We start from the raw sequence: 72,089 nt of genomic DNA, 5'->3' as shown, positions 1-72,089 counted from the left end.
AAATACTGTATGATAAGGATTGCAAACTGACATGAGGATGTTTTAAATGTTGAACTTTGCAATTACACATAAACTTCACTATGTAAATTCAATACCAAATGCTAAAAAAAAATTAGGAAAGATAGGCACATTCGCAGAATGGTAAAATAAAAATAATTAAACATTTTTAAAAGGTGTGTTTATTCTGTGCCAAAAGTGCTGAGAAGAAGAGATAGGGCGCACTGAAAATCAGACTGAGAGGTTAAAACCCTGAATAATGCCGGGCAGTGGTGGTGCATGCCTTTAATCCCAGTACTCAGCAGGCAGGACTGTTGCACAGAGTAACCCTGTCTCGAAAAACAGAACCGAACAAAACAAACAAATAAAACACTAAATAGCTGGTTGCTGGTGACTCCAGAATGCTTCACCGTGGCTTGTTTAAACCCTAATTCTCCACAATGTTGTAACACAGTGTTTCAGAAATAATCTGACATTGGAGATTCCTGCGTAAAACTAGGTTGGAATTCCTACAATTATCTCCCTCCAACCCTAAAATGAAAGTTAAACGTTTCCAAAAGACTTTGAACTTAGTTATAAAGTCAGGGAAAAGACAAGATACAGACGCAGAGTGATGCCAACCACTGGTGGGACTCACATGCAACAACTGTGAGTCAGAAGATACGGAAACAAGGGTTTCAAATTATTGATGAACAATCCTTCTAAAATAGCGCTCTGCAGCCAGCTAAGATTCCGCTAAAGCTTGAAGCTAAAAAAAGATGTCTCAAAAGTGTATTCTCACGAGCCCCTTCCCAGGAAGCTAGCAAAGGATGTCCTCCAAATAACAAAAAATAAAAATAAATGAGTAAACCAAAGAGGAAAACACAGGACCCAACTTAAGGGAATGAAAAAGGATTTCCCATGATGATAATAGCTCAGGAAACTCAGCTGCCAGCCCAGATGGGAAGATAAGAACAGAGGCCAAGAGAACTTCTGGGAATGGAGGGGTAGGTGTAGCCAGGGTCAAGCTAAGAGTTTATTTAATGTGTGCATTCATGCTGAGAAGCATTTTGTAGTTTGTTTTTGTTTTAATTAAAAGCTCAAATACCAATGTTTTTTCAAAATGAGACAATTATTAGCTACTAAACTAACAGCTATATAACAAAGGAATTATAATTCTAATACACCACATTGGAAATGGTGATCAGTATTAATATGAATGTAATAATATAAACTGAGTGTTTACTCAAAAACGGGATATAATTTTTATTTTTGAGAATTTTATATATAAGTATTTACACAATATCCCCATCTCTTTTCTTCCTCTAACTCCTTCCACATTCCTCCCGTTCCTTCTCAAATTCATGACCTCTTGTTCTTTAATTATAATTTTTATATAACTAGCCATATGTATGTGTGTGTGTGTGTGTGTGTATATATATATATAATGTTTATAAACACAAACTGCTGAGATAGTTCAGTGTTGCTTATATGTGTTTAGGGCTGACCTCTTGGAACTAGCTGGCCTAGCAGGAGCTCAGCCCTGGAGAAGACGCAGACCTTCTTCGAGGGGTGAAGCCTTGTGGGAATTCTGCATCCATGTTGACCTGTCAGCTGGTGATGTCGCGGTGCAGACTTTCCGGGTGCAGCCTAGCTGTCAAAAAAAGAAGACACTATCTTGAAGCAGATCTAATCTGGATCCTTTCCCTCTTCCTAAAGAGGACACAGGGCCCAGTGCGCTGTACGGATGCCTCTGCCTTGATTCAGAAGAGAATGGACAGCAATGAGAAGACAGAAGGCAAACACTATTGCCATGCCTGCCACACTGCAGACGCTCCTTCCACCAGCTAAACAATACCTCTCTTAGCAAGTCCACTTCCTCTGCACATCTACTGAACTGATGACACAACCTAGCCTCTTCTACTTTTCATGCTTTACAGAAGAGTAGCGCTGCTTAAAAAGGAGTTCATGTAGTTGGTCAAGCATCCAACCACAGCGCTGCATTCCCCCACAGCTCAGCTTCTTACTTATTTTGTGTCTTCTAGGCCTTTGCTTAATAAAGAGCCAAGACTTCCAAAAGAATTATTTTCTTTCAAAATCGATTGCTGAGGCTGGAGAAATGGCTCGGAGGTTAAGAGCACTGCCTGCTCTTCCAAAGGTCCTGAGTTCAATTCCCACCAACCGTATGATGGCTCACAAAGTCGATTGCCGTATGATCTGTTTGCTAGACATATCAAAGATGGCCATACGTGAGGCTGCGTCATTGTCACCGCCACTCCTCCTTTCCCAAGATGGGTGTCCCATCTAAATGACACCCCCTGGTACAGGAAATGAAACCTCGTTTTCAGGGACAAAGAGACAATTGACTTAACCAGAGTTGAAGCTCACACACTGAGCAGAGATCCATCAGCACAAGAGGAACAGTTAACACAGGGTCTTGGATCTCTTGTTGCAGGATTGGAGCCCGATTTATTGATAGTAGGAACATTTTCTGAATGGAGAAAGAGCCTAATAAACAATATTCAAGGCTATTGCTGAGAGTTCTTGGGCACAACTCCCTTGTCATAGATAGAAGACACTATCTCGAAACAGTCATTTCATCCTGGACCTCTAGCTCTTCCAATCTTCTGTCCCTCTCGTCCTTGATGATCCCAGAGCCTCACCAGCAAGGAGGCTCTGACGTCCTAGCTCTGACAACTTTCAGGCACTTATTCCATGATACTAAAAATGAAACATAGTTAGAAATAAAGACAATAGAAGAGGAATGGAAATAGCTTGGCAAATTGCCACATATATAACCGAAAATAAGACAAATACTACTAATAACAGTGTCTTTGCATTGTGTGGTTGGTGACAAGCAGTATCCCTGTGCTGTGTGCTATGAGGACAGGGCAGTGTCCCTGCACTGTGTGCTATGGGGACAGACAGTGTCCCTAAACTGTGTGCTATGGGGACAGACAGTGTCCCTAAACTGTGTGCTATGGGGACAGACAGTGTCCCTGCACTGTGTGCTATGGTGACAGGTATGTTGAGTCCTTTCCACACCACAGTGTCATTAAATCCACTGGAGTAGACACTATTATCAACTCCACCATCTACTTTCCAGCTGAGGAAATTGAGGCGTTATAAAGCGACTTGCCCCAAATTCCACAATAAATAAATAATTAGATCTAAGATTTGAACCCTATTGATACATTCCATGGAATGCAAAACTATAGAGAGATTGGACATCCAAGAGGAACAGTGGTATATGTATAAATGGTCAGTTTGATGTAATGTGATGGCTAATCTTGGTTGTCAACTTGGCAACTTCTAAAATCCGCTAAAAACCCCCGCTAACTTGGCACGCGTCTGAGGGACTTTCTTGATTGGATCGTTTGAGGTAGAGAGATCCACCCTGAGACTCGGCCACACCTTCTGGTGGCAAGCCAGATAAAAAGACATGGAAGAAGGTAGCCTTCTCCTTTTTGCCGGCAGGCCTTACTCTCACTGACAAGTTCAGTTACTCTAATGTTAAGGCATTAGATTCTACCTCTTTGTGATTCCAGTATAGTCTAAAGACCAACAGTTTTCTAGGAATCCTTTGGGACTCCAGCACCACACTGGGACTGTTGAAACATTCAGTCTGAAGGAACTGAACCACTATGGGATTCTTGACCTTTCTGTCTGCAGGCAAATTGTTGGACTACCAGGACCACAGTCTATAAGCTACCATATTATATCCCATATGTATAATGATATTATATCATATTATATATATACATATATGTATACACACACACACACACACACACACACACTGTATAAGTTTTGTTCCTTTAGAGAAGTCTGACTAATGCATGTGAGTTGAAACACTCATACAGAATAACAATTATGATTCAAACATGAATTGGAGAATGAATGGGTACAGGACCCAGAAGAAAGCCATAGGTTAACAGTCAACAGAATAAAAGGGGCATCATCAAAGGCAGAGCCCTGAAGAGTTAAGGAGAATTCTGTGCTATGTACACAGAACCTTCCTTTAAGGAAAAAGGATACTCAACAGCATCGAAGGCCCTAGAAATAATGGGCAACTAACTGAGAAAATGGCATGGGGCTGAAAAAGGAAAAGCACAAAGAAATTCATTCCAGAGTGTTTTACCTGACAAGGAAATTTTGTCGGGGAAAGGTGCCCCTGTTGATGCCACAGCTTGAGAAGGTGATGGGGTAAAACAAAGATTTATATTCCTGGGTAGGAAAAAAAAAAACAAAACAGACATAGCTAAAAGGCAGAGAATAGACAGATGTTTCCAGACATCAACTTAACCGTAAAGAGTGTACATAAAAACACTGAGAAGCCTATTACCCTCATCTCTGTAAATAGACTTCTTAGCCAGATACTATTCCTTTTTTCTGTCCAGTCTGCAGTCAGATAAAATGCTTTCTTTGTTCTTAAGAAGACCGCTAGGAATCGATGAGTTCCTTACTCATTGTTACTCACCTATGAAAGAGATTGCAGTCAACAGGGTGTCTAGAACACACGGAATGAGTGCTTGGTTCTGCCAGAATTTGTTCAACGCCAGGAGACTTCCTCCTGGAATTGGAGCAAGGTCAGTGCCAGGGAGCTGGAGTGGAAAGGAATTGACAGGAATGGCCAAGAGCCAGACATTTCCCAGACATTTGAGTGGGTGTTCACGTCATCAGTGGGCAAATCTCAGGCAGAGTCACGACCCTGTGATTCTGAGGTGGCAGTCTGTCTTCCCTGCGCAGGCAAGGGACTGCCTTGAATGAGAACCAGTCTTGCTCTCAGTGCCTCTTACCCCCAGGATGCCAGCTGGAACGAAAGGACAAAAGCCCAGATCAGCCTGAAGTGCTGCTAGATGCCCAAGCTAATGTTTTCTAGCTGTGTGAACCTCCTACACACCTGTCAGGTAAAAGGCGAAATTAATTTGCATTTCTCCTTGATCAAAGCTAGAACTGAAGGAATCTGGGAAAATCACAGTCTCCTAGTCTGAGTCCCGTAGCATGATATTTGCAGAAGGGAGGCTAGAATCTAGCATTCCTGTCTCCCCTGCGAGAGATTTTCTCATTAGCTATGTTAATAGTCTGCCCATCCAATGAGTGACAACCCCCACCACCCCTCACAATGCAACCAATTTGGTTATTTGACATTTGTTGTGTTTTTAATTTGAATCAGAAATTCCTAATATAGAGTTAAATCCTTAGGCAATAAGTTTGTCCTTTCTAACCATGGTGAGTAAAACCCCTCACCTCCCCCTCAACGCCCAAGGCTAACAATTAATTTTCCATCTTTATGTCTATATCAAATCTGCCAAAAAGAAAAACAAAAAAACATTCTCCCTGGAACTCAAAATTCAAAAGCTTAAAAACATCTTAAGAATTAATCTCTGTGCCCTATTCTTTGGCTGGCAGGTTAAAAACTGAATTTGCATAAATCCATAGCGGTGAGTCCTCTCTTAATTGTAAGGATAAAAGAGGTGGGGTGTGGGTAGTTTTTCCGTGCTGGGGGAGTGAGAGCTGGCCTTGCTCTTACAAAGCCATGAGAAAAGGTACAACAAATGAGGACAATGGGGTGCATTAACGAGGGTCTAGAAAAGACTGGAGTACAAACTAAAGGTGCATAGGGAGTGAGAAAAGCATGAAGGGCCCTAACAGCCCTGGGTGTGGCAAACATGGTACCTTATCCTTTTACCTCCTTTCCTCTCCCTTGCTAGAAGCCATTAGATTACATTCCTAAAGCTAGCCCCCAAGGCCTCGTCCCTTATTTAGCCACCAACTCATTCCTGAGACAAAATACCAAGTTCCAACAATCAATATTCATTATTTGGCTAATATGTCCAATCAGGATTTACCAACTCACCCTAGCATGAATTCCCCATTTTTCTTCAAGAAAACCCACTCCTGCAAAATCCGTTTGCTGCTGCTCTTGCTGTTTGATGCCTGCCTGTGCAGCCCCTGCTTGCCCCTCTGGGGTAATAAATCTGCTTTGTGCTGAGAAGTTGGTATCTGAGTGTGTTCTGGACCAACTCTGAGGGGGCGGTCCTTACAATAGTGCTTCTAAATCTTAGAGGAGGGGACAAGGAGAAAGGAGACTTCAGATGTAGCTTATTCTGGTTTCTAACGAGTCTTCTTCTGTCCTGCCAGTAAGTTCCCCTGGGTTTGTTTCTAACTAGTTCTTATAATTTAAATGAATACATTTGTACTGATATATGTTCTATTGCATGGAACTCTCTTCCATCTTGCACCCCCTGCTTACTCTCCATGTCTCCTGGCATCTCCTGTGTTCCTAGATTCTTCCTCCTCTTCCTTTCCCTCCCTAGAAATCCTGCCTATTCCTCCTGCCTAGCTATTGGCTGTTCAGCTTTTTATTACACCAACTACAGCAATATACCTTCACACAGTGTGCGAATATCCCACAACAGGAGGTTATGACTGCCTATTGATTCTAGCTCAGGCCACAGACCCCTATGAACTTCCATTAACTTTTTGACTGGCTTCCTGGACTCCACATGATAAATCCTGGGTGTATAGTTGAATGCCCACACAGCCAGCGGCTGGTCTCTCTGCTCCTTGACTTATGTCATGTCATGCCTCAGTCAATATTGTAATACCACCCATGGGTACATCTAAAAGTATACTCATCAACAATTCTTTGTAATTATTATTTTATTATTATATGTGTATGGGTATGTGCATATATATATGTATGTTTGACTATGCCCATTGTGTATGCTTGCTGCTCTTGGAGACCAGAAGAGGCCATAAGTTCCCCTGAAAATGGAATTATAGGTGGCAATAAGCTGCTATGTGTGATGGAGGAAGGTCATTGGCTAATAAAGGAACTGCCTTGGCCCATTTTATTGGTTAGAAGATAGGTGGGAGGTGTAAACAGAACAGAACGCTGGGAGGAAGAGGAAGTGAGGTCAGACTCGACAGCTCTCCTCTCGGGAGCAGACGCCTCAGAGAGACGCCATGCTCCCAGCTCCCAGGCAGACGCATGCGATGAAGCTCCGACCCAGGATGGACATAGGCTAGAATCTTCCCGGTAAGACAGGTTCTCACAGATTATTAGAGATGGGTTGATCGGGATGTCAGAATTAGCCTGTAAGTGCTAGAGCTAAAGGGCCAAGCAGTGTTTAAAAGAATACAGTGTCCGTGTAATTATTTCGGGGCATAAGCTAGCGGAGCAGGCAGCTGGGGTGCTGGGGACGCAGCCCCGCCGCCCCTATTTACAACATATGTGGGTAGGTGCTAGGAATCAAACTGGATCCTCTGGAAGCTGGGCCACTGCTCATAACCACTGACCCGTATCTTTGGTTCACTATCAATTCTTCATAGCTGAAATTGCTTTCTTTCCTAAAAACAGTCCTTCTTCTTTATATTCATTCTTCTATAACTCCTCTGTGTTCCAAATCTTCCACTTAGCCCATTAGCATCCAAATCCTGCCTCATATTTGACTGTCTTTCCCCCAGTTTCAAGCAACTCCCAAATTAGTACAATTTGAATGGTATGTATTGAAATTCTATAAGACACCACCACTCCTACACTGGACAGGAAAATGATCAGAGACAGTGTCACTCACATCTGCAAGTAGGGGTTAAAGAGAGAAGTTAGATCTAATGGAGGTATAGTTACTGGTGACTGATTTTTGTCTTGGTGACAAGAATGAGGTCAGGGACACAGAGCTATCCAGGTGTCACCCAGCCATCTGGAAAGATGGGCAAGAGATAAGTAGGAGTTGGGTCTGCAGGTCTCTGATAAACTAGGTGTCTTTGTTTTCCAAGTGAGTAAAACTTAGAACCAGTCACACAGTTGGTCCCATGTCTCATGGTTGATTTATTGACTAGTGACAAGGTTAACACCAGCATAGAGATCAGCAAACGTCCCATCAATGGTTGGGGAGAGGAGCTAACAGACAACACAGGTCTCAGAAAGACAGGGTAGTTGAGCAGTAAGCACGAGAGAAAGTCGGCACCCCAGGTGAAGACAGGATATTGGTGCCAACTGCACTAGGAAAATAGGGTCGAAGACGAAATCTAGTGCTTTGGTCCTTAGAATTTCAGCGCTCAATACACTTGCCACCTGCCTACTAGGAGTCATCACAGTGGGGCTTGGGAAAGGATTTAGATGCAAGCGTGGATCTCTCTAAGTGCTAAATGCAAGTTTAGATGCGATTCAGAAGTGCCTAGGGGAGAGGGCATGGATGTGTGACAAGGCTCCACTGAAGAGAAACTGCACAACCAGGTTCTAGAAATGGGAGCTGACCCAGCAAGGTGGAAGAGGCATTTTGGAAGTGTGGCAAAGGTCCTAAGTGTGTATGTGGCTGTGCAAAGAACTCCAGGATGATCCTGAATCGCTGCCAGCAGGGAGCTGAGATGTTTCCGCAAGAACGTCTGTGTGCATGGGTGAGTATTCCCAGTCTCTGGCTGAAAGCGTCCCTACACATTCAAGCAGGGCTGGGCTTGAAGATCAAATTCAGGTGATATAGGGAGGGATTCCAGATATATTTACGATCCATAAGGCTTAATGTTAAGCACCTGTTTCCTTTCGATTATCCAGGGCACGGTTGTAATCCACACTGCCCAAAGCGCCAAGTGTATCTAAATTAATGTAGTGGCTTTCTAATCAGTCTCTCCAGTGAGATGACTCCACCTCCTTCCAGTCCGCTGAGTGTTTGAACATGCTGTCTTGCTGAGAAACATCCTTTTCTAGTGTGAACGGGTCCAAATCAAACGTCTCAAACAAATTTTATATTTCAAGTACTAGTGTATAAAAACAATGAGAAATTCACATAAAGGTAGCAATGACCTAAGGAGCTACAAAAGACAGGTAGAGGGATATATACGCTCGGGTTGACAAAAACACAGGATGTCTTGATCTGCCTGGCTGTCTTCTGGCTTTTTGAATCTTAGAGTTTTTGTAAACACTCAATCTTTAGGAGTGTAATGACAAAGTCAAGGACCCAGAGCCACTGTGGATGGGGGTGTGTGCAGCTTCTGACAAATGGAATCTTCTACGACACTGCCTTGTGCTTGAGGACTTAGACCTTACACTTCCTAAACGTAATGACTAGTTAGCATGATTCTTCAATGGCAAATTCATTATTCATCCATTTACAAATTTATTATTTATTGTTATACAGGTGGAAATGAAATATATTTTGTTTATAAGTTTTACGAAGGCATAAAAATATACTGTTAAAAGCAAGATGAGGAAGAGGAAGAAAATCAAAAGGGGCAGCCATTGTTATTACCATCTGAGTTTTTAAAGTCTGGAACTAATATGGTTTTAGGGTTAAAAATCTTAAAGTATTAAGGAATTTCTAATTCCATAGTCTACTATTCCCCCCCCCAAATGTTGACTGTCATACACTCAAATAAAACTGCAATGATGGATAAGGGGGGCCTCAGAGTTGGCACATAACACATCCAGACACAAAAATCTCAGCACAAAGGAGTGGATTTTAAGAAGAAAAGAAAAAGGGAATTCTATGTTGTTGGGATGAGTTGGTAAGTCCTGATTGGCCCTGTTAGCTAGTATAGCTGAAATAGGAATTTTGGTTGCTGGACTTTGGTGTTTTGATAGCTTGATCTTGTGTTTTAGTCAAGCATAAGGAAGTGCCCAAATAAGAAAATAAACCTTGGGGCTTGCTTTAGAAAAGCAATCTAACAGTTGAGCAAGGAAGAGGGAAGGAGGGTGGGCAGGACCTGGCAGCACCATCTTTGCAATGCTTGGGCCCGTGTTATGGGAGGCCGCTTGTTCGTTCCTGGCTGCCCAGACCACAAAATAATCACATAGAAATTATATTATTTGTTATACTGTTTGGCCAATAGCTTAAGCATATTGCTAGCTAGACTTTACATCTAATATTAACCCATTTCCATTATTATATATTTTACCATGAGTTTCGTGGTCTACCAGTAAGGTTCCAGCTGGCAGCTTGTGTCCTTCCCTTCTCGCGGCTACATGAAGTCTCACTGACTCTGCCTTCTTTCTCCCAGAATTCAGTTTAGTTTTCCCCACCTATCTTTGTTCTGCCCTGCTATAGGCCCAGAGCAATTTCTTTATTAATCAGTGGTAATCACAGCATACAGAGGGGAATCCCACATCAGGCCTGTTAGCCCTTCAACAAGTGATGCCAAAACATTGGAAGTTATCTTTGTGATGAGTAATTGTCTGTTAAATATTATTTATTTGTTTGCTTTTTAATTTAATTTTATGTCTATGGGTATTTTGTCTGTACATATGTTTAGGAACCATGTGTATGCCAGGTACCCATGAAGACCAGAAGGTGACATTAGATCCCCCATCCCTGGAGTCACAGATAGTTGTGAGCCACCACAGGGAGCTGGAAATCAAACCTGAGTCCTCTGGAAGAGCAGCAAGGGTTCTTAACAGCTGAGCCATCTCTCCAGTCTCCATAATCTATTTTTTTTTTTTTTGGTTTTTCGAGACAGGGTTTCTCTGTGGTTTTTGGAGCCTGTCCTGGAACTAGCTCTTGTAGACCAGGCTGGTCTCGAACTCACAGAGATCTGCCTGCCTCTGCCTCCCGAGTGCTGGGATTACAGGCGTGCGCCACCACCGCCCAGCTCATAATCTATTTTTTAAAAGCAGCTCTTGGTGTTAATCAAGAGAAAGCAGAACAGGTAAGATAAAAGTACATTTTAAGTCGGGCGGTGGTGGCGCATGCCTTTAATCCCAGCACTCGGGTGGCAGAGGCAGGCGGATCTCTGTGAGTTCGAGACCAGCCTGGTCTACAAGAGCTAGTTCCAGGACAGGCTCCAAAACCACAGAGAAACCCTGTCTCGAAAAACCAAAAAAAAAAAAAAAAAAGAAAGAAAAATCCAAAAAGTACATTTTAATTTTTTTTACAAATGATTTTTGTAAGTGGCCAAAACAGTATTATACCACTTCGTAGTCAACATTTTATTCATATAGTCATATATATATATGTATACATACATATATACATTCACATGCATACACACACACACACACACTTTATACTTCACTCTGAGGTTCTGAGTTCAATTTCAGTGAATGCATCCAAGAGGGAAACAGTTTACCTTATGCAAGAAAGTCCTTAACATACAGCTTCGTTTTCAGAGACAATAAATGACTTTGTCTGTTAATAGTCAGCTTTTAAATTCTATTCCCCTCATATGACTGAAGAGATTATAATTTATAGGCCATATTCATATTTCCTCAAACATCTGTCTATCCATAAAACTAAAAGCTCTGAAAACTACCATTGGCTCCAAACCTGAGACTTTGTTGCAAATGAAACCAGGAATTTGGCACAGGGAGGAAGCAAGGTCAGTCTGCCTGGCCCGTGCTGGCAGAGCAAATTCCTATGGCTTCCAGTAGCGGGAGCCTGCTTCCGAGTTGCTGACCACAGCTATGCTCCCACAACCTAAGACGAGTGCAAAGACATAGCTTACTCTCCAGCAGAGAGGCCCAACTACCATTTCCAAGGCTTCCTTCTTGAGATCTGGACCACACTGGGCTTCAGGGTAAACAAGGGCCACTAACGGAAACCGAGACAAAGGAAACCATCTGGAGAGCGGGGGACAGGCCCGCTCCTGAAGCCCATGCTCCAGTATGGTGCCTAGGACTTCTCCAACTTGATTTCTGTTGCCGTGATAAATGCCATGACCAAAACCAACCCCAAGAAGAGAGGACATATTTGGTTTACACTTCCAGGTCACAATCCGTCCTTGAGGGAAATCGGGTCTTGGCCCACCGTGGGTGGCACCATGCTTAGGCAGGTGGGAATGGGCTATATAAGAAAGCAAGCTGACCATGAGCTGGGGATTGTGCTAGAAGTGATCCTCTGTGGCTTCTTCTTGAGTTCCTGCTCTTGCTTCCTTGTCCTTTGTATTTATTTATGAAAGTCTGACCAGAGGTGGTGGCTACTGTAGTTCAGAGCAGAAGCAGCTACAGGGTATAATTTGGTAGCGTCCTTGTCATTCACAGAAACAAACGAATTCTAACATCAGCTCTTCTGAAGCTTCACATTTACAGCTCATTTGCAGTGACACATAACACTATTTCCCATGATGCACTGCTACGTTGGCCCACATAGATCCTAAATCCAAGGTACACAGCTACCTTCCGGGGGGGGGGGGGGGGGGGGGGGGTGTGGATAGTTTAATGGTGGCTGGTGCAGATGATACAAACAGTGCAAAATATTCTTCTAAATGATGATCAATATAACCGGGAATTTCTGCAAGACTGACACTTCCTCCCTTAGAAAACGAATATTTAGGAATTTATCCATGCACTTAAATCATATGACTCAACATCTTCATATGCAAAACCCTTGTAGCACATGAGTGACTTTATGGGGAAGGCTATTTATACTTTTGACTAATAAAATGGATTTCTCTTTTCCAGAGAACTTTCGCTAAACTTGGAAAGCTAGAGCTGATTATTCGGATTATTGGATCTGTCCCCAAGGGCAAAGTGCCTGTGGGTTGCCATGGGAGGGCCCCAGTTGGTCTGTGGGAGAAAGGGTATGATAATCACCAGGCCATTTCGCTGGGCTTTGTCAATATTTGTTTTATTTCCCAAAGCTACAGGGCTGCCTATTAACAGCTCAATTACACACAAAGCTAATCAACATTTTCTACAGGAAATACTGTGCTGGCATTCAAACCCACTTTTAGGATGAAAGATAGGCTAACAAAGGAAAGGAACTCGTTAGCTGGTTTGGGGAATTTGAAGTTGGAATAAGTTAGTATACATGCTCAGCACATAGACCTTTACCATAAGCCAGTGAGTCTCAACCTTCCTAATGCCGTGACCCTTTAATACAGTACCTCGTGTTGTGGGTAGCCCCAGCCATAAAATTATTTCATTGATATGTCATAGCTGTAGTTTGGCTGCTGTTAGGAATTGCAACGTAAATATCTGATATGCAGGCTATGTGATATGGGACCCCTGGTCACAACTCATAAGTTGAGAACCACTGGCATAAATGGTCATTGCAAAATATGTCTTTACAATACCAAAAAGCTTTCTTCCCATCCCAACTTCGCTATTTATCCCTCCTCTCTCGTGAAGATGGTCCTTTCTACAGCTGTTTATGGAAGCAGCAGAGAAGTGAATGTAGAAGAGGAAACCACAGTTAAAATGCTAATGTCTTACCTGGGAAACTCACCAATTCCTGAGGTTTTCGGTTATTACAGTAACAGAAAGCAAGCAAGACTGCAGAAAATAGGGCAGGGAGGAAGCTGGGAGGGAAAGATAGGCTTTGCTGAGAGACCCAAGAGACTTGCCGGCTCCAAGAAGCTCCACACTGCCTGATATCTTGTGAGAGGAGCCGTTCCTGGGGCTGGGAATGTAGCTCAGATGGTAGGATGCTTGCCTACATATACAAAGCTCTGGGTTTGATCCCCAGTACTCCATAAAGTGGGCATGGTGACTCACATCCCTGCAGGCAGGAGCAGAGGCTGGAGAATTCAAACACATCCTTAGCTACACATCAGCAAGGCTGTACTTCAGACCCATGGCATTTTAATGGCCCCCAGAACCCCTTTCAGGGGATCCCTGTCCCCCAGGTTAATCTGTGAAGCATAGTCCTAGGTACCCTCAAGTATCAGCCCTGGCAAGAGTGTGGGAGTTCGGAGCCCTGATTGCTGGACGCAGTCTATGCTGAGCATGAGTGGGAGGTTAGGGGACAGGGACAGTCAAGCACTCTAGGAACACAGGTGGGCCACGAGGCTCGTGCACCATTTAGACGGATAACAGGAGATGTGAACTTCAGTCTGTATGCGTGCATGGGATGTGCTTTGCCCAGCTGGTTACACTTCCTTGCTGTAGCAGATTGAGCAGCCATGAACACTGATGTGCAAGGATCCTTGTGGTAAGTTCCCAGGTGGGCTACATCTGGGGCATTTTAGCCTTCCTATGGTGTGAAGAGCAGAAAGAACTGGTTTTAATTCTTCTGTATCCATTGGACTTCCCCTCTTAGGATGTTTAGAAAGTCAAAATAAGAGTTCAGAGAAAATCATGGGTAGGGGAAACCACATGCCTTAGTGTATGGCATTGCTTCGTGGTTGAGTATTCTCACTGGACAAAAACCAAGTCATGCAGGAGCACCAGGTGGGTGGAAACGAGGTTCACCTGGAAGTGATAAGCTCTGAGTCTGAGTCACTCGATGGTTTTCAGTAGCTGGGTGACATTCCAAACGTCATTTCCTCTCTGAGTTTCAGCGTCCTCATTGGAAGATGGGACTGGCTAGGTGGCTCCTGAGGAGACAGCTCTCAGACTTCTGCTAGGTTACTGACGGAAACACGGTGAGAAGTGAACAGTGCAGATTGGAACGGGAAGCTTCTGGAACAAATCAAACTGTCCACAAACAAGCCCAAGCTTTTTGCAGTTAGTGTGGATCAATCTCACCAGCACCTGGAAGATGACATATGGCTGACACAGTCCCTCCAGGCTTCCTTCAGCATCCCACACAAGGAGAGCAGAGGCCTGGCCCCACCTACCTTCTCTTGTCTTAGCAGAGAGCGGGAATGAAGATGTTTCCTTGCAGGCTGCGAGGATGCTTAATCAGGCACCTGTGCAGCACTTAGCGCTCCAGAAATGCAGTTCTGTTCTCACACACAGTCATCCTGGAAAGTTTTTAGATTTTGTGCTTTCAGCCATGATTTGTTGTCTTACCTATGCAACCTATGACATATTACCATGTAATACGTCAGTATATATGTTACTAAACTGCACTCTTTTCTTTGCCAATATAATGAAAGAAGTTTGCGAGAACACTAATGTATCTGAGCACACACGACTGTCTGAGAGCTAAAACCATCAGCTGTCTTGAATGGGATTGCCTTTGATTGACGGTTATATTTCTAAATTGATTCTTCTAATGTAGCATTCGGGTCACATAAGTATATATTAACAAGAAATAACCATGAATATTGGACTCAGATAAGCTTATATTTGTGTGCTAGGAGAAAAGAAGTTCCTGCATGTCATCCTTTGTTTCCACAGGAAGTTAATAATGACTTTCAGGATATCTAACTAAGTAGAAACAGGATTCAAATTGGCCAAGAAATCAAGCAAGCTCCAATTTTTACTTTAGATGCAATGAGAACTCTAATTAGAACTAAAGGAAAAATATCTTGTTGGTAGAGTGTATGTGAACACAATCTATACACACATCCCTAAATCACACATTCCCAAAAGATTATTGGAATTTTAATCAAGTAAATAGATGTTAATGGTGAACATGCATCAAATTCTCAAATGTTATAAAAATTTTTACTTTTTAGTAGAATTTGGGTTTTTTTGGAGTATTTTTTAGCATTTCCTGCTATAGATTAGAACAAAACAAAAAGAAACGGACAAAAACGAACTTGGAAAGCCAAACTAGTGGGACAAGCAAATTGGTTCACCATGTCCTTGGGAAAACACAGCCTGTCTGGTGTAAGGTGGATGGAGATGAACAATTAATTGATGTCAAGATCCGAATTAAAGTTATCTGCCTCTGTCCTACCCACCATATGGTTAGTGGGTTTAACCACCTCAGGCTGCTTTGGAGAAATGTCTCCATTCCCTACCCCTACGGGCATCTCTTTCTGATGGTCAACCAGCTCCAATAACTCTGCATTGGACATGTTGTTTACTGTGGCTGCTGGCAGAGCTCTTAACCTTTCCCAGAGAACCTTGGTCAAACCTTGCCTTCCAAATCACAAAAACTGTCAGGAGCTTTCTCCCCGCCCCACCCCCCCATCCCTGTTCTGCTTCTCACATCCTCATCCTTTGATTTGTCCTGTGCACAGGATGCCTTGGTGTCGTCTTCCATCGCCCATTCTTATTGGCAGAGTTTCATGTAGCAACTTAGCAAGCAGGTTCCTTACAGTCACACACGTGGTGTGTGTGTGTGTGTGTGTGTGTGTGTGTGTGTGTGTGTGTGTGTCCGTACATTCCAGACAGAGGTTGATGTCTGCTATTTTCAGTCATTATTCTCCACCTTATTTTCTCATCAAACGTGGAGCTTACCTGATTGACAAGTGAGCTTCCAAGGATCCTCCCATCTCTTCCTTTGTCCCCAACACAGTTACCCATGCCCATCACCAAATCCAGTTTTTACAGGGGTCCTGGGGATCAAATTTAGGTCTTCACTTTTGTTCCACAAGCACTTTATCAATGGATGGAGGTATTGCCCCAGCTCCTCCTTATAGTCTTTTAAAGCAAACCTGTGTCTAAGTATAGTACGGAGGAAAAGAGTTGTGCAGTCTCATGTGTAAAGTGAACACATCAGCATATTCAACACAAGATGTATGCAAACTAAACACACCAGCCTGTTCAACGCCAAACGTGTGCAAAGAGAACACACCAGCACATTCAACATCGGGACAAGAAGCAGACGCTGTCTCATCACCCCGGAGGCTATCTCTGAAGGAATATCATTTTCGTTAACCCTTGTGACACTTAGGAGACTATGCTTGTTTGAAATTTACATGAGTGAATTTGTGTGCTGTGTACTCTTCCTATTGAAAGCTCTAGCTCAACATTATGCTTCTGAGATTCCTTCAGGTTCATTTTTATAGCTATATGCTGTGCTATTTTCAGAGATCATTTACTCAGCATACTTTTGATGGACATTTAGTTTATTTCTAGTCTAGTGCCATCATGAATTGTGTGCTATGAAGCATAATCTTGTACATAAATATATTGTATATATACATATATATGTATATATATATACATTCATATATATGTATATTTTTGGTGAACATATAAATGGATTCTGTTCCGTATAAAACCAGAAGTGGAATTTCCCAATCAGCCTTAAAAAGAGCTTCCAAATGGTCCTTGAAGATAGCTATAACCCATTTTCACTCTCATACCCAATTTTTCCACAGCTTCATCTGGGTGCATTATAGCTATCGTTATGGTTTTAATTTGCATTCCCTATAGTTTGATGAAATTGAGGGCCTTCCTATAGATTTGCAGCAAGTTAGATAGCTCCATTCCTGAAGAGCCTCCATAAACATGTCTGTTTTCTATTGGGATTCCTGAATCTCTCTCTCTCTCTCTCTCTCTCTCTCTCTCTCTCTTTAAAATCTATTTTCTTGCAAGAAACTGCACTTGCTTCTAGTGAACATTTCTTTGTGTGTGTTACTCAATGTGATTTATTGTTGGATTGAGGGAGTTTCTTTCTAAATTCATGAATGGAATTAGCTTTAACTTTCTGTTCCTATAACTATCTTGAAGGCTTTACTAGCAGGATTATTCAGGCTCCATGCAACAGACTAAGCAGTGCCCCCCGCCTTCCTATGCTAGAAGAGTTCATACAGTATGGGATTGGTATTATTTCCTCCTCAAATGTTTGACCTAACTTAACAATGGAGTCGTAAAGCTGTCTATGTGGAAAGATTTTAAACAGTGGACTCAATTTTTTATTAAATAAAAAGATTCTTATTAACAAAATTAATTGTTAACTTGGCCCCTTCTACTCCAGGAAAAATGGGTCTTGGTTAGGTTTCTGCTGTGATAAGACAAAAAAATGAACCAGCACAATGTTTCTTCTAAATTGTCACATTCATTGAATAAAGTGGTCTATAATATTATAATATCCTAGATTTGTATCTTAAATATAAACATGGTCTATAATAGTTTCTGCTTTTCATGGTGTAACATTAGATTTATACACACACATTCTCTTTTTCATAAATAGCCCTGGTATGGCTTTCTTGATCATACTAGCCTTTCAAAGAATAAACTTTAACTTTGCTGCTTTTGTTTACTTTGAGTTTGTTTCTTTAATCACTTATGCTGTCTTTACAGTTTCTGTCTCCTTCCTGACTGCTCTTCTTTTACTGGCTTCTTGAAATGAAAGTTCATTTCCTTTATGTACTCTTGCTTACTGTGTGTGTGCCTTTAAGTAGTGCAGGAGTATAGCACAGTTTTAGTGAGCTGTACCCTCTTCATCATTCAGTACACATTTCTAGCTTTTGTGCATGACTTCACTTAGAAGTACATTAATTGTGAAAGTCAGAAATTTTAACATTAGTTCATTGAGAGCTCAGCTCCACTACATAGTCAAAGAACAGATTCTGAATGATTGCGTCTTTGAAATTGGTTGAAGCTTGCTTTATGAGCCAGCATATGGACAATCTCAGCAAATGTTCCCTTTGTACTTGAAAAAACCTAGAAATTTGACATGGATAAGCATTGCACTATAAACATAAATCAGCTCAAGGTGGGCAATTCTATCATCCAGACCTTCAATAGCCTCGCTGATCATTGTGTTCTCTCTACCACCTGCTAATGAGGACTTGAAGTGCCCTACTATGATTATGGATTTTTCTGTTCCATCTTTTATTTCCAGTACATTTGCCTTATACATTTGAAACTATATTATTGGGTGGCTATAAACCTAACATTATGGTAACTTCCTAAGGCACTTACTCTTCTTCTGAAGTATCTCTCAGTGCATCTGAACACTTCTTAAAGTCTCATTTGTTTGGAACATACCTTTCTTTTGTTAAGTGTTCACATTGATTATCTTTTCTACCCTTTCAACTTGATCTCTCTGAATCTTTAATTTTAGGTCAACTTCTTCATTAGACTTTTATTTCTAATGTAGTCTGAACTTCTCAGTTTTATTGTTAATATGTATGATTCTCACTGAAAGGTTTCTTTTTTTGTTGTTGTCTTGGTTTGGTTTGGGTTTTTTGTATTTTGTTTTTGATTATTTTTTGGTTTATTTTGGTTTTATTTTTGATTTTGTTTTATGAGACAGGATTTCTCTGGGTAACAGCCTTGACTGACCTGGAACTCGCTCTGTAGATCAAGCTAGCATTGAAAGCACAGAGATCTACCTGCCTTTGGCTCTTGAGTGCTGGGATAAAAGGTGGATCCCCATCCTCCACTTCACCCCTAATGCCCAGCTTTGATGTTATTATTTTTAATTGGAGTTTATCTTTCCACTTTGTTTCTTTTTAACCCTATTTTATGCCTTTTCTCTATTCTTGTCTTGTTTTCAAGTCATCAAATTTCCTTCTTCTTCATTTTTCTCTGTGCATCTGTAGTTCAGTAGTTGTCTCAGAGTTTCTAACCTGCACTTTGCCAATTTATTTATGAGTTTCCTAACTGCAGGGGACTTTAGAACACTTCAAGTCCATATAGCCCTGGCTTTCTTTTTGTGCTACTGTCACTATACATTTAAATTCTATATTACTGTACACCCAATAGATAGCAATGCTGATGTTATTTACAAGTAAGGTTTGGTATATGTTTAATCACACAGTTGCCTCTCTGATATCGTACATTTGTTCATGTGTTTCTGGCTGTCTATCTGGATTAGCTGTTCTTCTAAATTAGTAGAAGAACACTCATTTGAATCTTTTCCTTTTGGTTATGAATTGTTTGTATAGTGAAGTATACTACCAAACCTTCTGTTTGTTCTTGAAAAGATATATCTTTATTACAGATAATTATTTTTTTTTTTACTTTTAAGATTTATTTTTATTGTATCTCTGTGAGTGTTTTGCCTACATGTATGTCTGGGCACCTCTGTAAAGATATGTCACTCATATTAGTTTAATAAGATGGTGACTGGCCAGAAAGGAAGGCCAGTAGCCAGACAGGAAGTATAGGCAGGGTGATCAGACTAAGAGAATTCTGGGAAGAGGAAAGGCAGAGACATAATCATTATCCAGAAGCAGAGGAAGCAAGATGAGAATGCCTTATTGAGAAAAGATTCCAAATCACATTGTTGGCGGAGGCTGCTTGTTCATTTCCCAGCATTCCAGACCCAAAACAATCACACAGAAACTATATTAATTGCAACACTGTTTGGTTAATAGTTTAGACATATTTTTAGCTAGCTCTTATATTTTAAATTAACCCATTTCTATTATCCTGTGTATCACCCACCACAGATTGTGGCTTACCAGGTAAACTTCTGGTATCTGTCTCTGTTGGCATCTAGATTATCTCTCTGACTCTGCCTTCTTTCCTCTTCTATCTGCTTTGAATTCCCACCTTACTCTATTCCGCCCTTCATAGGACAAAGCAGTTTTACTCATTAACCAATAAAAGCAACACATATATGGAAGGACTTGCCACATCATTTCTCCTTTTCTGTTTAAATAAAAAGGTTTTAACTTTAACACAGTAAGAGTACATACAACAAAACAGTTATCAAACAAGAATTATAGTAACAATATTTAGTCCATTTACACTTAGCAAATCAAGGAAAATACTCTATCACCTATCCTGTCTTTGTGAGTATAAAGTTTTATATTTAATTTGTCTTTTATAATTATAGATATCTTTTTTAACTTCATCAAAGACTTCAGAAGGATAAAATATTACCTAAGTAAACAAGAAGTGCACTGTAAGCAACTTCAAAAACTCTAGAATTGAAAGAGATATCTCGCTGGCTGGACAGTCATCCAAAGTTCTTTTGTAACATTGGGGCATCCATCTTTAGCCTACAGGCCCATAGTATCTGGCAGACTTTTCCATGAAACAGGAAATTTCAACGACAATTTTGCCTATATTGGCAGTTTGTCAGTCACTTTCTTCTGTGTCCTGTAGAATGTCTGGCAGACACTTTCATGAAGCAGAAACCTGAAGGACTGTCTCACCTTTAGGCAAGTTCAACAATCATATTTTTGTGAGTTCAGTGTGTCCAGTTCATACAACATACCATCAAGCAGTCCAGCCAAGATTAGTTTCTTGTCCAAATGGCTAACGGACTCCTTAAGGAGCCTCTTCAATATCCATAATTCTCTTGAAGTAAATTGACGTGGCCAGGGGCAGTTGTGTTTCATTGTCATGAGAAGCCCTAAATTCTTAAAATATTTTAAATACCACATTCTGAAAGTCTTTGAAATGTTTGAAGAATACCTATTCATCTGAAGTTTATCTTTAAAATCTAGAAAATCTAACTAACATGACTACAAGCTTGACTATTATAAATGACTATTAGCCTGTATTTCTTAATTATACATTACATTTTTAAATGAGCTGCATAAACACAATACCTTAATCAAGAGAAGAAATATACATGTGACAAAATTGACCTTAAATTTGTATCAATAAACCAAGATCCATACCAATGTAAAGTATTCATATCTATATCCTATCCCCCTTTAAATGTAAATGAACATTTATAAACAATATTTGGGAATTTACATAGACAAGAATTATGGTTTAATTTAAATTGCAAGAGTTAGTTAAAAATAATGGTTAGTTAATAATAGTTAGCTAATAGGCCAAACAGTTTATAGTTAATATATGTAAACCTCTGTGTCTTTCTTTGGGACTGAATGGCTACAGGACCAGGTGAGACAGAAACTTTGGTATACATACCACACATGTACAATGCCCATGGAGGCCCAAAGAGGACATCAGATTCCCTGTAACTAGAGTTAAAGATGCTGTGAGTTGCCATGTATGTGCTTGGAATCCTAACTTGGTGCTTTGGAAAAGCAACAGCTGAGCCATCTCTCCAGCCTCTAGTTCAGATTATTCTCAGAATCTAATTTTTCTAAGTGTAAATTTTGAGGTTAGCTAACACTTCATTTTTTCTGTCCCTTTAAAGATGTCATTCTGCTAGTTCCTAACTTGCAGCTCTAGAAATTTGGCCATAACTGACCTTGCAGTTTCTTTCAAGAAAATGAAACCATTTGGGCTACTTTAAATTTTTGTCTTTGGTTTTCAACAACCTTTCTTTGGTTATTATTGTTTGATTCCTGGTTGACTATTTGTTTATCAAGATAGGGCCTCTCTATATAGTCCAGGCTGGTACTGAATTCATTATTAGTCCAGGCCAATCTTAAACGTGCAATCCTTGTTTGATTATTTGGTTGACTATTTGTTTCTCAAGATAGGGCCTTTTTTTTTTTTTTTTTTTTTTGATTTTTTGAGACAGGGTTTCTCCGTAGCTTTTTGGTTCCTGTCCTGGAACTAGCTCTTGTAGACCAGGCTGGCCTCGAACTCACAGAGATCCGCCTGCCTCTGCCCCCCGAGTGCTGGGATTAAAGGCCACCACCGCCCGGCAAGATAGGGCCTTTTTATATTGCCCAGGATGGTACTGAGCTCCAGGCTGATCTTGAACTTGCAATCCTCCTGTCTCAGCCTCCCAGGTACTAGGATTACAAACATGTGCCATCACACTTGGCTGCAACAGTTTTTAATGTATGAAAATATCATGGTTTAGATATAGACTGTCCCCACAAAGCCTCACGTAGTGAAGGCATAGTGCCTTAAGCAGCAATGTTCAAAGGTAGGACATTGGGAAGTGAGAGGATTAGTGATGGATTCACTATTTAATGGACTGTTGGGAAATGATGGAAGCTTTGGGAGTCAGGACCTAATTGAAGGACATAAGACACTATAGTTGTGGCCATGAAAGGCTCCTGGGGCCATGTCCAGTTTTTCATGTTCTGTCTCTGCTTTCTGGTTCTACAAGATGAGTATCCCTCTTTGCTGTGCTATTTCTTCTCACAGGCCCAGAAGCAATGAGCACAAGTGACCACATACTGAAAACCTGAGCGTTGGCTCAAATAACCCTCTCTTCCTCCCTTTTTCTTAAGAATTTCCTAACAGTGACAGAAAGCTGACTAACACACATTGGTTGTTTTTGTTTTTTTTTTTATTTATCTATTTGAGTTTGAGGTATAACTTAAATCTGTATGCTTCTTAGCTTAGAGGAAATTTTACTAATGTGATATGTCTTCAACTGTTGCTTGTACTTCCCTTATTTTTTTCATTGAATTAAATTACCTTTTGGTTGTATTGTATTGCTTGTATTTTCAGTACTTTATTCTCCTTTTGTCCTATAACCTAATTTGTTATGAAACCAATTTGTTGAATTCTTAATTGGTTTTCAGTTCCAAATTTTCATCTAATTCTTCTATTAATAAGTTTGAAATCTTGGGTAAAATCTTTTAACGTGACTTATTTTTTTCCATTTCCTTTTCTGAGACAAGATTCCCTTTTACCATCCAAGCTAGTCTGGAACTCCTGGGCTCAGCGTGACCCTCCTACATCAGTTTTCCAAGTAGCTGGGATTATGGGTACCTGCCAAAGATCCTTGTATGCTTATATCAGTCTCTATAATCTGGAAATGCATTTCTTTCACCTGGTTTTTTTCTTTCTATTTTGATCATAGTATCCTAGATTTTAGGATAGCCAATAATTTTGTAATAGAACACCAGACTATGTATATGTGTCTAAATAGATTTGCAGGTGCATGTTCACATACTATAAAAGCTTCATATTATACTAAGTCCATTGACAAAGAGTTCTTCACCACCACCACACACACACACACACACACTGGAGATAGAGACAGGAGTAACTGGTCGACCTAATCAGATCAGGTTGAAGCCACTCAAGGTTAGAGGCAACGTTTCAGCATAATGAGACCACACAGCATCTTCTCTGGATACTGTAGGCTTTCTGCTTGGTTTTAGATTTTTCAGATGCATTTGGCTCTGTGCTTGGTTGTATATCACTCACACTTCTCTGCTCACCTTTACCTAGCAACCCAATACCTCCACTCCTACTATAAAGCCCTTTGCCTGGATTTTCTGTCCCCTACCAGCAACTCTTCTCTCAGGGGTCAAATTCCAGATTTCTCTTTTCTCATGCCCAGAATTAACAATTCCCCAAGAAAGGGGGGAAAACAAATGCTATCAGTTGAAATCTCTGTCTTTGAGCCTCCCTTTTCCCCCCAAACATTCTCCCCTTTCTCAGTTCTTAGCGTTTCTGTACCTCTCCCATGTCGTAAACGGTTTGTTTTGGTTTGGCCTATCTAGCTTTTCTGTTTGGGGCTAGAAAATGGTCTGCTGTAAACTACTGCGACAGAACAAGAAGTAAAAATCCATATTGTTCCTTAGAATGAGTTGGGGGGACCCTTGCTATGGAAGCTGCATCCTCTGGGGGGGATGTCTTTGAGTTATTTTGTGCCTTGGTTACCCAAGAATCAGAGCATCTAGATATAACCAAGCTGTTTATTAGCATACTGTGAGTGTGAAGGACAAACCACCAGCCAACGTTCTCCACTTAAAAAAAAAAAAGTGAGCATTATCTTCCCTTATTTGATACAGGTGTAATGAGAAACAAAATGTTTACTTGTGGTGGCCCACGCTTTTAACCCCAGCACTCAGGAGGCAGAGGCAGGGGATATCCATGAATTTGAGGCCAGCCTGGTCTACAGAGCGAGTTCCAGGATGGATTTCAAAGCTACAGAGAAACCCTCTCTCAAAACGGATGTCTTTCTCCAGCAACTGAACTTTTACAATTTTTAAGGGTGGTGCCTTCTAATTTCATTTTATTTCCTTCAGTCCTACATTTTGTGGAAAACATAAAGAAATACTTGTATAAACATATAGCTGGAAAACAGGTCACCTTATCCTACATCTACCCATGCTAAAGCATTCAGAAGGGCAGGTGGGCAGCCTTGCTACTGTCTGTGTGCTTACACTCACCCAAAATCTATAAATTGAGAATCTATCCCTTACGTTTGTGCTACTATGGAACAGGGCCTTTGGGAGACATGTGGGTCATGAGAAGAGAACTCTCATGATTAGGGTGTGTACCCTCTGAACGTCACACATGAGACCTACCGCATAGGACAATGTGAAAAGATTTCTTCTATGAACCAGAAAGCAGCCCTTCACCAGACTGCCTAGCTTTCAGAACTGTGAAAAATCCCTTGTTTATAATGTTTTATTATAGGAGCCCAAATGGCCTAAACGAAGATTCATTTTGACAGCTTAGGGAATATAATTATAACTTGCCGATGTGGGGGACAATTTTTAGTCCTTACTTTTCTCTTTCATACTTTACATTCACCAAGTCTCAGGGTAAAGAACTTTTCACTGCATGGAGAACAGATGACTCCTCCACCGGATGGCACTCCTGAAAGCCACCCTCTTTGTGTGGTGGCTATGAGCACGTGGTAGAAATGACTCGGCCCTCACAAACCGGGAGCAATTTAGTGAAGCGCTTCTCTATCCATCAGCACCCACCCCTCTGACCTTTCCTTCCATCCCAAAGCAAACGGAATCAGCTGCTTATTTTAACGTCGTCTTGAAAATCATTTAGGCACAATTAAGGATCGCAATATCCTGTAAGCAAGTATTATATTCTAATATTTTCTGCCAAGAACTGAATTTGCTAGGCATGACACATTTATTGCTGGCAGTAGATGTACCAAAACCTACCGACACCAGGGAATTAATAAATACCACAGCCCTCCTATGGAGCAAGTTGCATGAATATTTAATAGGAAATGCATGATGAATTTCTTGCATGATTATGCGGAAAAACATTTGGGAACGGTTGCAGCTGTTACGCGAACAAGCTCAGTCTCATTCTCCCATGTCTCTCCATCGCTATCAGTCTCAGTACCGCCCTTTAACTTCAGCAGGAAGCCATCTCCAAAGATGAGGACTGCAGACACCTGTCAGCGGTACAGGAAATGTGTGACTCCTCACAGATGCTCTAGGTGTGCGAACCTTACAGCTCTCAGGGGTGCACTGCAAGGGCCCCCTGGTAAGCTGAAGGCCATGGGGAAACCTGATTCAAAAGATGAGGGAAGGATGCTGCGTGGTAACAGCTGTGCTCCCACGGGTGTGAGCAGTTCCCTCTGACGGCAAACTCCAGGCCTCTACCTAAGCCCCCCTAAAATATTCCTAGCCAATCTGAGGGTGGTTTCCTTTGCAGACCTTGCTTTGTTTCAGCACTACAAAAGTGTGCAATTTTGTCCCTCCCGTTTGTACTAGAAATTCCTTAACTTTCCCCTTTAAGCCAGTAAGCCGTTCCTTTAAGATTTTTGAAGTTTCCATCATATTCATAAGGCTGAAAGGGCACAGCACAAAAGGAATTCTTTTTTAAATGAATCCAGAATTAGATTCTCATCACAATTGTTTGAGTTAGCGAGGTCAGATCCGCTCCTACCGAAAGCCAGTTGGTTGGAGTCCTCCCGAGCTTTAAAGGGCATCCCTCTAAACAAAAGCCTTCACCAACTCATTCAAATGCCCCCCAAATTTATAGCAGATTTTCAGCATAGCGTCTCTGGGGATTAGGAATTCTAGAAAATTCTCAAATCCTGGAACCTCCATGGGCACAGAACAATGTTATCAAATCGTTGCAGGGAGCTCAGATGTGCTCGGGTTTTAACAATGGTCTGTGACCTTCTTATGAATTGGAAGTGGCACAGGGTCTGTAGCCCTCAATGCCACTTAGTGTTTACTAGACACTGTTCTGGAACTGCCACCCTTATATGACCAAGTTGTGATGATACTTTTGGCTTCCATACAAGAAGAGAAATCCTCCTTAGTCACGTATTTATGACCCAAATGTGGCAAAGACACGAGCTGTACCTCCTAAGAGGATGATTGTTTGCCCTCCTCACACTTCGGGAGCTATGTGGGGGAAGAAAGAGAGATTCTGCCAACATGAGGATTGGTGAGTCTTCACCAAAATCATTGCCTCTGTCTCCAGAAAGGTTATGGGATGACAATACAATAAGATCTCAAAGCTTCAGGTCAGGTACCCAAAGAGGCAAGCACAACTCTAGAAAACAATTTTCTCTTTCAAAAACAGGACTGCCACATAAGCAGGACAGGCTAGATGCTGGTTTCGATGCTGGTTTCCCTACCGCCACCCACTCTTTAGGGGGTGCTTCTCTCAGTACCTAAGGTGAAGGCACATGTTTAAAAAGGGGAGCATTAGGGAGAGAATATTAAATGTTTGAAAATAATTGTTTAAATTGCGGCATAGATTGTTGCTATTCCAGAGAGATAAACAAAAGCAGCACATGGTTCCCAGCATTTAAATTCTTAGTAATTGTTTTCAAAGACCCCAGTATAAAACAGCCCATATGCTCTTCAATAGATTATGGCTTAAACTGTGTTGTATCCACAATACTGAATGACACTAAGTACTAATAAATAAATAATGTGTCACTGATACATTCAACAAAAAAAAAAAAAAAATCCCGCAGAAAACGTTCTAGCAGAGTCTCCCTCTATGGAGTATGTTCAAGGCAGCATTCAGCATCTCAGAAGAGGTAATAACAAGAATGCCCTGGCCCACACAGGATTTTCCCATCAGTGAGTGAGAATCCATTGCAGAACCCTTTCCGGCAGGATCCTTAGATGCAGGATCCTTAGATGCAGGATCCTTAGATGCAGGATCCTTAGATGCAGGATCCTTAGATGCAGGATCCTTAGATGCAGGATCCTTAGATGCAGGATCCTTAGATGCAGGATCCTTAGATGCAGGATCCTTAGATGCAGGATCCTTAGATGCAGGATCCAAACCAAGGAGCCTTGCATCACCTCCACGCTCCATTTTGTTAAAGTCTAAACTTAAAACTAATTCCCCAAAAGTCAGAGGGCAACTCATCACTTGTTAGCTTAGCCTAGATCCTTTATTAATGGGGGATCCAGTGGCACATAGTATTTATTTTTTTATTTAATTTTTGAGACAGCTCTCACCGTGTACACTGGCTGGCCTGGAATGTCTGATGTTGACCAGGTTGGCCTTAGGCTTAGAGAGATCTACCTGCTTCTGTCTCCCCAGTGCTGGACTTAGAGGCATGCACCACCGTGCCCAGTCAACACATAGACTATTTATACGTAAGCAGAAATATATATGTCTAAGAGGAGACCTAAAGGGATTTTGCTATACCACAAAGGGAAGATTGACGCGCATTTCTATCTAGAATAATATGTACACTGTTACAATTTAAACTTCAGCTTAGGATGGCAGTAGAAACCTCGATTGAAGCGTAATTGTGGGGTTGGTAGAAGACAAACTTAAATGCTAATGCCCCCCCAGAGGCCTCTTTAAAAAACAAAACAAAACAAAAAACTCTACATTATCAGTTATACACAGTTAAAATGCTCAAATACTTATACAAGTCCACACAGGAAAAAGCACTGAAAGGGCATTGTCTTTGCTCTTTGTGCCTTAAAGTTAATTCAGTGTTAGCTCTCATATGAATAGAAACAATATAAATTCCTTTCTGAAAAAATTCTAGTTTTAGAACTAATGTTTAATATTTTAAATTTCATATAGTCTGAGTCAAGCCAGCCATTGAGAAGGAGCCAGAGTGTAGCTACCAGCTTCCTATTGCCCTTCCTGATGTATTTTATTACATCAACTCGTTACAACTCCTTGTTTGTATTTGCATTTTACTCTTGGGCAATTTTACAACATAGCATAGTGATAAGCTTGTAGTCTGTTCCTACTTGTTATGTTTAATCATAACAGCAATAAGGGAGCTCATTGTCTCCTGCCTCTATCTCCAACACACTGCAGTGATTTTCAGGTAGAATCCATGCCTTACAATAGCCGTGGAACACGCTCTCGCTATCCTTTCTTTTGAGCTGGGCGCTTGAAATATACAACAAAAGGCGTACGATAAGCTTCACGCGATCTCCATTTGTAATCAGAATGTATGATTAAAACTAGAGAAAAGGCTTGCCTCGAAACAAACGTGTGCAGAAAGGAGAGCTAAAGAGAGGGAGAGAATGAGTGAATATCATTAGAGAGTTAGCAGACCCATGGCTGCCCCACATCCTTGCTTTGAGATGTTTGTCTTAGGATGGTTAAGAAGACCCCTGTGCGGTCTTGGATTGCTCTCCTGCACATTATGGCTTGGATTATAGTTTCACAAACTAATGCTTCAAATTCTGGCATAAGTTACTAATTTTCTTTATGTTAATGAAAAACACACAGCAGTTCCTTGAGATTTCCCCAAAGCAGCATCAGCCATTAACTATAGTACTTTTGGGGTGGTGGTGGGGGGCTGATTCCAACAGAAATAATTGAGAATGGGCTGTGTGCCCTAGAGTGCTCTGTAAGGGAGAACAGATGAGATTTGGCCCTTTTGGCCTCAAGTTCTCATCAATTAGATTTGGCTCTCCTGTTCTTGAGTTCTCAATAAGCTGAAGAAACTAGAAGCTCCCAGGGAGCACCAGTATGCAGTAAAAATCATGGAGCTCTGGCCCAGGATGTATAAAGAAGTCTGGATCTGACTTCAAACCTAGCAGAAGGAAATTTGAAATACAGCCATTTGATCTTCCATCTCAATGTGACAAGATATTCCTCATTGGGGCCAAATACATCAAGCTATTTGTTAACAACTGATACTTCATGCACAAGAATATTCTAAAGACTCCAACAAGCACAAATAATAAATTTGTTCCCCATGAAACAATTTTTAAAACATCCAGAGGGCATACTATGTGCTTTGGATAGAGTTTCTTTGCTATGATAAAATACCTTGACCAAAAAGCAAAAAAGGAAGGAAGGGGTTTATTTCACATTACCACTCTCAGGCCATACTACATCACTAAGGAAACCCAGGGCAGGAAGTCAAGACGGGAACCTGGAGGCAGAAACTGAAGCATAAGCCATGGAGGAACAATGCATACTGTTTGCTCCTCAAGGCTTGCTCAGCTGGCCTTCTTATAGCATCCAGGACCCCAGCCGAAGGGTGGTATTGTACTTCCAAATCAACCATCAATCAAGAAAATGCACCACAGGTTTGCACAACAGCCTTCTGGTGGGAAATTTTCCTGCTTCTCAGATGACTCCAGTTTGGTCAAGTTGATATAAAACTAGCTAGCACCATGTATATGTTCTCTCTCTCTCTCTCTCTCTCTCTCTCTCTCTCTCTCTTTCTCCCTTTCTCTTTCTCTCTCTCCTCATTCATGGAGCCATTTTAGTCCTAGTTATCAATGAGAAAAGAAAGTTTTGCTCAATATAATATAACCTATGGGTAAAACCAGAAATCTCACCAAAAGGTTAGACCATATTCTATATAATGTCTCTCAACTTGGGCATATTTAAGACACATGTGCTTGGCGGATATTTTACTAAAATTATCTTCTGTAAAACATGAACCAGGCAGGAAGCCTGTGCACAGTGAACTGATTTCCAGCTCTTATTTGTGGCTGATTTGAGGTTAGAGAGCATCTCTGCCGGGTGAAGTGGTACCATCAATGTTTATCGGTTAGGATTTAAAAGGTCCATTATCATGCAGACTCAGGAAGGTTCTGCCACATGAAACTGAGTACCAGGCCAGCAGGCAACTGATTCAAGAGACAAGGGGAGAGCAGTAACAACCCTTCCATGCTAATGAAACACATCCTAGAACTCAGAAGGAATCCTAGCTCAGTAAGAGGGCAGATCGAATTTATTAATCAGAACTCTAATTATAGACTTCCTTCAGGTTACAAAATAAATGGATGCTGTGGCAATAAAGCAATGTTTTGTATTTTGAATCCTGTATTCCCATGGATGTCTCTTATAACTGAAAGTGAGTTTTGATAGGAGAAAGAAAGTCTAAGCCCATTAACAGATACAGTCAGATAGCTAACTCCCAATCTAATTTCCAGCCTGAACTTTGTAATTTCTAATTCTGTCTGAAATGCGTGCCAGGGAGTCAAAAACAGTGATGTCGGTTGTGGTTCTGCCAGTCATTAGATGTGGAACTTAACTCAGCTTCTGCCCAGGTAAGGTACAGGTAAGAGGAATGGAATGATAGGACTCTACAGACCCCATCCCACCATGGGAATCTTTGTTTGTTTGTTTGTTTCCGAGAGAAAGTTTCTCTATGTAACAGCCCTAGCTGTCCTGGAACTAGCTCTGTAGACCACGCTGGCCTCCGAAATCACAGACATTGCCTTCCCCTGCCTTTCAAGTGCTGGGATTAAAGGCAAGCGCCACCACCACCTGGCCCCATCATGAGAATCTTATGAAAACCATGTACCCTCTCTTCTTCATAAAACACATAGGCATACCCAAACGGAACATGGGACACAGCAAGCATGAAGACCCGAATTCCATCTTTGGGAACCACATGGTGGAAGAAGAGACTGGATCCCCACAAGTTGTCCTCTGGCCTCTGCATGCAAACTATCATACACAGCGCCCCCCACCTCCTGCCAAATAAATAAATCAATCAATACAATTTTTAAAAAATAATTAAAGATGTAGGACCCTGACACATATTCTGCTTTATCAAGTACCAATCTGCAGTGCCACAAAATAAGACACGTCTGTATGAGTAAGCTACGATGTCAAAGAATATAAGTGCAGATATATTATGCCTAAGAAAAGTCCTATGGAGTGATCAGTAGGCAATGATGTCACGTGGATGCTACATGTTGTAGTCGGAAGTGTGTCGTGCAGTGTTCCATCCCCATAGAGTGTGTACCTCACAGTCTATGCAATAGTCCCATGTTGGTGTCACCGGTAAGTCACAGCTACCCATTTATAGAAGAGTTCTTTCTACCATTGTTTTGAAATATGAAAACAAAACATTTGTCAAATGCAAAATGAGACTCCTTGTCAACTTTTAAAATTATCGGGTAATATATCTAAAACCTTCATACTAATTCCTCACCCAAAGATCAGAGGTATAATGGGAGTGAGAGCAAAGTTGATGGTGGTGGATAATGAGGGTGTGGGCGTTCTAGGAGGTCACTAAATTCACAGTTCCCCTTCACTATATTTTACCAAAATGTGACCCCAAAGGAGTACTTTTCAGTTTCTCTAAAGACCATATGTGAAGTCCTTAACCCTTTCCCCGACAAAACCAATAAACCTCAAGGGAATAAACCCATGACTAGTAGAAATTTGCCAAAGAAACAGTAGTGTTGAATCAGCTTGTGCCTACCTGCCATCAGCACACTGCCATTAATCCCAGCGCCGACGTCACCAGCTAAATGGCAGAGTCACGCGAGTGCAATAAGTAAAGATTTCCTGTGAACAGTCAAATCCACCCAGACTCTGCAGAAAGCCTGTGAAATGATAAAACCAAGAAGACACTTGACATACTTCAAGAAAGAGGCTATGCAATGGCCAAGGAAAATAAGAAGTGCCCACAATCGCAAAACCACCAAGAAAATGCAAATTCACCACCACTTAAATACCATTACCCACTAGAAATCATAAAAGAGAGCGGCCGGCAATATAAATCATAGGAGAAATGGGAAGTGGCCAGGACTTGGCGCTCTGCTCATGCGAGCCTGAGCTGAGGACGTCTTTGGATATAGCAGCTTCATCATTGGTACATGTGCACCAAAATTATTTACAAGTTGTGCCTCAAACATATTTATAGTGGCACTAATCATGCTAGTCCCAATCCAAGAGAACTTAAATGCTGCTCTTGATGAATACCTGAGTTTGGATCCCAACACCCATGTCAGGTGACACAAGTCCATCCAGCTACCAGGGGTCGGAGGCTCTCTTCTGGCTTCCTCAGCCACCTACATGCCTGTGGCATACACACACAAACATGTATGTACATAAATAAAATATTCCTTAATCTTTTTAAAAAATAGAATGGATAAACATATTACAATATATTCATGCAAGGGAAAGTTTTATGACAAACTGCACTTACATACAATGAAACTGATAATATCACAAACATTACGTTGGGCAAAAGAACCAGACACACAGAATGGAACAGTGCTTGCGGGTCTGCAAGGTTCTAGACAACAAAGTATCAGAGACACATGGTTCAGACAGTGCTCTGAAAACACAGAGCAGAGGGAAAAGATATAGGAGCTATGGACCATCACTAAAGATTGGATATTTATCAAGTAAAGCACCAGACAGACATCTGAAATTTTCCTAAGCTAGATTTTTTAAAATTTTCACTTTGAAATTTTAGTCCTTAGCCATCAATGCAAAATTGGCTCCCCACACCAGAGTCAACATCCTACGGATGAAAACAAAATGGCATTGTGTGACTTAAGTACAATGCCATACCATTAAATAATGTGATGCGCATTTGTGCCTGTGTGTGTTAGTCCCCCTTATCCGTGCTTCTCACTTTCTGCAGTTTCTGTTACCCATGGTGAAGCATGATCTAAAAATGTTAAATGCAAATTTCCTCCAAGAATTGACTTACAAAACTTGTATTGCACACAGTTTTTAGCTGTGTGGTGAAATTTCAAGCCACCTCACTCCATTCCACCTAGTTAGAAGCATCCTTTTGTCCAGGGTGTCCATCTCATGTGTGCCCAGGCTCACTAGTCATCAGTAGCCACCTCAAGTATGTCAACCACTGAGACATCACAATGCTTAAGTTCAGGAAAACCTGATGCTCTACCACCATCCCTATGCCTCCCGCTCTCTTCATCTTATCATGTATGTGTGGGATTCCCTCATGTCACCGTGACCATGATGATGTATAAGTACTAGATTTTGAGAGACAAAATGAGACCACACCCCTATAATTTTTATGACGGTATTATTGTGATTGGTCTATTTTATTATCTATCACTATTAATACTTTACTATGCACACTTCTACATTGAAATCTCATAGGTGTATATGTAGTCTTTAAAAGTATAAATTTGGGGGCTAGAGAGATGGCTCAGCAGTTAAAAACACTGACTGTTCTTCCAGAGGTTCTAGGGTTCATTTCCAGCTCCCACATGGCAGCTCATAACCATCTGGAACTCCAGGGTATCAGACCACCTCTTTTGGCCTCCACAAGCACCAGACATGCACATGGCGTACAGGCTTACAAACCGGCAAAACACTCATATACATAAAACAACATAAAACTATAAGCATTGATGCTATTCCTATGACCCAACTCCTGCATCATTGACCCCACAGGCAAGGGCTACCACTGAACTTGTAGAGTGTGGAAGCCACTCAGTCAGAAATAAGCTTTAAGTCATCATTCAGCCAGCACAACTGCTTGCCAGACTCCTACACTCTGTGTGCAAAATAATCTCATGTTCAGGGCAGCACATCCTCGGGAGGACCCACATGGAACTGGGAATGTGGGAAGATACTACAGGGCATCATTGCACAGTTTCCTACACATGGTCCTAAGGTGGTATGGGAGATCCTTATGTCTATGTGCTGCTTTTATTGGTTAATGAATAAAGGAACTACTTTGGGCCTATAGCAGAGCAGGACAGAGTGGAACAGAAGTAGTCAGGGAAAGTTAGGCTATATGCTGGGAGAAAAGAAGGGCGGAGTCGGAGAGATGCCAGAGACAGACTGGCAGGTTGGAACGTTAAGAGGTAGGCCACAGCCACGTGGTGATGTACAGATTAATGGAGATGGGTTAAATTAAGATGTAAGAGTTAGCCAATAAGAAGCTAGAACTAATGGGCCAAGCAGTGTTTTAATTAATATAGTTTCTGTGTGGTTATTTTGGTTCTGGGTGGCTGTGATGAACAAGCAGCCTCCTTGTACACTAAGGAATGAACAGCTAAGATTTTATGATAGTTCTAGCCAAGACTGACTTTTCCTTACTGTCAAACAATTATCTTTTGCCAAATGGTAAAGAGAACCTTTCTGATTTGGATGTGTGGTCAGTGCCCTCCACTAACAAATCGTCGCAGTTGGGTGGTGGCAGTGTGGATCTTGATGAGCCCAGGAAAGCCAGACAGAGCACAAGCAGCTACTGGCAAAATAACATGTGAAAGTTATCAATGATTAATCCAAACACTCCACAACTAGAAGGAAAACACTTTGCAAACGTTTTTAAAAACGGCTACTTTCCACATAGCCAATGTAATCAGGCCCTGTTCTGAGCACACAGCACTTCTGGATAGGTGTCAGCAGGGACTGGGGAGCTTGAAGAGGCCCCAGAGTGGTTAATGGGAGAATTAGCACAATTCAGAAAAGACATTAATTAGGTCAATCTGCAGCTCTGCAAACCCTTAGCACCTCTCCAATGCTATTAGTGAGTTAATGGCTCCAGTTGCTGAACAATAGACAAAGATTAACACAAAAGTTTGGATGGTGAAAGCCAACTTTAGAAGAAGTATAAAGAGAGAGCTCAAAAAGTTGGGAATTTACAATAAGAATCAAGGGAGGTGTGCTTATGAATTTAAAAACAGACAATGAGAAAGTGAATCTGTCTAAAAGGAGTCCTCAACACCAATCACACAGCTGACAGGATAAGAATGGAAATCCCAGTAATGGAGCATCTAGACCCTGTAGCTTCTCTAAAGAAGGCGTTTCCCTCAGATAGAAAACTTAGATTGGCTCAATGATGCACCAAATTAAGCGGTATTTTGATGGTTTTATATTATTTATTAATTTTTAGACAGGCCCTGAGTAGCCAAAACTACATGGCCCAAGCTCAGCAATCCTCCTGCTTCAACCTTCTGTACTAGAATTATGAATACAACCCACTAGTAACATATGACTATTTGTATATATGTATATGGTGTGCATGGGGAAATAAACATTACAAGCTAAGAGTCATATACAAGGTATAAGAGTACCCAATGGACCAGAAGACTGAGGCTTGAATGATTTCCCTAGCTTTAGAAAGACAGAATGAGGCTTAGATAGGGAGGGTCTTGACCTGTGCTGGCAGGTGCTGAAGATAAACTGGGGGAGGGGTGAGATTAAGAACACTGAACAAGGTTGTTTTCTATTATGGTTATCTCTGGTCTGGCCACAGAATAGACGAGAAATCTCTCCAGGGTAGTGGAGATGTCTGGGTGTGGAGACATTTATTCTCAATATTCTCCCACAGTTATTATTTCCTGGATACTGAAACTTCCTAACAGTTGCACTCCTCCCAGAAGAATGTCCTAGACTCTAGAGTCTTGAGGAAGTCCTTTGCTGCACTGCAAGAGAGAAAAGGATTAAAATACCGGAAGCAAAAATGACAGCCTCTGAGTGCTTCAACTTGACAATGCGTGAAGATAGAAGACCTGCTGAGAATGACCAAGCAGCACTAGATAGAACTGCATTCATTTACTGGACATATTTGTAAACAATAGACTAGAGATGAAGGAGGGCAACAGGGTGAAAGAGAGGAAGAGAACAGAAGAAAGGAGGAGGAGGGAGGTAGGAAAAAAGGAAGGACAGGGATTCCAGAATCAGTTTCCAGATACAGTTACAGTCTGGCCCATCTTGTGTCCTTTCTAGGGCTTTGCATGGCCCTCAGCCTACATTCCCTTATATGTACTGGGACCTTCTATTACGTTTTTAAGACTAACAATGTTATGCTGCAATTCTTTCTTGTTTTTTTAATCTGAGAGTTTGCAGCCATGTGTAAGGAGCCTAAGAGGCTTTCTTACTGGAAGTGAGTCATAAAAAGCAGAAATGAAACAAGAAGAGAAAGGGAAGGGCTGAGTTCTTCTTGGAGTCTCCAGGACCGCACTGTACTCATGGTAAATTCCATTCTCTCATCCCATTCATCTCTGCTGTAAGAGTGGTCCAGCGATTCACAAGTGACCAGTTTCTACACACACACACACACTTGAGGAGCAAAGTCTATTCAATGTTTTATCTTGCTCTTACCAAATGTTGCTTTGTAATCTTGATTCTCTGCACCAGGGCAATATTCTTTGCTTTAAATCATATCCATAGCAAATATTCAGGCACCTTTGTGTGGAGAGGAAGGACGCCACGCTCCTTCCCCATGTGGTACTTGAACAGCTCTCTATAACAGCATTTTCAGGCGTTTGTTGTGGGTTATTTCTTACCCCCCATTGGTCGAAGGGATATTAACATTGGATCAAAAATTATTTTTAAATAATCTGATAAGTATGTTTATTTTTGGCAGTCCGAAGTGACAGGTTTCTTTAAATTCATTAAATTGGGCAGAGGAAGGAGCATCAGTTTCTCACTTTATTCAAAGTCTGGGCCCATCTCAAATTCAGTTTTCTCTTTTTCGACTCATATAATGGTGCCTGTGAAGACGTTTTTGAAAATAACACTGGATGGTTTTGGTCACTTTTTCTGCAACTGATTATCATAATGATGGGAACAAGACCGAAGTCTATGCACAATGCTGTCCTCAATCAAGCAGAGACTAAGGGACCACACAGATCAAGCAATCCCCTGAGCTCTAGAAGTCAGTCCAGCTCTTTTCACATTAGAGACGTGTGCTGGTTGGCTTTTGTCAATCTGACACAAATGAGTCACCTGGGAAGAGGGAACATCAGTGGGGGAATTTCCTCCATCAGACTGGCCTCTGTCTGGGAGATGATGGATGTGGGAGGGACCACATGAGTGTGGCCTTCACTGCACAGGCAGGCAGGCAGGGTTGAGTAAGAAAACAAGTTGAACACCCCATGGGGCCGGACCAAGTTAGTAAGCAGCCCTCTTCCATGACCCCTGTTTCAGTTATTGCCTCCAGGTTCCTGCCCTGACTTTCCTCAATGATGGAAATATAATGCTGAATAAATCCCTACCTTCCCAAGCTGCCTTTGGTCAGTGTTTTATTACAGCAAGAGAGAAAAAGAGAGAGAGATAAATGAATAAACATGCAATAACTATTTACTACATGCCGGTACTTTGCTAAGCACTCCCCAAACATTTTGTTATGTAATCCTCATTACAGACCTGAGAAAAGGTGACCTGCATTCAAGATACTTTACAATAATTACAATACTGGCAGTGACTATTTAACTCAATGCCTACTGAAGTCATCTCTAATCCTTCCAACCCTTGAGCCATACCAGTATATAACAGGATGAATAGTAGCCACATCTCTTAGATGAGAAAACCAGGCTCAGAGGGATTAAACAGCACGCCAAGGTATCCATGTAGAAGTGAAAGAGTCGGGATTTGAGCACAGATCTCTTTGATGCCAGAGCGTTAAGTACTTTCCTCCACAATACACACAATGTTAGCTCCCACCGGAATGGCCAGCTCCTTAGCAAGAGGCTTTCGTGGACACGCAGACACTGAGTGGCAAGTTGTCATTCAGGAGATGACCATCTGGGACAGCCACGCCACCTCCTGTACAAGCACTGAGACTTTGGGGGCAGACATCAGCAATGTCACCCATTGTCAATGATCTCTAAACACCTGGCCTGACAAACTTATACTTCACTGTGAATTTCACCAGCTCCATAGACCTGGCACTGCCGTCACTCTGGCTCTCCACCCACTCGGCACGTGCACTTGGACGTTCCTATTTCCTTTGCCTGTGCTCCGCCTAATCCAAGCATGTGTGCACCCTTTAAGCTCAGCTGAAAGCCAGTATCTCTCTGAAAAAAAAAAAAACAACTAAAAATTGTCTCCTTCTCTCAAATACCCACAGAAGGCAGCCCAACACAAACACACCCATGTCCTTCTACAACGCCGCTGTGTCCCTCAGCAATGGCAGGTCCAAGGACAGCTTATATGTCACATGGCCAGCAACCAAGTTTCCTCCCTATAAAGACTTAGTCAAACAGTGCTAAATACGAGACCCAAAATTCCTGTGAGACCAGGGCGGCCAACAATGTGGGATTACTTGTAAGTGGTTCTGGAAGCAAGGAGAAGCCAATTGGGACAATTGGAACGTGGAGACGAGGGTCATCAGAGACTGTTTTCTGCCACGCGTTCTATTTCCCGTGAGGTCTTGAGCTGTATTTGAATTTTATGTGACCGTATATTTCCATAATTTCTCCTTTACCTGAATTAACCAGGGTAGGACTCTTTCTAAGAGACCAGAGCCCTGCTAGAGATCAGTTTCCTCCGATCTGTGTTGAGAATTCATATCTTCCTGCCAGCTGTGCCACCAGCCCTTTTAACTTCTTCAGTTGTGGCACTTTCATTGCTCCTCCATTTAATGTGAATTATGCACATGTCTGTCGCCCACCTTCGCTCCAGACGGAGCCTTGTCATCTTTGTTTCTCAGCACCCAACAGTACCTGGCACGCACCAGAGTTTTCGCAAGTGGTTACTGAATTGAGTAATTTTTGATGATGTCAGGAACAATGGCATTAACTGAACCATGCAGAACTGTATTAACGACATACCAAAATAAGTCTCTTTTCACTCTCATCCAAGCACTTGGTGCCGACTCCGAACAGTTACAGAGAAAGGGGAGGAAGTGGTGGTGTCTAGCCCTGTCCCTCCACACTGTGACTCCCCTGTCGTGGAACTATCACACTCCCGCACAGAAGCCAGCCCCTTTACATTTAGCTAGGGTTAGTAGATAGTTCTTTCCCATGAAGTGGAGTCAAAAAATGTAAACCTCTTCCGCACCAAAGTGTTCAGGAAGTGTTTATGAGGGCCGTAAGTGTGAGAGGAACCTTGATCCTGCAAAAATCCCAGTGATGTAGTTTGAATCAAATGGTCTCCAAAAGTCCACACAGAAAAAAAAAAAAAATTGATTCTCCATTGGGCACTATGAAGAGGTCGTGGAGTCCTTAGGAAGTTAGTGGCATTGTGCCCCTAAGAAGACTGCGGCTGTTCAGTCTCTAGCCATTTCACTGTTTTGGTCCCTGGCTATAGTGATATCTTATTTATGTTCTAATAAATAAAGCTTGCCTAAAGATCAGAAGGACAAAGTTAAGCCACTAGAAGTCAGGCAGTGGTGGCATATACATTTAATTTCATTTCCTGGTCACCCAGACTCCCAAAGTAATCACACAGAAACTATATTCTTTAAATCACTGCTTGGCCAATCACTTAAGTGTATTGCTAGCTAACTCTTATATCTTTGATTAACCCATTTTTTATTATTTTGTGTATTGCCGTATGGCTGTGGCTTACCGGCAAGATTCCTGACGGCAGCTCATGTCTTTCTTGTCTGGTGGCTCCATAGTGTCTCCCTGACTCTATCTACTCGCTGTCTATTTCTTTTCCAGCCTGGCTATATTCTGTTAAGCCATTGGCCAAAAGCAGCTTCTTTATTCATTAACCAATAAAAGCAACACATAGACAGAAGGACCTCACACACCAACTCACTTCACAAACCAGACTGGTCTTGAATCACAGCAATCCTGTCTCTGCCTCAAAATTGCTGGTATTAAAGGTATGCACTATTAGGCCTGGATTCTGCCACACTGAGTACCAACCACGGCAGTTCTTCAGAGTGAAAAAGGAAACCAAATCCTGTGGAAAGCAAGAATCAGAAATGAAGGTTTCTAACTTTTGATTTATTTCCATGTTTTGTTTCCAGTCTCTTCCTACCCCTAGAGTATGTGTCAGGTCCCCCAAAACTTATAATAATGCACCACTTTATGTTTCTAATACTTTAAATCAAATGGAGCAGTTAACAGTCCTTAAGACTTTTGGAAATATAAATGAATACACACATATATCTCAGTCTCTAACTTGACAACACATGGTTAATACTGTAATGTCCTTTACAACCCTTTAATAGGGTTATCATATTTTCAGCTTAACTAGTATAGAGTCAGATAACAAAAATGATATAAGCCAATATGTTAATCTCAGAAACATTTAAGTTGACACATTTTTTTATCAAAAAAGGTAATTTTATATAACACAGAAAAAAAAGTCGCACTGCAGAGAGATGCTCTAGATATATAAAATCACAGAAGAATAAAGAAACAGCTCCCAGTGCTTCAGAGTAGAAAGATGTCTCTTGACAATCCCCTCTTGGAAGACAGATGGAGATAGTAATGTCTCATGAGTCATCACTGAGGCCAAGCACGAGGCTTTAAAGTTTCTCAAAAGAAGCAGAATGGCAATATTAAGGAAGGCACGTATTAAGAATATGAAATCCAAGGGGCTGGAGAGATGGCTCAGTAGTTAAGAGCATTGGCTGCTCTTCCAGAGGACCAGGTTCAATTGTCAGCACCCACGGGGTAGCTCACAGCTGCCTGTGACTCCGTTTGCAGGGACCTGTTACCTTCAGACATATATACCTCATTGCACATGGAATAAAAATAAACTTAAAAAACAATACCAAAGCCGGGCGATGGTGGCGCACGCCTTTAATCCCAGCACTCGGGAGGCAGAGGCAGGCAAATCTCTGTGAGTTCGAGACCAGCCTGGTCTACAGAGCTAGGTCCAGGACAGGCTCCAAAGCCACAGAGAAACTCTGTCTCGAAAAACAAAAAACAAAAAACAAACAAACAAAAAAAACCAATACCAATTTCATAAATAAACATTTAATACAGATGCAAAAGCAAAATAAATCAAGCAAGTCTAACAGAGAGTCACAGGATTACAGTGTTGTTAACTGGACCTAAATCTACAACCCTTTCCAATCTGGAAGAACTAATTAATTACTTTATCAAAGCATTGTTCATAGTACAGTCACCAAGGAGAGATTGATGGAAGGGGAAATTTGTAGGCACAAAAGCACTATGCATACTTAATAGGTTTGCTGTAGTTTTAAGATTACAATTTAACATCAGTCCCAAAAGCTTTGGGAGAATATATGATAGCTTCCAAATTCAAGAAGTTGGGGGCAAATTCACCTACATGATCACTACTTCTCAGCTGCTTTCCTGAAACATCTGATTCCTCTACATGTATGTTCACTGTACATGTATGTAGATACACACCCCCTCAAGGTAATTATAAACAGAGTAGGTCAATGTTTTCACTCATGTAAAAAGTGGTACCAAGAACTGATAGCGTGAAAGGGGGATACCCAAGACTGGGGTTACAGACATGAACTAAACACACCAAATCCCTGCTCTTGGGTATTTTAGGGAGAGGCATTGAAGAGTAAGGTAATAATAGAACAAAAAGATGCATCCCTTGCCATATAGTGACAGAAATGATGAAGCCAGGAAGGTAAAGAAAGCGGGTAGAGAGGTGAAAGGGAATGAGCTGTTGTAACTGCATGCTCAAGAAAGTTCCCTGAGATGAGGTGACCTTTGAGCAGGCAGGAGAGCCCTTCCAGGCAGAGTGAGCTCTGAGGAGGGGCATGCCGGTCATATCTTAGGAATAGTAAAGGTGAAAGTGCTGTAGTTAAGCTCAGAATGAGGAAACAGGAGGAAAAAAATCAGCCCAGAGAAATATTAGAGAAAGATGTGGTGGTGGTTTTACATCTGTAAGTTTCACAAAACTCTCCTTTTAAAAGTAGACGCCCCCTAAAATGTGGGTCAGGCTTTAAAACTACATACATGACGTGTTATGTAACTTTCAACATTAGATTACTGAAAAAGACAGCTCTACCCCCCTGATCTCTTGAAGCGTCATTTATATTCTAGAGAAATCCAGATACTACATTGTGAAGACACCCAAGCAATCATCACAAAGAGTGAGAGATACAGAGACAGAGACAAAGAGAGAAGGAGGGAAGGATATAAAGGAAGGGGGAGGGAGGGAGAGAGAGGGGTATGAAAGAAGGGAGGGAGGAAAAGAAAGAGAGAGAGGAGGCTTCTACCAAGAACAGCAGTGTGAGGATCAACCTCCTTAGAAGTTGTGGTCCAACCTCGGCCAAGCGTGCTAAGATCCATAGCCTCAAGCTGCAACTATCTCATATATTGGTTGTATTTTTTTTTAATTTTCCTAACTCAAAGAAAGTCTAGAGAGAATGAATTTTTATTGCTTGTTTGAAATCACTATTTTGGGATAACTTGTCATACAGCAATGGATTATACAGGATATAGTAATTGATGGCACAGACAGTTAATTTTATTCTAGATGAGCAGTGGTGGTGTTCATGAGAAGCTAAATAACTTGACTTTCTCAAACGCATCACCCTGGCTGCTCTGTAAATACACTGTAGCAGGAAGCAGGGACTAGTAGCGATTGCAGGAGTCCAGACTGAGGGGCATGGGCTTTTAAAACAGCAGTGGTAATTGAGGAAGTGTTTAAGTTGTAGATAAATCTAAAAGTAGACAGTGGACAAGGTGTATAAGACACTTGGAGAGGAAGAGAGAGAGAGAGAGAGAGAGAGAGAGAGAGAGAGAGAGAGAAAGAAGAAAGAAGAAGAAGAAGAAGAAGAAGAGGAGGAGGAGGAGGAGGAGGAGGAGGAGGAGGAGGAGGAGGAGGAGGAGAGTGAGGAGTCAGGAGTCCCTTTGAGGATTTGTAGACTGAGCATCCAGAAGAAAACAGCCCAGTACTTACTATGTTAACTAGGGTATGGCAGGCTTGGCAGTTTATTTATGAACATGGCAATGTAGATGACTACCAAGCATCAAAAATGGGGATGCTAGGAAGGCAGACTCGCTATGGAGTTTTAAGTTCAGAGAGGGAAAGAGCTACAGCACTGAGTGACCTGAAATGGCAATGATAGAAGAAAGGAGAAGGAGGCCAGGGGCGGGCCTTCACTGGATTTTGATATCTGGACAACGAGACGGAGCTGCATAGGAAGACAGATGCAAGAGTACAGGATTGTGTGACGGGAGAGCGTGAGGAAGTTCTGTCTTGGAAACTAAACAACATTCAAAGTAGAGCAATTAACAAAATAAAACACCAGCTGAATAAAATGAAGGCTGGAGATCTGGTATTGGATTTAAAATCTGTTTCTTGAATGAGGACTTTCAATAGCAGGGTGGACTTGGAAGCTCAGTTGAGGAAAGAATTGGGAGGTTAAGTCGTATAGGAGAACTAATCCCTTGAGCAACACCAAGAAAATAACAAAATGTATTTTGGAAGAATTGTTAAAGTAATTAAAACATTACACCAGAAAATTATAATTTTCTTTTAATTTAAGATCTTTTAAAAAAGAAAAAATAAATGAACAACAAATAGATCTGAAACACACATAAAAAAACAGAAATCTAAGAAAGCTTTAAAAGCACATCCACCTAAAGCAAGAGTACATGTGAAGGGAATCAATAGTCAAGTTCAAAAGCGGAGACTCTCGGTCTGCATTTTAAAAAAAGGTTTAGAGGATATAAATAAGATTCAAACTTAAAAGATAGAAAAGATTTACTGTGCTGACAGTAAATATGATACATTTTTAAATATAGAAATCAATAGTGATGTACTAATGTCAGGTGAAACAAACTAATATAAAATATGGTTCCAGATGTTGGGGATAATTTCTATTTTATAAAAAGGGTCAAATAATTAAGAAACTAACTACGTGTGTGTGTGTGTGTGTGTGTGTGTGTGTGTGTGTGTGTGTGTATGCCAACCACAGCCCACCCACCCGCAAAATGTGGCAGGAACTGAGGAGAGATAATAGCTAGGATTTAATAATGGATTAAAAGAGCCTCCAAGAAAATTTCCAAGAAAATGTAAGGTTTCAACAATGCTACAAGTTAACTTGCCTAGTAGATCCTATGGGCCCCCCAATAGCAGCACTATCCCATGCTCCAACATGTTCTTCACAACTGCACAACTGTTCTCATCTCCATGATGAGTTTGGACGACAATCCTGAAATACACAATTCCAAAGATGTTAATTCACTGAGGGTGTAACTTGGTGATAGAGTGTCTGCCTAGCATGTACAAGACCCTGACTTTACTCCCAAGCACCGCACAGAAACCAACCAAAGATTACAACTCAAAATGCTGAAATATAAACTGATCAAAATTCCTAAAGTCCAAAATTTCAGTCAAAATCTGAAAAACAATCAGTGTAGAAAAATACCTCAAAGCAATTCTTTGAAAGACACCTAATTGGAGATAGAAACATAGGCCAGTGGTTAAGAGCTTGCCTAGCATATACAAGGTACTAGGTTTGATTCCTAGCAAAACACACACTTATCTACATTTCTTAATAGAATACATTTGAAAAACTTAAGTCTTCATAGGCTACTTTGAACAATAAAATGGACAATAACATTATTTTTGCAAGCATAGACAGACATACCAATAATAGTTATAACAGTTTTGAGTGGGTTATATTATAGTCCATAAAAAAGCTAAATGTTTGCATCTGTATATGTGGTTAGTAATTGAATGCATATGGCCTTATAACTGCCATCATCAAAATTAAATGATAGGAATCTAAGTATTTTCATAATATTATTTTAAAAATCACAATATGAAAATATTATTTTCAAATTTTAAAAAAGTAAATGAAGAGGCTGGAGAGATGGCTCAGTGGTTAGAACTGGCTGTTCTCCTAGAGGGCCCAAGTTCAAGTCCCAGCACCCACATGGCAGCTCACAACTGTCTATAACTCCAAGATCTGATACACTCACACAGATACGCATGCACACCAATGCACATAAAAACTAAAAATAAAAAAAGTAAATGAAAATCACAAGTGACCATTGCCTTTTCAGTCACCCAAAGGGTCAGGATCTTGAAAAACTGCATATTCTGTGCATGCAGATAATTCAGAAAGGGCATCTTCTCGTTTATTATTGGCCTTCCTATGACTTGACATATATTCTCAGTGCTGACATCTAAGTTCAACGCTATGGTAATACACTTTTGCTGAGACAAACCTGTAAATAATGCATGAAATGAATCAGAAGTTGTTTAAAGTCTATAAAATTTACACTTTTAGTATCAAAAATGACAAGACGATGAAATATGTGGTATAGAAAAAATTGATAAAATGTAACACTGAGGATTTAAGATAATATGGGAGCGCTAAGGAAGTTCCTGCCTAGCATGAGTGAGACCCTAAGTTCAATCCCCAATACTGCCTCCAAAACCAGACAATCTAGTATACTAACAAAGCCATGAAATTAAATGATAAAAACCTAAAGAAAAACTGAGGAAAAAATGAACACAGAAAAGGCACTTTGCAGACAGAGAGTGGGCAATTGCATGAGAGGCAGTCCAGAGAGCTGGCTAAATCGTCTATCATTAACTGTGACTTTAAATTTCAGGCCATGCTGAATGACCACTCCTTTCGCTGGGATGCCATTCACATCTTTACATGGTAGATGTGTGCCTCATCCTCTCAGGCTCACACCATAATCCTTTCTGGACACACCCTCAGAGACACACCCCACATACTACTTTACCAGTTTCTAGGTGTTTATTCATCTGATACGATGCAGGTATACGGCACACACCAGCAGCACATTAATCCCTTCTGAGGATTTGGCTTTCCGTGGCTCTCACGTGACCTGTCATTCCCTTAATAGAAGCTCCCATCTCGGGATTTCAGCATTCAGAGCTTCAAGCATCTGGGATAATGATTTGGGCCTTTAGAATATTTTAACTTTGGATATTTTAGAATCTCAAGCTTTTGGTGTTTCGGGGGTTCCAACATTTGGCAGTATGGCACTGGGGCTGTAATTTTTAGACTTGGCACTATTCTAACACCGACTGCACACTAAGCTATTAGGCAAGCTTCAACGTGCTTAAAATAAGGATCAAAAACACATAAAAATGTTCTCCAACTATTTGATTATGAAATCAGAAGTCAATAACAGAGAACCATGATAAATCCACATTGTGTGTAAAGTAATGAAAGTATAAAAACACCCACAATGTGTGTAAAGTCATTTAAGACACACTTCCATAATCAATATATCAAGAAGAAAGCACACAGGAGATTTCATCGATAATTGCATACAAATACTTTGAGATGAGGGAACACTAAAGGACGCACACCAAAATGTCTATGACACAGATAAGCAGTGCACAGAGGGAGAGTTACCCCATGAAAGTAGGTTTTAAATCAATAATTCAACCTTCTACTTGAAGACACCATAGACGGAGAAAAACTAAACTCAAAGAAGAAGGGAGAGAGAAAGAAAGAAGGGGGGAGAAAGGGTGGGAGACCAAATTAGAGAAGACACCATGGAAATAAAGAATAGGAAAACAACAGAAATAATAAAACTTAAGACTGATCTTTGAAAAGAGAAACATGATTGATAGACATTTATCTAGACTAGCCAATAAAGAAAAGAGACACATATTAAATCTGAGAGCAATAGCATGGCTATTTTTATTTTATCATTATGAAATCTTACAGAAATAAAAAGCATCTATAGATATTAACATAAACAACTGTACCAAAACAGGTAATTTAGAAAAAAAGATGAGCAATTTCAAGAAAGAAAGGACTCAAGAAGAAATAGAAACTCTGACTGGAGTAAAGAATTAGCAATAAAAGGATGTTAAGCAAAAAGGAAAGCCAAGGTGTCTTCATTGTAAGCTTTACCAAACACTTAAAGAATTCACACACACTCTTTCAAGAAATTGAAGAAGAAATGTTCATGCCATTTTATCAAGACTGTGTGACCTTGATTCTAAATTCTGACAAGATCATCATAAGAAGAGTACAAGCCAGTGACTCTTGCAACGCAAATACAAGATTCTCAATAGCATATCACCAGTCTGATACCAGCCAGTGGTAAGAAGTATCATACACCATAACGGTGGTTTATCATAGGACTAAGAGGGTGGCTTAACACCTCAAATCCAGGGCTTGAGATGAAGTTGAGTACAAAGCAAAGAATATTATCTAGAACAATGCCCTGAGTTCAGCACTCAAGACTGGGGAAAAATAATATATCATAATATAACAATGAAACAAAAGGTGAAAGTACATGTAATCATTTTGAAAAATGAATAAAAGATTTGACAAAATTCAGCACTACTAATTTAAAGAAGTACTCTATAAACTAGAAATAAATGGAAATTTCTCAGATCTGATTAAAGACAGGGGTGGGGCACAACATAGCACTTTAAATTAATGGTGAAACACTAAAAGTTTTTCTCTTAAAACCAGGAGCAAAAACACCAGTTTTCCCTAACTAACCACTTCCAATAACATTAGTGATTATAGCCAGAGCAATCAAACAAGAAAAGTAGAAGGTATTCTGACTGCAGAGAAAGAAGTAAAATTATCTCTTATTTGAGGGTAACATGGTCCTGTATAAAAACCTTACGGATCATATATAGAAAAACCTCACAAATCCACAAGAAAGTCTATTGGAATTCATAAACAAGTGCTACAAGGGTACAGTATCATATTCAATGTGCAACGACCAATGACATTTCTATAAAAGTACTGAAAGGAATGAAAATGAAAATTGGGAAACCCTGTCTTTCAGAGTAAGGGTTTCTATTGCTGTGAAGAGATACCATGACCATGGCAACTCTTATAAGGAAAACATTTAAATACGGTTTACAGTTTTCAGTTCATTATCATCATGGTGGGGAGCATGGCAGCATGCAGGCACACCACAAGGTGCTGGCTACATCTTGATAAGCAGGCAACAGGAAGTGAACTGAGTACCACATTGGGCAAAGCACGATCAAAAGAGACTTCAAAGCCCATCCCACACTGATACACTTCCTCCAACAAAGCCACATCTACCTCAATAAATTCATACCCCCTAAAAGCGCCACTCCCTTTGGAGGCCATTGTCTTTCAAACCACCACCAGCACTAAGAATAGTAAAATATTTTCCAATGTGTTCACTAAAAGAAAGAACTTTAAAACATAAACTCTGCAAACTTCATTTTGTAATAGCAAAGAAAACTTTAGTAAATGGAAAGATATCCTATATCCATGGACGTAATGATGCGCAATATGAAAATTCTTGAACCAATCTACAGATTGACTGCAGTGCTAGGCAAATCCCAGCTGCTTTCTATGAACATTTAAATGACACAGAATAGTCAAGATAATATTGAAACAAGAAAACATAGTTATAGTCAAGAAAATCTTGAAACAAACAAAAAAAATAGAGAAATTTTTCTTCCTAAGCTTAAAACTTACAATATAATCTGATACTTGTATTAAAATATATAAAAAAGTTAGTGTATAAAATTGAGACTTCATAAAAGCACATACTTCTGTCATCAATAGATTTTTGACTAAAGTGAGAAAACATTTCTCTAGTCTTTCAATAAACACTGTTGGGACAATGGGATGAAGAGAATGTAGTTGGAACCTTGCCTCACCCCACATGACAGAATTAACTCAGAACAAATCAAAACCTATACAGTTCCCCAAAGAGAGCACAGGGGTATGCTGCATAGGTCAAACAATGGTGCCTTTGCTTTGATACCAAAAAGCATGGGTACACAGGACAAAATAGATAAGTTCGACTTTATTAAATTAAAACATCTGTGCTTCAAACGGTACTGTTATGAAAAGGCGGCACACGGTATGCCAGCAAATAATTACGAGCTGTGCATCTGATAAGGGACTTGTATCTACAATATGTAAGTAATCCCGACAACTCGATACAAAAGATCAAATAACGCAATTAAAATCTGGGCAAAGGGTATGCAGAGCTCTTTCTCTAATAGAATAAGCATATGAAAAGTATTCACTATTATTAGCCATAAGGGAAATACAAATCAGCCATAATGAGATATCACTTCTTGCCCACTGGGATGAGTGTAATGAAAAGAACAACACAACATTGAGTAGGTTGGGGAGGAAATGAAAGCTCCGTATATCGTTGGTGGGAATTTGGAGACCGCTGCAGTCACTTTGGAGAACAGTCGGAGGTTTTCAAACGTTAAACATAGTCAGAAAATCTACCACTAGATAAGCAAATTGATTGTCCATGCAAGCCTTTTGAAAATGAAAATGTATTCCCACACACAATTTATCCATGGGTGTTTAGAGCAGCACTGGCCATAGTAGCCATCAGTCGCTACCACAAACGTGGGACTTCCTGTTTTAAAGCCATTTTAAAATGGAAGGAGGTTTTCAAATGAATCATTTTTGGAATCTTGGAAAGAAAGTTTCAAATAAGTGATTAGCTTGCGGACAGATTGTTCTCTCCCAGACCCTTCAAGAGACACAGCTTGCTAGAACACAAAGATCTTAGGCTAGGAATTTAAGTCAGTGGTGGAGGTCTTGCCCAGCATGAGTGAGAATGGCCAGGTTTCAGTTACAGGACTGTTTTACAACTTATTTTTCATTGCCGCCACCCTACAGAGTCTTTGAAGCATTTGTCTGATTGTCCCCATGAAAATTTAATATAACAGACCTATGCTTTATGCATAAGCAGAACCAGTTTTGTCCCAGGTGAGAAATCATGTATTAGAGCAATAAATCCAAGGGACTATTCAAAGAAGGGATTGAAAGTAAATGAAATACCAGACACCAGAGCCATTCACTCACACCACGGAAGTCTTTACATAACGATGTTGAATTAATTAACAAAGAAAGAAAGAAAAGAGGAGCAGATGGAAGTTAAAACAAAATAGAACAGCCACAGCCAGTGACTGGATCCATGTGATGGCGAGCTTTACACTGTACAAGCCAGATTTTAGAATACCATTCGAGATAACTGTTGGCTACATGTCTTTATTCAGAAGAAGAAGAAACTAATTATTTGTTATGAATCTGTGTTTGAAAAACATACCCTAGATAGTTCTATGCTTTCACCAAAGGGAGGTTCCCACGTTCTTACTGTCAACTTTAGGAAGCACACGGACCTCCTACATGTACGGACTGCGTTGACCCCTCCACAAGCTTTGTGATGTCAGTATCTCTTCATTTCCTGTGGAAAAATGAAGGCTTTAAAGGAAAAATGCACAAGTAGTTGTGGCTTTGATACCATGTAACAATGAGAAAAAAGAAGGAAAAGGCTGTTTTAGAGTCCACGAACCAAGGGGGAAGGAGAACAAAGAACCAACCGCTGAGGGAGGCCTGTGGAAGCCACAGCTGACAGGAGCTGAACCTCTACAGGTGTTGACCCAGGTGCCAGGAAGCATCCCATCTTAGCAGTTCTCTCTGGACCACTCTTCAGGAGTCAGCTACATTTGCTGGCCAGAGCTAAGATGCTCAACGCTCATGAGAAGCCCTTCTAGCACAGAGTAAAAAATAGGGTTTACTGTGAAGGAAAGGGAAGGGGAGGAGCAGAAGGAAAAGAAGAGAAAGGAAAAGAGGAAGAGGAGGATGGAGAACGAGGAGGAGGAGGAAGGGCTAAGAAGATGGGTCAGTGGGTAGAGTGCTTTCTGATGCTCTAGTGTGAAGACCCGAGTTCAAATCCCTAGCACTCACATTGCTTCCATTATTTTTCCCTTTTCTTTTTTTGTCTCATTAGATGAACACTAAAATTTACTCTTGTATCTTAGCTATTGTGAATAACTTTTCAATAAATTTTGTTTGCTTTGATTTGAGATGCCATGGAAGGTCTTTTTGGGGGGTGCTTTGGGTGTTTGTTTCTTTGTATTGATGGAGATCAGCCACAATAGCCTTTGCACCCTTTTGGTCTTTATTTTGGTTTTTTGAGACAGGGTTTCTCTTTGTAGCCCTGGCTGTCCTGAAACCAACTCTGTAGAACAGCCTGATCTTGAACTTACAGAGATCCACTTGCTTCTGTCTCCTAAGTGCTCCAGCATCATCTGACTTTAGCACACATATTTTTAAAAGTCCAGCACAGTGATATACATCGCTAACCCCAGTGCTGGGGAGACAGAGTCAGGGAGATCCCCAGGGTTTACTGACCAGCAACTTCCAGGTTCAGCAAAAGATCCCATCTCCAAAACATCAATAGAGAAGACACCTGACATCAACTTCTGGCCTCCACAGCTGCCCAAATGGAGAGCCTACTCACACCCATGTACCTCCCCCCCCAGAGAGAGCACATATATGTGTGTGTGTGTGTGTGTGTGTGTGTGTGTGTCTGTGTGAGAGAGAGAGAGATAGAGATAGATAGATAGATAGATAGATAGATAGATAGATAGATAGAGAATAGACCTAGCACTTGAAATCTGAGTATATTACACAGCCCACGTAGGCATCTTGTCTTGAAAGCCATCTTAGACATGGCACCCCCAGATCACCCTCAGAAAGCATCAATAAATGTCCATGGGCAGAACCATAGTTCATATGACTGATGACATATTCAACATGGGAAGGGCCTTCTCATGGAAATGGGGCAAAAGAGTCATAGAGGATTTTAGGGTTTGATTTATTTGACTTGTTATATTTGATCATAAACCCCGTCATTTTAAGTAGACGATATGTGTGATCCATTTAATTTTTGGTTGTGAGCCTAGCCTTTAACGGCTGAGCCATCTCTCCAGCCCTGTGTGATCCATTTAAGTGGCAAGCCCTTTTCAATGCCTAGCCACACTTCTTACACAAAGCCTTGTTTACAGGCCTGTCTGTTTTGCTGTCTTGATTCTTATTCTTTGAGGTAGCTCTGAAGAAGCTGATGGGGATTGCTGGGGACCAAAGTCCTCTCCTGGTCACACTGTCACTTCTTGAATGCATTTCTGAAAGACTCTCTAACCCTTCCCTGCCCCCAGCCTGCAGCTCCACAGCTGCCTCCCCATGCCTGGCTTCTGACCCTAGGCTGTCCTGGCCTTGGTCGGGCCGTTCCCATCCTGCCTCTGACAACTGCTAGTGATCTCACCCCATCGCGGGGCCCAGATAGGACAGTTGTATTCTGAAAGGTCACCAGTCAATGGAGTGTTTGGAACTCCAAGAATTTCCTCATAGAAAACTATCATTATAAATAGTGGTGATTCCCAGGCCCTTCCACAAAGGCCCCTTTAACTCACCACGGTGCCGCTGCAGATGGACTAAGCCACCTTCTTTCCCAAGTCTATGAAGTTAGCCTGGAGGCACAGAGCAAAGAGAAAGGGGCCCCCTCGAGATTTAACAGTCCCCATGGAAACATGGATGGGGAAACTCCAGGTGGTGCAGAAAAGTCAGAAAAATGTTGATGGGTATCTTAGACTGAGGTCACCCAAGCAAAGGTGAAGGGGGCTGGGAGTGCAAGACACATAGCCCGGGGCACCTCTTCCCAGAAAGGGCTCATAAAGCCAGAGCCGCTGCAAACCGAGAGACCTGGGGTCAGAGAGTGCGAACAGCTCTCTGGTTGTTACTAAGTAGACTGGCAAGGCTGGGTCTTTCTCTTGACTGCCCAGTACCTGCCCCTGATAACTCCGCTCCTCCCCTGGTTCTAACCGAGCTCCAGATGATTCTCTGGATTTTTGACTATGGCTTCCTGCTAAGTGTCTGCAGATTACTGACTTTTGGCATAGCGAGAGTGACTTTCTGCTGTTGGTTAGCTCCTGTTTTGGTTGAAGGGGTAATTTGTTTTGGCTGTGCCACATCCTCGCTATTTCTGTAAGTACACCCTCAATCCTTCCCAGAAATCCCTCTTTCCCATGTGTTCCTTGTGCCCCGAAATCAATCTGCCATCTCTTGTCATCTCTGTCTGATTTACTCTTCAGTGTTTCCTTAAATCTGGAGGTACCTCCCAATTGTAAAGCATATATAAATCCCCAGAATCCCGTAATCCCAAGGTGGTGGCACATGACTGTAATTTCAGTACATGGGAGATAGAAGCGGGAAGGCCCTGTGTTTCAGATACACAAAAGTCTGAGGATAATTTGGGCTACAAGAGACCTATTTCAAACAAACCAACAAGCAAAATCAAAACCTTGGAATGTTAAGAATTTTTTAGTGTGTGTGTGTGTGTGTGTGTGTGTGTGTGTGTTGGTGAGCAAACTCAGGTTTTGTGCATACTAGGCAAGTATTCTGCCAGGGGGCCACACTCAGTTCACGTCACTCCTGAACAGACTCTTGAGTACCCCAAATTCCTCAGTGCTTAGGACCCAGCAGGGCCTTCGCTATTGTCCTTTCTTGAGAAAAAAAAAAAAAACCAATACAAAACAAAACAAAAAAGCTCCACAGTACCATCTTCTTAGCACCTGCCGCTTCTGTCCATCCAAACTACTCATCCCCAGGCTGCGTGTCTGAGAATCCTTATCTCCACAAACTGCCCAGGTGACTGCGAGACCAGTGGTTCTGAAAACACTGATCTGGCCACTCTGCTCGTCTGCTACCACAACCATTCAAAAGACATGCCTTCAGCTGCTCTGCCTACATCCATCAGTCTGTCTATCCGTCTGTCTGTCCTGAGACATCAAGTCTTTGGCTGAATGCTCCTTACACTTTTAATCAAGGCTCAGGGACATGATTCCTGGTGACAGGAACAACAGATAAAAACAGGTCACAGTCTCCACCCCGTGAATTCACGGGCAAATCTTAAAGTTACCTACTTGGACCAAATTACATCCATTTGGGGGTGTTGCTGAACTGAGAGGGCACCCGCATACTGATAAAATTGCAGGTCTATTCAGTGAAACACATGAAAATCCTCAGCCCTTTGTGGTGATCATTTTATTAGAACAGAGTCACGTGCACACAATGAGCTAAGAACCATCCCAACCTGATTAGGAGAAGCAGTCCAGCCCAAAAGCCTGCACTGATAGGCATTTGTTACATTCAATTTGTATTCAAAAGCCGGGTTGATGGTGCATGGCTTCAATCCTGGCACTGAGGGAGTACAGGCAGGTGGATCTGAGTTAAGATCAGCCTGGGCTATACAGCGATCCCAAGGCCAGCCTTGTCTTCAGTAACAAGAACAACTGTCCCCAAAGCTTTGTGCCTGTAAGGGCTGGGCCCAGCATCAAAGGAAAGAAAAGGGGCAAATGCATAGCACAAAAGGATTTTCTAGTCTCCCATCTGCCCTTCCGTGCCATGAGAAATAGTGGAATGTTGGTTGCAGGACAAAACAAGTGGGATTTCAGATCTGGACATCACACGAAGCTCTTAATGATAGCCAGTCTTAACCTCAAACTACCACCGGGAGCCCAAAGGAAGGTTTACGATTATTAAATGGGACAATATTCCAAATGTCTGGGAAGAGACATCTTAGCAGCAGAGGTGGCTGGGAGAGCAGCTACTCCTGTTGTCCTTTGTTTTAACGTTTTCCTCCTCAACTTCCTATCTCTCCCTTCTCTACAGAAGAAAGGGGCTAGAAAAAAAATCCTTTTTGTGATAGCTGCTCCAGTTTCTGCCCTGAGAAATCCGCTCTATTTATTAACCACGCCTCTCAGTGAAGAAATTCCACTAAAATTCCTTCAGGGCCTGGCTGCCTTTCAGCTTCTCTCTGCACATTCTTGCCTCTATGTATGTCACCATCTTAAATAGCTACGCCTTCTGTGCTTTAATAAGGTCCCTTCTAGAATCTTTTTTTTTTTTAAAGAACACAGACCTAGTTTTTCTAAGTTTCTGAATACCTCAGATTGTAAAGCTTCCACAATACTAATTAATTTCTTCTCTGCCTTCCCTGTGTCCTCACTGGTAGGCTAATAGCATAAGGACCAACGCTGACCTCATTACAATAACTTCTTGCATGGAATCGGAATGATCCCTCCAGGCTGGTCATTTGGATTCCACCCCCTCCCAGCCTGCCTCCTCCCACAGGCACCACGTTAAAGATTTAGGTATGCTTTCCATCAGACGTTCCTATTCTCTCTAGGTCCCAAATTTGGGCTATTAAAATTTTTAAGAAGATATATTGTTTCTTTGGTGAGTTCACGACGTGACCAACCATGGCACCGTCTGCATGAAAGATCCTAAACAATGAAAAGCATAGGTCTGAATTACTGTCAGCCAAAAGAAGAAGAAAAGGGGAGGAGGGGAAGAAAATTGTAAACATCCTATTGTCTTCTTTAGACAAGAGTTTGCTCGAAAAGCTTTTAGAAGCTCTTAGGAGGAACATCCCACCCTTAGGGTAGAAGCAGTCGGCAAACATTTCGTTTTGATTGTACCCAGATGGAAGCTTTTGAGGCGTGGTCTTATGAGAAAAATCCTAGAATGCTTTGCACAAATTCAGATTAGTGAAGTGGTTCATAAATGCACTTATCCCTTTCTCCATCCTCACCCCTCTCGCCCACTTCAGTTACCTCCAAACCCTTGCTCACTCATCGTAGTAGAACCCAGTGCTGATAGAGAGAATGGATAGACCCTTCTTGCAGATGACTGGACTTCACAGGGTACAAAACAGCCCTGTCAACATGCTGGACCCCTTCAGTGACCACTTTCGTGGCCTTTGGACATTTCCCATATGGCTTCAGTGAACTCTCAAGGCAAGAGTGCTTTGGGCATTGCTAGCGTCTTGCACAGTGATTTTGAAGTAATAGCTTCGGGCTTGTGGTGGCTCTCCTCAACCTTACCCTTGCTCTGGCTCTCAGTCTTCTCTCTCCTGGGTGTGAGACTTTCTTCGCCTAAACAGAAAAGCACCACTTCCACTGCCGTTCACTTCGTGGCTTGCATCATCACGATACCCTGGATGCCTCCATTAGCACTGGGATCTTGCTGAACTGTACCCCACAGTACACATTCAGACACACTAAACCTGCTAGTCATACAAATACGGGTGAATTTGAAGCCTGGGGGAGACTTAGGAGCCCTCACTGGAAGCTCTACTTGAAGACTCCCCTGCTACCCTGAGCTGTGGCAGCCAGGGATTTTTGTCCACCTTGATCTTTATACCATTTGAAACCGAGTCCCCTCTTTTTTCCTCCAGATCTTCAGCTCTGCTCTTCACTTCTCTGGGCGAGCCTCTGGGCCTCACATCCAGTCTTCTATGCCCTGGGAATCCTTCTCTTTCCCTGAGAGGGATGCCTCAATCTTGGATGACAGAAGTCCTCTGGACATGGGGATGAATGAGACGATGCAGCCTTGGAGCTACTGGTGGTTCTCTTCCTGCCATAGTGAGAGGGTGCAGGAGGTCAGGCTGCATAATGAGGCCCCATGTGGTCACAGGCAAAAGAATCCACTGCCCTCAACCCTGAGGCAGTGGCACCTAAAGGTCTTCCTTTAAGCTGCTCAAGTGAGTTCCCTTTGGGAAGCCCCCGGCCATCTTAAAATCCATAAACATTTATTCATTAGCTTGTACTTCAGGCCGTTGCCTTCAGTCACTTGGGACCTGAACCACCTTCACTAGAGCCTCTTCCCTGTGAATGACTGATAGACATGTTCTGGGGGCTGCCTCGGCTATATCAGAATAACAGCAAACATGGGAAGAGGCCCACACACTAATCTAAGAAGGATGAGTGTGGCCCAGACTGAGGAGACGTTGTGGAGATATTAGAAAGCATTACAGAGCTTCCAGGTGAGGCGGATAACCATCAGGTTAGCAAAGACACACAACGGTTGATGCTGAGGGAAGGAGAAGGTAAGAAACCACAGCACTGAAAAGCGGAGCAGAGGGAACAGCAGGACAACCAGAGGATAACATTCAACCACAGAATACCAGTAAGAAACATCCCTTCAGTGGGAACAGGTTTAAGGAAGCTCCATCTAAAACATAAGCTTCAAAAAGAATGGGGACTTATTTCAAGGTCTAAGCAATACAGCTGGGGTCCAAAGCTAGGTCAAACACATGACAGCTCTGGTGTGGCCGGGGCCTCAAGACCATCATCAGAAACAGGAATTGTGGGTCCCCATTATGTCTTTATGTCTACCTAATGCTTCTCTCTCTCTCTCTCTCTCTCTCTCTCTCTCTCTCTCTCTCTTTCTTTCCCTCTCTCTCTCTCCCTCTTCCTCTCCCTCTCCCTTTCCCCCTCTCCTTCCCTCCGTCTCCCCATCCTTCCTCTCCCGTAATAAAGTGGGACATTAGTGGTCCCTAATCTTTAGCTTTATGCTGTTTATTTTGTTTTTGAAATGCATCTAGTTTGCAAGAAATTGTGATAGTATAGTCAAATAAATATGGAAGTTAAAGACAATCAAGATATAGTCAATCTAAGATGGATGGATGGCTCAGTGGTAATGTGCAAATACCTCACACGCATGAGTTCTAGGACCAGTCCTGCCCAAATAAACCTAATCTCTACTCGGGAGGCAGAGGCAGGCGGATCTCTGTGAGTTCGAGACCAGCCTGGTCTACAAGAGCTAGTTCCAGGACAGGCTCCAAAGCCACAGAGAAACCCTGTCTCGAAAAACCAAATAAATAAATAAATAAACCTAATCTCTAAAAGTGTGTTAGTGACTTCTTCCTGTTGCTGTGAGAGAGACTTCCACGACCAAAAACAAGTTAAGGAAGAATGAGTTCCTTAGGGCTTACAGTTTCAAAGGGAGAATCAGGTGTCACAGCAGCAGACAGCCTGAGCAGGAAGCGGAGAGATCACATCTGCAATCAAAACTACAAGGCAGAGAGAGCAAACTAGAGGCCGGATGAGGGTACAAATTCTTCTTTTTTTTTTTTTCTCCACTGCATGGGAAGGAATCTCTTTTATTTTTTTTATTATTTAATTTATTTATTTATTAAAGATTTCTGCCTCCTCCCCACCACCGCCTTCCATTTCCCTCTCCCTCCCCCAATTAAGTCCCCCTCCCTCAGCAGCTCAAAGAGCAATCAGGGTTCCCTGACCTGTGGGAAGTCCAAGGACCACCCACCTCCATCCAGGTCTAGTAAGCAGAAGGAGAGAGAGCACGAGCAAGTAACTCAGGACCGCGAGGGGTGTACCCACACACTGAGACAATGGGGATGTTCTATCGGGAACCCACTAAGGCCAGCTGGTCTGGGTCCGAAAAAGCTTGGGATAAAACCGGACTAGCTGAACATAGCGGACAATGAGGACTATTGAGAACTCAAGAACAATGGTAATGGGTTTTTGATCCTCCTGCACGTACTGGCTTTGGGGGAGCCTAGGCAGTTTGGAGGTTACAAATTCTTAAAGCCCACCTCCAGCTAAGCCCTCCTCCAGCTAAACCCACCTCCAGCCAGGCCCACCTCTAGCCAGGCTCCACCTCCAGCTAAGCCGACAGTTGAGTTGAGGTCACATTCTTCGAGGGCACAAGGGAAAGTCAGGCAGGACTCCTTTGGCACAGTCCTGAGCAAGCTATTTAGCTGTCCTGCTCCTCAATGCTCTCTTGTACCATGAGGACAGGAGGAGCACAGGGTGTCTGGAAGGGCTGGGTTAGGACATATGAAGAGCTCCAACAACACCTGCTAAACAGTGAATGTGCTGAAAGTCACCAAGTTGGAAATTTCTGATGCTGAGAAGGGCAAGCCAGATTCTTTTCCCACAATTCTCTTCTTGTCACACCACGGGTTAAGAGAACAGGTTGAATCAAGACAGAGTCAGGAAATGCCAAGCCCATCTTTCCTTGCCTCTCCCTTCCTGCCTCTGTACACACGGCCTTCCCGTACTGTACCCCTTCCTCTTTAGCTGCTATTTCTGCTGTTTTGAGCCTTTTGACAGTGGGTTTTCTTTGTTTTTTTCCATCTGAAATGCATTTCCTTCCAAACTAAAAGCAACAAGGATTATTTTGTTCTCCTCAGCACCCATGCTCTTTGCAGGCTTGGCTGATTGGTTGGTTCTGTTGATGGATGAACTCATTCTTCCAGCGGGTTTTAAATTGTCGAGAAGGTCCAGTGACTGAGTTGTAGTCTAGGGTGTGCAAAGCCTTGGGTTCAATCGACAAAGAAAGATGAAAGAGTAAGAAAAGTAAAGAGTGTGAGGAAGGAGGGGAGAGCAGAAGCATGGCTAAAAATCCAGGGTCCCAGAGAAAACTACGGCAGTAAAGTTTTTAAATTGTTAATCAGTTTTTTCATACAATAAATTTTGATCATGCTTTCTCCCTCCCCTAGCTCCTCCCAGAATCTCCCCCACCTCCCTACCCATCCAACTTTATGTTTCTACTGTCTTTGTAAGAGTCAGAGATGGTTGAATGAAATTGGTCTCCAGAAGATAGATTCCGAGGGAACTGCCTTCCAGATGCAACCAGAGGATGCCCATAGATCAGCAGCACATACAAGAACTACACAAGTTCCCGATACTGAGAAGGAGATGTGGACACAGGGTTCTACCTGGAACCAAGGATATATCTGCAATTGATGCCCACTGGCGAAGGGAAAATTAGTGTTCTCTAAGGGAATGTCATTGGCTATACTGAACACACTCTAAGGCAGACCCCATGCCTAGGAGTAGATGACCTACACAAGACAAACTCCGTGGTTTATACACTTTTGTGTGTATGTGTACTTTCTGTTTCGTTTTCTTTCATTTTAGTGATCTTGTCTTCTTATTCTTTTGCTTATTTGTTTTTATTTTTTGTTGTTGTTGTTTGAAGAGAAAGTGACAGAGAGAGAGAGGAAGAGAAAGAGAGAGAGAGAGAGAGAGAGAGAATGAGAACATTGGGCTGGAAAGATGATAGCTAGTTCAGTAGTGAATCACACTCAGAGAACCAGAGTTTGGTTTTCAGTTCCCAGAACCCATGTCAGCAAACTCACAACCACCTTTAACTCCACCTCCAGGGGACCCACTCAATGTCTTTGGTCTCTATGGCATCTGCACTCATATGCACATATCCACATATCCCCACATACATGTGGGTAATTAAAAATAAATTCTATAAAAGCTTACCTAGTATTCTTGGGGAACCCAAAGTAAACATTGGTGGCAACAGAAACTTGCAGCGGAAGCCTACACAAAGCTGCTGCAAAACACACCTAAGGCTAGGCTGTCAAAATGCTTGAGAATTTCAGTCTGGTTAGAAAGCATTTTAAATAAATCCTAACCCAATTAATTTACCTCCTGTAACCTTGTGTTAGGAAAATCCCCAGATGCCCTTGAAGACTGATATTTCTCCATGTACATGTTCTTATTCTCCTGCCATTGAGTGTGAACAGGACCCACGGCCATGAGCAGCAGTCGCTCTCAGAATTGGGCTGCAATGGTGAAGGACTTTGCAGAGGTAGCCATGGTCCTCTTGCGTCCTGTTGATCTTGAGTTCATACAAAAGAACTTGATGGACTTAACAGGTGAGTCTCCAGAAGGCTCCAAGTAACAGTGGTTACTCTCCTCTGGCCTTGAAGAATCCAGCTGCCCTGTTATGTAAGGGCTATGTGTCCAGGGCCTGAAAGCAGGCTTCAAAAAGACAGGATACCTCCAGCCATCAAAGAGAGGAAAAAGGGGGGTCAGTCCCAAAATTCAGAATTATGGGAACACACATAGGGTTTGGAAGCAAACCCTGACTGTCAAGTGAGACTATAGTCCCCATCAACACCCTGATTTTTAACCTTGGGGACCCAGTCAAAGTGTACCTAGACTTCTGGCCTAGAGAAACTGGGTGATACTTTATGAATGCCATCCTAAGCCACTGAGTTTGTGGTTATTTATTTAAGTGACCGCTTATTTGTTGTTGAAATTGCAGGCAAATACTCCAAAAGATGAACCTGAATGGCTAGAGTGGGACCGGGAGCCAGGAAGCCTGAGGAGAACTTCCTCAAGTTATACAGGGTTCTCCATTCAGAGAAACTAAACCAAAAGCCTGGTAAAAATCAGCCCATGGGGAAGGAAGTCTGGAAGTGACCTGTGGTATTCACAGCCCAAGGGACAGCTGAGTGTCTGGGAACCTAGTGCACGTAGGTCAGAAACACCTGTGAGCAGCATGAGGGAAAACTTTATGAGCACATAGTAAGGCCATAGGAACGGTGAACAATGTCATTTGCAGGAAAATGGCTGAAAGTGGAGACTTACCGTGTTAATCCAAAGAACCAGACTCACGACACAAAACTTGGGGGCTGGGGAGGTGGCTCAGTGGGTAATAGTACCTGCTGCGTAAGCGTGTAGACCTGAGCTCAGATTTGAGGGGGAAAGGAGAAGGATACTGCACACTTTATGTCACACGCAGTCTAGATTCACACACACGTGTAACAGGAGAACGAAAGGGAGCCGTTTGGGGACGAGAAAAGACAAGAGGGAAGGTCCAAGGAGGGCAGGGAGGGGCCAATGAGAACAGTGACACAGTTGTTACAGAACCCCATGCTTCATATACACTAAAAATATTAGTTAAGAAAGAGGGCTGAAACAAATCATACCTATCTTTGGATTTTGAATATTAAATCACACTCACTCAAGAGTGGCAGAGAACAGCCACAGAAACATTTAAAAGACACGTTGGTAATATAGTTTTCGCCATATGTAAGTGGGTTCTCTCTTGTTTTGTGTGTCTTCGTGTGTTGTGTTGGAGACCGGGTATCACGGCATACCTAGCCCAGGCTAGCTTCCAACTCTGGCTCGTTGCATCTGCCTCGTGATTGCTGGGATTACCGTTGGAAGTGGCACACTCTGCTCTTTCTCTTTCTCTAACCTAGTCACTAACACCCTTGTTCAATGCAATTCTCCATCGGCATCACTTTCTAAAAGCAAATACTGCAGACGATAAACTGTACTGACTTGTGATAAACCATCTCACGGCACATGCGTGCAGTGGTTTACTTACCTAGCCTCCTATTAGCAACAGTTAAAGTTCTTCCTGATTCAAAACTAGGTACTCTGAACCTAGGCAGAACCTTCAAGCACCAAAACCTGTAGGAAATGCTTTAGTTCCTGGGACTTCTTGCCCGGCATTTGACTACAATCACCACGTAAGAGTCTGAAATAAGCAGGGTAGCGGTTTGTGCTGGCTGACAGCCTGTCTATTCCCTCACTGGTTCGTTTCCTTGGTCCTCCCATACTCGCTCTCCCTGTTCAAACATGTGCCGGCTCCATCCAGCTTATCTGTTCTCACTGCAGTTCCTCCCCTGGGAAATCTGTTCTTTCCTGGCCTCTCTCTCTACCTCCTTTGTAAATAGTAGGTATCATACAAGGTTTGCCCTGAGCAATGTTGACTTTCTCCTTACAGAAAGGCCTACTCAGTCTGAGGGTGGGGGTGGGTGGGCTGGTGTTACTGCCCCTCTTTTCTGAGCCCTGGAAAGCTCCCATCAGGTGACCTTGTTTTCCTGACTCTTTCTCCAGCTGACTTTGTTGTCTCTTCCGCTTGCCTGTCTACACTGGCACATGGTAGCAGCCAGCATGGAGAAGCCTCAGTTGTGGGCACAAGGGAATGTGAAGGCAGGCTTTGACTTCAGGCCCACCGATGATGGGTGATTGGCAGGCTGGTGGGGAGGCCCCTTCTTTGGTGACCTTCCCAGCGTATTTGTTCGTCAGTACTGTGTGACAACATGGATGTTTGCAGACACACCTGCAGACATGTGCCAGTTAATCCTGAGCCCAGAGACAAGGTCCGTTACCATTGGCTTCAGGGCATTCATCTGCAGCACATGACTAATATTCTTACCACTGTTGAGTTCAAGAACGGATTAATATCGCAATGTTTGGCCCTTGCTATCATAGGCTTTGATACACCATAATGAGGTCAAATTAAAGCCACGACTATACGTAGGCTGTTTCTAATTGAGGATGTGAATGAAATCCTGAATGGTTTGGGATTTCAAAGTTAAGGGTAGGGGTAGAGAAGGTAGAGCCAAGAGGTGGGTATTTTCATTTGAAGAGAACAATATATGCAAAGAGCTTGGGCAGAGAGGGAGCTCATCAAAAGACAGCACTGATGGAGTGTGGGTTGGCGGAGGTGCAAGGACTGGCCAGATGTGGCGGCATGGCGCGTGTGATTTAGCTCTCAATCGTGAACGCGGTAGGAAATCATTCAAATAGTTCCAGCTGGGAGGAGGACTGAGAAGAAGGTGATAAGATCGCATTTGCATTCCAGATGCTGGTCCTCCTGGGAGCAATTCAACAACTGAATTGGGGACAAAGCTGTAGATATGGGACTCTGGTTAGCAGGCTGCGCCATGAGTGTTAGCAAGGAGGGTTGTGTAGCCAGGCTGGGGGTTCTGATGGTAGACAGAAGCGAATAAAGTGGAAAGGTGTGAGCTGAAAATGAAGACAGCACAGATGCCAAATAAGACATCAAGGACCAGGCGTGTACACAGGATGTATTAAGGGGCATTGCCCGAGAGGAGCATTGCAAAGGGAAATGGCTTGAGGAGAAGATCATGGTAGGTGGACTTGTTGGGCAAGAGCCTACGTATGTCAGTCTGCCTCACAAGGTGGTGAGAGACTGGGCATGAATGGAAGAGGGGGTGCTGGGCATGTACAATTGCGTTCCGATCCCTGGGTGTGAGCTAAGAGTACTGGTTCCTTCTGAAGCTCCTGGGTGGCGCTCATGTGCAGGCAGGACTGAGAATGCTTGTACTCCACAGTCTGCTGGGAGATGGGAGAGGATGGACAAGGGATGGGGACAGTTTACATGTCAAGCTGATCTTCTGGCACATTCTCTGCTAGCTTACACCCTCATTTTCTGGTTAATGCTGACATAGCCCTGTGATCCTCTGGCTTCATGCAGATTCCTCAAAAGATTCTAAATGCTTCTCCAAGGTCACCCCCTACAGCAGGTCTATTCATGGCTGTCCCTTCTCAGTTCTAGCTTTTTATCTACAGTTAGGATTCTCTTTACCTTCTTAAATAGAGCAAAGGCCTGTCAACTCCTTCGAGCCCACTTTCATGTGTGTGGTATTCCTTCATATATGGGAAAGAGCACATAAACATCATATACATTCATTCATGACATTCCATGTCTTGGCCCTACCACTCCATCCCATCCTCTTTTATGCTACTCATTTTGCAGACCTCATTTTGGTCCAAGTCCAGTGGAACATTAGATTCACCTGAAAAGTACAGGTAGGGAGAGAAGAAGGAAGAAGATGGGAAAAGACCAGGAAGAAGGGGAGGGAGGGATGGAGGAATGGAAGGATGGAGGGAGGAAAGGAAGATGAAAGGAAGAAAGAGAAAGAAATCAGGCAGGCAGACAGGCAGGCCCAGTTTTCCAAGTCTAAGGTCCAGGAAATTGGTTTTTAATAATTCTTAGATAGATCTACTTTTATGACTTTTCTTCCTTTTAATATTAAATTTTCTTAGCCTTAAGTGTATTTTGTATATAATGGTAGATCCTCATGCAATTTTAAAGTTTTGTTTGTTTGGTTTTGTTTCTGTTGTGCTAGAGATTAAAGAGAGAGCCCTGAGCATGCTGGGTAAGGGCTATTAATAAGCTACATCGCGGTTCCACATAGAAGTTTCAGAAGTAGAGTTAGTACATGCTGCAAGTTGCCTTTTGTAGTAAAAGAAGCTGCATACACCCGTCTTTTCCCAGGTGGACCACTTATCCAATTAAACCTTGTGGTAGTTTGAAAGAAAATGGCGCCAAAGGGAGTGGCACTATTAGGAGGTGTGGCTTTGTTGGAGTGGGTATGGCCTTGTTGGAGGAAGTGTGTCGCCGTGGGGATGGGCTTTAATGTCTCATATGTGTTCAAGCCACTCCCAGTGACTCAGTTCACTTCCCGTTGCCTTTTGGATCTCCAGCACCATGTCTGCCTGCAGGCTGCCGTATTCCCAGTCGTCATGCCCCTTGCCGTGATGATAATGGACTAAACCTCTGAAAACTTTCACCTCAGTGAAATGTTCTCCTTTATAGGTGCTGCTGTGGTCATGGTGTCTCTTCACAGCAATAGAAATCCCAACTAAGACAAGCACTTAGAGAAACCGAATCATACAGTGTGCTTTCTTGTCTTTCCCTTTCGCCACTGAGTTAATTTGCTCTGTTAATGCTGCTGCCTATTGATGCCTTCTCTGACGCTCAAACCAAATTTTCCAGGTTTCCAAAGTGGACTGAGGACCCGTGACTCTTCAGGAAACCTCCACGTCTTTAGCACCAGACTGGGACTCCTGAGGCCCCAGATTGGTGGACTGAAGAAGCACTGGGGAACACTTGACTTCTCTAGCACCAGACAGTCATTGTTGGACTGCTCTGACAGCCCAGGCACCCAGCCTCAAGAACTAAGCAGCCGCCAGGTTCTCAGGCTCTCAGCTGTGACAGAGCTGTTCTTATGAACACAACTGTATTGCACATGATAATTTAATAAATTTATTTTTGTAAAAATTTATTGGCTGTGTTCCTCCAGAGGAACCTGACTAATGCATGTGTTGCACAAACAGGGAAGACTTGAGTTTGAATCCCCAATACCCATATACAAAGTCAAGTGTGGTGGTACACACTTGTAATTTCAGTGTTGGAGAGGCAGAGACCTGCAGATCCCTCTTGCTTACTGGCCAGCCAATCTAGCCTAATCTTTCCTTCCAAGTTATGGGAGAGACCCAGTCTCAAAGAACCAAGGTTGGTGACTCCTGAGGAAAGAAACCCAAAGTTGTTCTGTGGTCTACACATACACAGGCACATATTTCATAGAAACACACAACACAGAGAGAAGGGTAGAGAGCAATTGACACTCTGTAGCAACCTCTGACCGTTCCAGTCATGAACATAGGTCCTTGAACACCTGCACCCACCCCCTGCACACGAAATCTGGAAAGAATGAAAATAGCTTTAAATTACTGTTAATCTTCCGTTTGCTCTACTTTTTCAAGGAAACAATTTAGTTACGAGACAGTTTACCATCACTTACAATACACCCATGTATTGTGACACTGGAACTGAGAACACTTCTGCTGGAAAAATAGCTTTATAATTACAGAGTCATGAGGGAGCTCTTCTCCCCGAGCTGATTATTAACGCACAGGTGTCAGACTGGAGGGTGGCTCCTGGTAACGCTTGAGATCATTTTGCCTTAAAAGACTTCATCCAGCGTTAACTTAGGATGAATATGGGATTCTGTGTACACACAACCAGACAGCTCACATGCACTCTCTGGTTCTCCCACTAATGAGTTGCATAAATGTCTGCAGGACATTTCATCTCTCATTAAGTGCCTCTGTTTCTAGTCCATTGGTAAATGAATTATAACAGCTAAATGAGCCCATATATGGAAAGCAGTTGAATCATATTTTTCACAGAGTAACATATTACACTGTAGGAGTATGAGCATTAGTAAGTAACTTGTTGCAGAATATTTCTATGCTGTGAAGATGTGTCTTTGCCAAGGTGCCTTCTGATTGGTTTTATAAAGAGCTGAAGAGCCAATAACTAGGCAGGAGAGGACAGGCGGGATTTTCAGGGAGAGAGAGGAAGAGGAGGAGGAATCTAGGCACACTGATTTCTTGGAGAAAGTCAGACTTGCCATACTAGGAAAGGTAAAAGTCACGTGGTAGAATGTGGAATAATAGAAGCAGGTTAATTTGAGTCATAAGAGCTATTTGGGGACAAGCCTAAGCTAAGGTCAAACTTTCATAATTAATAAGAAGTCTCCAGGTTATATGGGGACTGGTGATCCAAAGAGAGTGTGACAAGAAAGCTTGCTACAGAAACTGATAGACGACCAGAAGATTGTACTTGCAGGTCAGAGATGCAATGGAGTCTATGGTATTTAAGGCTTCATCCTTTCTAGATGTCTGGATATCAAGTACACACACCAAAATTGACCCTCTTAACCACTGTAAGTGCACACTTCATTGGTGGTAAATATGTTACATTATTTTGCTACATCATGGTTATTATCTCCAGAACTCTTCCTACCTCATAAAACTGACAATACCTTCTGAAGTAAACAACAATTCCTGCTGCCGCCAGCCCATTCTATACCCTGTTTCTGTGCTTCTGAAACTTCAAGCACCTCCCTCAGTATTTGTGTAGTGAGGACTGGGGCTTATTTCTCTTAACATAATCTCCTCGGGAGTCAGATATGTTGCAACAAATGTCAGATTTCTATTCTTTTTTTTTAAAAAAAAAACATTTATTTATTTATTTATTTATTATGTATAAAATATTCTGTCTGTGTGTAGGTCTTCAAGCCAGAAGAGGGCACCAGACATCATTAGAGATGGTTGTGAGCCGCCATGTAGTTGCTGGGAATTGAACTCAGGACCTTTGGAAGACCAGGCAATGCTCTTAACCAATGAGCCATCTCTCCTACCCCCAGATTTCTATTCTTTTTAAATGTATCATGTTTGCTCATCCACACTTCCACCAATGGACATTTAGATTGCCTTCACATTCTAACTACATGAAGCTGCTGTGGATATAGATATTCAAGCTGCCCAAATGAAATCCCCCATTTTAATTATTTTGGGTATATACCCAGGATGAAAACGATGGATCATGTGGTAAGGTTCTGGTTTTGTTGTTTAAATAGCTTAAGGGAATTCTATTGCTTTTCACAAAGGCTCCACCATTTTACATTCCCATCAATAGCATGTAAACGTGTTACCCCAGACTCTCTCCAGCACTCGCTTCACTGATTCTTCTGAGATGTGGCATCTCATTGCAGTTTTAAATTATATTAAATTTACATGACACATGATTGGTCACTAGCTTACCTTCTTTGGAGAATAGCATAGTAAAGTCTAGCAGTTTATGGATTCAGGTGTTTTTGTTGTTGAAGAGGCTATTCTGATAGAACATTCCTCAGGATGACGTTGATGAATGTCATTTGCTCTGCTCTTCTCCTGCTGGAACTGGAGCCTGAGCAGTCACAATTCTCTGGTAGAGTCTCAAAGTATTGTAGACAAATTAAAATCTGTTGATTTTAATCGAAGCTGAGATGCAGGAATTATTGACAGAATTAGACAAATCAGGCTGCCTGAAAACCAAATGACCCATAGAATAGAATTTCAGACTTGTTTTTAATGATGCCTGTTGATTCCTGTAGTAAAATGGGTAAACTTTAACATAACAAACTCTGAGTCCATATGACAAAGTGTGTGCACTGTCTGCGGGCCACTAAGATGACTTAGGAAGTAAAGACATCTGCTGTCCAGCCTGATTCTCTCTCTCTCTCTCTCTCTCTCTCTCTCTCTCTCTCTCTCTCTCTCACACACACACACACACACACACACACACACATAAATGAAATAAATAAATTGCTCCTTGTGTCCTTGTGAGCAGACTTGGGGTAAGCTGTTCTGACATGTGCTAAGCTTCAGGACCTGCAACTATAAAATCTTCTACATCCTAATGACCACATGGCCACAAGTGTGTGATGTCCATTAACCCTCAGATGGGTTCGGATTAAGTATCCTTTGAGATTAACCCCCAGAAACAAATATCCTACAATTTTTATCTCATGAAATTCTGAGAATTCTGCATGTTTTTTACCTAAATACAAACTTTACTCTTTCCCATACTGTAGCCTCTGAGGCTCTCATTGGTTGTTTTCAGGCTACTTGCCAAAGAACCTACATTTCTTTTTTTTTCCTTCCTCACCAATAAGTTAAATACTCAGTGTGTTCATTATTTTTTTTAAGGAAATGAAGTTGAAATGATTAAACAGGAAATGTGCACTTAGCTCCTAATGTTGGCTACCTCAAGACAAAATCAATTCCATTTCAAATGGAATGTGATAGGAGAGCTGTTTAGAAACCTGTTGATAGGAAAGAAATATTGAAGGTGAATGCTCCAGAGACAGGAAATGAGAAACGTAAAGGTATCTTTTAACACTAAAAGGCACTCTGTCTTTCCTGTCCTAGAAACCTTGAGAGAAAAAAAAAAAAAAAACAATCTTTAAAATGCTCTGCACATTTGAGACACTAATACACTGGGCTGAGAGCCAATGACACTTGAATAAAGACCCAAACTGTTCTCCCCTGGGCCCCCTGTAGAAACTCAGGAGTTTACATTTGCAGATGCCCCAATCACTGGCCACACCTGCCTCCACTAGCGTGAGCCAGGAAGAAAAGAAGCAGAAAAGTCTCCCTAGTTCTGGAGCCTTTACATGGCCGGTCCATGGCTACAGCTGGAGGCAGTGGAGTTTCAGCATCTTGGGCCCGAGGAGCTGCTCTTAGGTTACACAGAGCAATGCTTCATTCCTTTGCAGTGGCTCAGCTGCATGTCAGAGAGAATGTTTCCAAGTGTCTCCAATGCCGTGCAATGCTTCCCACCAGACTGCAAGTTTTCAAGCTGGTCCTGTGTATCTGCACCTTGCTTGTGGGTTGTTTTAAATTTAAACTTACTTTTTGTCCAGCCCACGTTGCTTGTGGGTTGTTGTAAGTTTAACTTTACTTTTTGGAGAATTTTCTACATAAGTACTAGATTTCCATCATTTCCACCCTTTCTTCTCCTCCTCCAGCTCCTCCCATGTCCTTCCTGACTCTCTCAAATTCATGACCTCTATTATTGATGATGACTAATAATAAGTACACTATTAGTTATTGACATTCAGAAAGGAGAATGGAAGCATGGTCTAAGAGCTGAATATATCATGTCTGCTCCATGCTAACTGTGTGTTTTAACCACAAGTGTGTATGGAGGTATCACATGTATACATACACAGGTGTCTGTGATGGCTAGTTTTATGCTAACATGAAATAAGTTGGAGAAATCTGGGAAGAAGAAATTGCAATTGAGAAAATGCCCCTACCAGATTGTCTGGTGGGCAAGCCTGTGGTTCATTTTCTTGATTGAAGACGAATATGGGAGAACCCAGTGAATTGTGGGTGGTGTCACCCCTAGAAAGGTGGTATTGTGTTGTATTAAAAAACAGTCTGAGAAAGCCATGGAGAGCAAGCTAGTAAGCAGCATTTCTCCATGGTCTCTGCTTCAGCTCTTGCCTCCAGGTCCCTGCCTTGCTTGAATTCCTGCCCTAAATTCCCTCAGTGATGGACTATGATGTGAGAGCGGCCAGCTGGAGTGAACTCATTTCTCCCCAGGTAAAGTTAGTCTTTTATCACAGCCATAGAGACTAAGCTCAAACAGCTTCTTCGGAAGGTGGGGATTCTGTGATCTTGAAATTTAAACAATCTAATCTTACTTAAAAATTGTAAAACATAAATAATTTGATTTACTCATAAGAAATAAGTAGCACTTGAGATGATAACAATCATAATTTGTTTAACGCTTTTTTTTAAGTTTTCTTATGAATCTCTTTTTCTTCAGGGCAAATTATGGACAAATATGGGCAAAATGCTGGGCAGAGTAAAGAAAACAACCAAAAAAGGATGCTTTCCTACCTCCCGCACCCCAAACTCAAGTAGAATGCTATAGGGAAAATCTCGCCTGTTTTTAGATTTCCCCAGGTTTTCTTGGCAGGATCATTCCCAACCAGAATTTTAAAAATACATTTAGTAAAGAACACATTATATTTTAATTCTCACAGGAGACCATCCATGTCTTGACAACAGACCTTCTATATGGGCTTTTTATAGAGGACTTTCTATAAGGCCTTTCTATATATCTCTACCTGAGACATGTGATTTGCAAGAGAGTGGACACATGATAACTGTTTATTGAATCATCTGTGGGCAAAGAATTAGATGAGAGAATGGGTGAAGGAAACACAGACGTACCATGTTATGGGAAGCTGAAATACAGCTGAATTTCCAAAATGATGATTCCTACAGTGTGATTATGATGATTAGCAAGGACAAAGTGACATTGTAATTCTACATCACTTGAATTTTTTAGCATATTTCCTGATTTTCCTCTAGGTACATACCCAGCAATCACTCACTCACTGGCAAATGTGCAAAAATCAGTATTTAAAAACTGCACAGTCTTAGGCGAGAAACTTGAGCTTTTTGAGACTTCAGTTTTCTCTACAAAATGGGAATGATGAGGGTAGCAAAGGGAGGTGATTTAGGGCTCATAAAGTACTCAGAGCAGGGGCTGGCCTGCAACAAACCAGAATTATTAAAGTCGTTGTTATCCATTTCCTCTGCAAAGTCATGGGGTGCAAGGAAAGTAACAAATTATTTTCTAAATTTTTTTTTAAATCAGATCCTCCTGTAGCAATGATTTTAATTTGTTTAAAACACACAATATTTGTTTAAATACACAAAAGTAGGAAAGTTCACGGTCGTGTTACTCAGCACAGCAGCTCCTATGACACAACTGTGCAGGCCATTGCTCAGTGGCAGACTAAGAAGCCAAGACCTGTTGGTAAACTCCTTAAAGGGACTAGCATACGAGAGACTAAGTCCTCTTCTTACCGTGAACTGGCTTCACCAAAACTTGGCTCATGAGCTCAACTTCTTCATTTCTTCTCCAGAAAAGTCAAGAATTCCAGTCCCATGCTGAAGAAGGCTAAGTCTGTCCTTCTGGAAGTAATTAGCAAAGGGAATTGTCTAAACCTGAAGCCGCCCCGGAAGGTAAAAGACATGGCTGACCCCAGCTGAAGAGTTTTGTGATAGAGAAGCTTGTCAAAGAAAACAATGCTGGGGGCCAGGGGACCCCACCTTGGAGATGTGCAGATCTGTAAGGACGGCAGGAGAGGGATTCATTTCTGGACAGGAGAGACCAGCATATCTTACAAGCCCTGGTGTGAGAACAACTCTTTATCCATGCCCATTGAAACTGTATTATGCCTGCCTGGATCAGATCCCTCAAAGCATCTTTGAAGCAACGCCATGGGAGAGACACAGTGAACCTCACTTGAGGGATGAAGATGCTGAGTCATGGAAGAGTTTGAAATGTGCCCACAATCATAGCTGGCAAGTGGCAAGCACAAGATTTAAGTCCAGCCAAACAGATGGCAAATACAGTGTAAACAGCACATGACCGTGTCCCGAGTAAATCGGCACCGTCTTCTGCACTGTGACTGAATATCTAGGTTTAGATGAGATAGGTTTAGTTGGCTGTACCGAAAGGTTAAATAAAACTAAACAAAGGGTTTATATTCTCCAAGTTCCAAATACTGTTCATCTCTGGGTCCAGGGTGCAGAAAAAGGCCAAAAGCCAGTTAAAAAGGAGAAAAAGAAGGAAGTCGTTGGAGTGAGAATTAGTGATAACTTGGAAAAGTCTTACTGAGGTACAGGAGCGAATTCGGAAGACTCCCTTAACAGAGTTCAAGCAGGGCAAATGGAATCCCATTGCACACTGCCCTCTATAGCTGTGGTCTTATGGTTTTACACCTGACCCAGACTTCCTTCCTTCCAGCCTCTCTGCTCCCGGGGCTCATTTGAATTCCGAGGATGACTCTATTACAGTACTGTACCCCACCCTCACAAAGTCCAGCATCCTTCTGATAGCCGGGACCATTGAGGATGGGCAGAATCTCAACGAGCCATGGGTTTTTGACAGATTTATAAAGAAAGCTTTGGG

Source organism: Microtus oregoni, unplaced genomic scaffold (genome assembly GCF_018167655.1).
Source record: "Microtus oregoni isolate MIOR12 unplaced genomic scaffold, Mior012 000037F_ref0000500, whole genome shotgun sequence".
NCBI lineage: Eukaryota > Metazoa > Chordata > Mammalia > Rodentia > Cricetidae > Microtus > Microtus oregoni.
Note: the sequence above shows the minus strand (reverse complement) of the source record.